Below are 72,089 nucleotides of genomic sequence, written 5' to 3'. Positions count from 1 at the left end.
TGGATCGTCAGGGCTAACTTGCCCATCCTCCCAATCATCCTGTTTGTATGTTGGCTCGACTAGGGCTTCGGGGTCTTCAGCGTTCTCCGGAGTGTTATTATATCCGGTGCCGGTATTGCTGTCTTTTTCGTGACGCGATTTTGAGCGGTGCCGCAGACGTCGATGATTTGGAGGTGCCTCAGCAGGCTTATCCTCAACCAGATCCTTCCTGCCATCATTGTCATCCTCTTTGGGTGTGTCCACCATGTACACGTCATATGTGGAGGTGGTCGTCCAACGTCCGGTGATCGGCGGGTCTTGGCCTTGTTCGTCTCTGACATCGTCATCCATGCTGTCGATGTCTTTGGAGGCGTAGTCTAGCATGTCGGTTAAATCTTCGATAGTGGCTATGAAGTGGGTGGTGTGTGGGGCGTAAAATTCCCCGCTCCCAGCCCCTAGTCCGGGTTGGGCGTAGTTCAGAAGTGATTCCTCTGTAATGACGAGGGATCGCAAAGTCCAGGGCATCGTTTAAGAGCGAGGTTTGGACGAGGAAGCCAGGGTCCGCGGGGCTGGCCGGGGCGAAGGCCTCCTGGCCATGCTTGCTTGGCACGGACTTTGAAAGTTTGGATCTGGAGTCCGGGGGCGAGTCCGGCCTTTCAATGATAGGGGGAACCCGATCTGATTCTGAGCTCGCCGTGGACATAGTCGCCTCCGGATCCTTGATAATGCAGTTTGCAGCGGAGAGTCCGATGGGCTCGAAACTCCCATCTTCGGACCTGATGGTTTGTTCCGGATCTAAGGCCAGAGCGGTGATCGGGGCCGCGAACCCTTCGAAGATCAAGTCTCCTCGGATATCGGCGACATAGTTTAGGTTTCCAAAACTGATCTGATGACCAGGGGCGTAGCTATCGATCTGTTCAAGGTGGCCAATCGAGTTGGCACGCAGTGCGAAGCCGCCGAATACGAAGATTTGGCCAGGGAGGAAAGTCTCCCACGAGTCGTCATCATTGTAGATGATCGATCGAGCCACCGAACCTTCTCTCGACAACACAGTGGAACTCTCAACGAAAGCACCAATGTCGGTGTCAAAACCGGCCGATCTCGGGTAGGGGGGTCCCGAACTGTGCGTCTGAGGTTCGAAGGTAACAGGAGGCAGGGGACATGATGTTTACCCAGGTTCGGGCCCTCTTAATGGAGGTAATACCCTACTTCCTGCTTGATTGACTTTGATGAGTATAGGGGTTACAAGAGTTGATCTACCTCGAGGTCGTAATGGCTAAACCCTAGATGTCTAACCTGTATGATTTGTGATTGCCTCTATGGACTAAACCCTCTGGTTTATATAGACACCGGAGGGGCCTAAGGTTGTACAAAGTCGGTTTACAAAGAAAGGAAACTATACATCCGAACGCCAAGGTTGCCATACATGCAAAGGAGAGTCCCATCCGGACACGGGGGAAGGCCTTCTATCTTGTATCTTCACGCCCACCAGTCCGGCCCATGTCACATAGCCTGGACGCCCGGGGACCCCTCTAATGCAGGACTCCCTCAGTGACCATGGCCCTCCATGGGTTGTACGATCCATGGGCCTTCTACGGGCGGTAGGATCTATGGGCCTTCTACGGGTCGTCTCATATATGGGCCTTCTACAGGCCGTATAATCGTTTCGCCAAACATGGGCCGTACTATTCGTGGACCAATAACGGGCCGCAAAATGGGTCATAAATGGGCTAGAGTGGAAATCATCTGTTTTATGGCCCGACCATAACGGGCCGTTAATAGGCCGTAATTGATGACGCTATGAAAATAGCCCAACGGGTTAACGGGCCACAAACAGGCCGACTGTAACCACGGGCTGAATTTGGCCCACAAGCGGAATAGGCCAGTAACAAACCATAAGTAATCGAATTCTGGAAATGAGCCCAAGAATAAATGGGCCCTTAGAAGGCAAAAGTTAACACGGGCTGGAAACGGTCGACGGACTAATGGGCCGTTAACGGGTATAAAGCGATACACTGTTCATTACGGGCCAGTTTCACCACGGGCCGTTAATGGGCCAAGAGTTACAAAGGACCTCATATGGGCCGAAAGACGTCATGGGCCATACATGGGCTGGAAGTTACAACGGGCTGGAATCATATTGGACAGCCCAGATGACGCCACTCGGCCTAATTCGAATAAGCCATAACGGGTCATGACTTAGCGGGCTGTAAATGAGCTATATGCGAACATGCCGTTAACAGGCCTTTCGTGGCCCGGCCCACTACCTTTTGACCAAGTCAAACGGGCCAGCCTTTTCACCGGAATGGGCCTCTGTTGGGCCGTGCCACGTGTCGACGTATCATAGGCGCCTTCAGTCCAATGAGTGGATGACATCTGTCCCAACGGTGAGCCGACATGTGGTTTCTCTCGCCATTCAGAATTTTACATGTGGAAAATCCCCAATAGTCCGGGCTATTAACGGGTTATCGGGTCGAAACCGGAACCCGATAGCTTAACGACGACCCGTTATGGTGGATACCACGTGTCGGTTACCCTTGACGAAAGCAACTATATGACGCGCAATTTATCGTCATGGAAGTGGACACTTCCGTGATGATAATTTTGGTAATGTCACGGAACACTTCTACGACAGAACATGTATGACTACTTTGATTCTGTCATAAAATCATCATGGACGTACATGCATGACAGAAAACATGACCTACTGTGACAAACACGTATCAACACGGAAGTGTGTTTTTTTGTAGTGCTCGGGGCGAAACGGCTACGCGCGTATGAATGTGTGAGAGGGTGGATTTGCTAACCCTTTCTACGGTTGCCTTAGGCCTCCTTTTATAGACAAAGGGGTCACCACAGTGGCAAATCAGTCATTATGCATTGATTAGATAGAAAACAGTGCTATCATACCTAACTCTGCAGGCTGATAAAGTGCATTAAATGCGCCGCTCAACGTCACATCTTAGCTTACCCGACAGGCCTTGCCGGGTTGTTTTGCCAGCTTCGCACCTGCTCGCTCGACACGTCACAGGACGGGTGTCGCTTGGGGGTATTTCCTGTAGGAAGTGGCTGCCATGTGGTGAATAACAGCCACTTAGTCACTTTGGAGCTTGACACCGCACTGTTCGACGACATGCGTCGTGATGAGGTGGTGTGGTGAGGTGGTTCTGCTTTCGTAGGCCTCGGCAGGCCTGCCGGGGTGACCTGGAGGCTTGCTTTCGGGGGTGACCTCGTCCTCGCCAGGTTCGCCTGCCCGGCATGGGAGGCTTTTCCCTTAGTAACGTCTTGCTTCTCGGGCCAGACTTGGTCTTCTTGTGATGCACGTTGGTCCTCCGAAGGACTGATTCCTTGTGTTCCACTCTGACCTTGGTGCTGTAATCATGTTCTTGTGCCCGTGGGCTTCATCGTCAGTGCACGAGTCAGGGGAAATATATACCCTTGTTTATGTTCCCCGACAACTACTCCCTCCTCATCATGGTGGTCGTCGGGATGATGAAGATGGCCACCGGTGATGATTTTCCCCCTCCGCTGAAATGGGGTCTAGATTAGTTTTTCATGACTATAGAGGCTTGCGGCGGTGGAACATCTGATTTAGGGTTATTTCTAATGGTTTCCCTATTTATAGGATTTTTTGGCGCCGGTTTCACGCGAAGATGGGCCTCAAGGTAAGCACAACCCACCTGCACACGTGTTGGGCTCTAGGAGCACCCTAGTGGGTTGTGCCCACCTCATGGCTCTTCTGGCCCTCCCACGAAGCTTCTACTGCCTCTTTTGTTCCAAAAAAATCATCAAAAGGTTTCAGCTCATTTGGAGAACCTCCATTTCTGCACAAAAAACAACACCATAGTAGTCCTGCTCAAAATATCGTCAGTCCGAGTTAGTTCCATGCAAATCATACCAAAACCATATAAAATTGTTGTAAACATGGCGTGAATACTACATAAATTATAGATACGTTGGAGACTTATCAGCCGTCTAGGGTTGTACTCATTTGGGCCACGCGACTTTAGTCAGAAATTTGGGCTATGTGGTTTTGGGCCGTGCAATTTGGGCCCATTTTTTACGCTATAGCGCGAAATAAGCTCGGTTTTATCCCTAATCGTAAGTTAGCAGCGCTATTAGCGGCTATTCACAGGTAGAGCTAAAAATGCATAATTGTAGCATTGTTCGTCTCAAAACGCTATAGCCGACTATTTAAAACTTTGGTTCGACCCCTGTCAACTAGGTTCTGAGCAAGAACATATCTTGCGTTGAACCACAGATCCCGATAACCATTCCCTCTTGGTCCCGCGGACTATACACCCGGCCGGTGCGGAGTGCTAGGCCTTCGATCATCATCAAACGGCTGCATGTCCTCATAGGGTCGGACCCTATATGCGACATCCCGCGGAGGGGGCGCCCGAATGCGATGATAATCATTGCGCCACCAGGGAGGAGTGATCTAATCACGGTCCCGGTCTCAACACTGGTCTCTGCATTGGGGTGTACCACATCCCTTGGAGGAGGTGATGGTCTATGTATTCTAGGTGCAATCGGACTATGGGCTGACTGAACTGTTTCTGCGCGGATTGACATGCTATGAAGAAACCAAACCAAAGAAACACAGAAAGCAAATCTATCAAGACTCAATGTAATTCTCCCCCTTTTTTCCAACTAGTGTCAAAAGGGTGAGGAATAACAGGAGTGCAAAAAATGCAGAACTTGATTCACTCAGCGGCATCTACCGAAGAACTGTCTGAGGTGACTTCTGCTTCGGAAGTGACTGGGTCAGCTTCGGCTTCAGGAGCGGTGGATTTTTCATCAGGAATAACAACTTGGGGCGGAGAAGACGAGGGCATATTTGGATCAGACACTTGACGAACACGATAGAGCACATTGCCTTCGGTAGGTTTCTCTGTCGGTGAAGTGGCTTTAGATTCTTCAATTAGCTTGCGAAGCTTGAGGTGCAGAAGATCAGTGGTTTTCTCACGACCAGCTAGAGGAGGGGTACTCCAATGTTGAAAATCATCGATGGTGAAGCCTTTGTCAATATGATCATAGAGTTCTTGGAGATTGACATTGATGAGTTGTTTCTCGGTAAAGAACTTGCAAAGCAATTTCCAGAGCCTCTTCTTGTTTTCATCCTCAATCAGATGCGTGATTCTGGTTTGATTGTTGATAGCATTCAGCTCGGCGGCGAGGTGTTCTTTTTTGCGTCGATCCTCAGCGATGTGCTGCAGTAGTTGTTGAGTACGCAAACTAACTTCAAGTTGCGATGCAGGTTGAAGTGAAGTCTTTAGATCACGCTAAGGGAGACGTGGCCCATCAAATTTCTTGTGATAATCATGAGGGCTAGACACGGGCAATTGATACCTCCATCATATCTACTTTTCCAAACTCTTTCGCCCTTGTTTTGGACTCTAAATTGCATGATTTGAATGGAACTAACCCGGATTGACGTTGTTTTCAGCAGAATTGCCATGGTGTTATTTTTGGGCAGAAATAGAAGTTCTCGGAATGACCTGAAAATCCACGAAGAATATTTTTGGAATATATAAAAAATATTGCCGAAAGAATCAACCAAGGGGACCCACTAATACGTCTCCAACATATCTATAATTTTTTATTGTTCCATGCTATTATATTATCTATTTTGGATGTTTTATATGCTATTTTATATTATTTTTGGGACTAACCTATTAACCTAGAGCCCAGTGCCAGTTCCTATTTTTCCCTGTTTTTGAGTTTCGCAGAAAAGGAAAACCAAACGGAGTCCAAACGGAATAAAATCTTCGCGATGATTTTTCTTGGACCAGAAGACAACAAGGAGACTTGGAGATGAAGTCGGAGGAGCCACGAGGCGGCCACAAGGACGGAGAACGCGCCCAGGGGGTAGGGCGTGCCCCCCACCCTTGTGGGCCCCCTGTGCACCTCCTCACCTAATTCTTTCGCCTATATATTCCCATATATATATCCCCAACCCACCAGAGGCATCCACGAAAACACTTCTCCACCACCGCAACCTTTTGTACCCATGATATCCCATCTAGGGACCTTTTCCGGCACCCTGCCGGAGGGGGATTCGATCACGGAGGGCTTCTACATCAACCCTATTGCCCTTCCGATGAAGCGTGAGTAGTTTACTGATACGTCTCCAACGTATCTATAATTTATGATTGTTCCATGCTATTATATATTCTGTTTTGGATGTTTAATGGGCTTATTTATACACTTTTATATTATTTTTGGGACTAACCTATTAACCGGAGGCCCAGCCCGAATTGCTATTTTTTTGCCTATTTCGGTGTTTCGAAGGAAAGGAATATCAAACGGAGTCCAAACGGAATAAAACCTTCGGGAACGTGATTTTCGGAACAAACGTGATCTAGAGGACTTGGAGTGGACGTCAAGAAATGAACGAGGAGGCCACGAGGCAGGGGCGCACCCTCCACCATCGTGGGCCACTCATAGCTCCACCGACCTACTTCTTCCTCCTATATATACCTACGTACCCCCAAACCATCAGACACGGAGCAAAAACCCTATTTCCACCACCGCAACCTTCTGTACCCGTGAGATCCCATCTTGGGGCCTTTTCCGGCGCTCCGCCGGAGGGGGCATTGATCACGGAGGGCTTCTACATCAACACCATAGCCTCTCCGATGATGTGTGAGTAGTTTACCTCAGACCTTCGGGTCCATAGTTATTAGCTAGATGGCTTCTTCTCTCTCTTTGGATCTCAATACAAAGTTCTCCTCGATTCTCTTGGAGATCTATTTGATGTAACTCTTCTTTTGCGGCGTGTTTGTCGAGATCCGATGAATTGTGGGTTTATGATCAAGATTATCTATGAACAATATTTGAATCTCCTCTGAATTCTTTTATGTATGATTGGTTATCTTTGCAAGTCTCTTCGAATTATCAGTTTGGTTGGCCTACTAGATTGATCTTTCTTGCAATGGGAGAAGTGCTTAGCTTTGGGTTCAATCTTGCGGTGCTCGATCCCAGTGACAGTAGGGGAAATGACACGTATTGTATTGTTGCCATCGACGATAAAAAGATGGGGTTTATATCATATTGCATGAGTTTATCCCTCTACATCATGTCATCTTGCTTAAAGCGTTACTCTGTTCTTATGAACTTAATACTCTAGATGCATGCTGGATAGCGGTCGATGTGTGGAGTAATAGTAGTAGATGCAGGCAGGAGTCGGTCTACTTGTCACAGACGTGATGCCTATACACATGATCATACCTAGATATTCTCATAACTATGCTCAATTCTATCAATTGCTTGATAGCAATTTGTTTACCCACCGTAATACTTATGCTATCTTGAGAGAAGCCACTAGTGAAACCTATGGCCCCCGGGTCTATTCTCCATCATATTAGTCTCCCATCAACAAGTTATTTCTGGTGCCGTTTATTTTGCTTTCTTTACTTTCAGTCTATCATAAAAAATTCCAAAAATATTATCTTATCATCTCTATCAGATTTCACTTTTGCAAGTGACCATGAAGGGATTGACAACCCCTTTATCACGTTGGTTGCGAGGTTCTTATTTGTTTGTGTAGGTGCGTGGTACTCGAACATGGTCTCCTACTGGATTGATACCTTGATTCTAAAAAACTGAGGGAAATACTTACGCTACTTTACTGCATCACCCTTTCCTCTTCAAGGGAAAACCAACGCAGTGCTCAAGAGGTAGTAAGAAGGATTTCTGGCGCCGTTAACGGGGAGTCTACGCACAAGTCAAGACATACCAAGTACCCATCACAAACTCTTATCCCTCGCATTACATTATTTGCCATTTGCCTCTCGTTTTCCTCTCCCCCACTTCACCCTTGCCGTTTTATTCGCCCTCTCTTTCCATTCGCCTTCTTTTTCGTTTGCCTTTTCCTTGCCAGATCTATTGTTTGCTTGTGTTGCCATGTGCCTTCTATGTGCTTGCATCTTTGCTTGCTAAAAATCTATTGATATGGATCCTCTTAAAGTGTTCTACTTGGATCATCTTCGATCCTTATGCGCTCGTGCTGAAACCCCAACTAGCTTAGTTGATGGGAAATCTGAAGGAAATATGCCCTAGAGGCAATAATAAAGTATTATATATTTCCTTATATCATGATAAATGTTTATTATTCATGCTAGAATTGTATTAACCGGAAACATAATACATGTGTGAATACATAGACAAACAGAGTGTCACTAGTATGCCTCTACTTGACTAGCTCGTTAATCAAAGATGGTTATGTTTCCTAGCCATAGACATGAGTAGTCATTTGATTAACGGGATCACCTCATTAGGAGAATGACGTGATTGACTTGACCCATTACGTTAGCTTAGCACCCGATCGTTTAGTATGTTGCTATTGCTTTCTTCATGACTTATACATGTTCCTATGACTATGAGATTATGCAACTCCCGTTTACCGGAGGAACACTTTGTGTGCTACCAAACGTCACAACGTAAATGGGTGATTATAAAGGTGCTCTACAGGTGTCTCCAAAGGTACTTGTTGGGTTGGCGTATTTCGAGATTAGGATTTGTCACTCCGATTGTCGGAGAGGTATCTCTGGGCCCACTCGGTAATACACATCACTATAAGCCTTGCAAGCATTGTGACTAATGAGTTAGTTGCGGGATGATGTATTACGGAACGAGTAAAGAGACTTGCCAGTAACGAGATTGAACTAGGTATCGAGATACCGACGATCGAATCTCGGGCAAGTAACATACCGATGACAAAGGGAACAACGTATGTTGTTATGCGGCCTGACCGATAAAGATCTTCATAGAATATGTGGGAGCCAATATGGGCATCCAGGTCCCGCTATTGATTATTGACCGGAGAGGTGTCTCGGTCATGTCTACATAGTTCTCGAACCCGAAGGGTCCGCACGCTTAACGTTACGATGATAGTTTTATTGAGTTTTGATGTACCGAAGGAGTTCGGAGTCCCGGATGAGATCGGGGACATGACGAGGAGTCTCGAAATGGCCGAGACATAAAGATCGATATATTGGACGACTATATTCGGACTTCGGAAAGGTTCCGAGTGATTCGGGTATTTTTCGGAGTACCGGAGAGTTACGGGAATTCGTATTGGGCCTTAATGGGCCATACGGGAAAGGAGGGAAAGACCCCAAAGGGTGGCCGCACCCCTCCCCATGGGCTAGTCCGAATTGGACTAGGGAGGGGGGGCGCCCCCTTCCTTCTTTCTCCTACCCCCTTCCCTTCTCCTACTCCCACAAGGAAAGGAGGAGTCCTACTCCCGGTGGGAGTAGGACTCCCCCTTTGGCGCGCCTCTCCCCTTGGCCGGCTGCCTCCCCCTTGCTCCTTTATATACGGGGGCAGGGGGGCACCCCAGAGACACAACAACTGATCCTTGAGATCTCTTAGCCGTGTGCGGTGCCCCCCTCCACCATATTACACCTCGATAATACCGTTGCTGAGCTTAGGCGAAGCCCTGCGTCGGTGGAACATCATCATCGTCACCACGCCGTTGTGCTGACGAAACTCTCCCTCAACACTCGGCTGGATCGGAGTTCGAGGGACATCATCGAGCTGAACGTGTGTAGAACTCGGAGGTGTCATGCGTTCGGTACTTGATCGGTCGGATCGTGAAGACGTACGACTACATCAACCGCGTTGTGATAACGCTTCCGCTGTCGGTCTACGAGGGTACGTGGACAACACTCTCCCCTCTCATTGCTATGCATCACCATGATCTTGCGTGTGCGTAGGAATTTTTTTGAAATTACTACGTTCCCCAACAGTGGCATCCAAGCCAGGTTTTATGCGTTGATGCTATGCACGAGTAGAACACAAGTGAGTTGTGGGCGATATAAGTCATACTGCTTACCACCATGTCATACTTTGGTTCAGCGGTATTGTGAGATGAAGCGGCCCGGACCGACATTACGCGTACGCTTACGCGAGACTGGTTTCACCGTTCGGAGCACTCGTTGCTTAAAGGTGACTGGCGGGTGTCTGTCTCTCTCACTTTAGTTGAACCGAGTGTGGCTACGCCCGGTCCTTGCGAAGGTTAAAACAGCACCAACTTGACAAACTATCGTTGTGGTTTTGATGCGTAGATAAGAACGGTTCTTGCTTAGCCCGTAGCAACCACGTAAAACATGCAACAACAAAGTAGAGGACGTCTAACTTGTTTTTGCAGGGCATGTTGTGATGTGATATGGTCAAGACATGATGTGATATAATGTGTTGTATGAGATGATCATGTTTTGTAACCGAGTTATCGGCAACTGGCAGGAGCCATATAGTTGTCGCTTTATTGTATGAGATGCAATCGCCATGTAATAGTTTTACTTTATCACTAAGCGGTAGCGATAGTCGTAAAAGCAATTAGTTGGCGAGACGACAACGATACTACGATGGAGATCAAGGTGTCGTGCCGGTGACAATGGTGATCATGACGGTGCTTCGGAGATGGAGATCACGAGCACGGTGCTTCGGGGATGGAGATCACAAGCACAAGATGATGATGGCCATATCATATCACTTATATTGATTGCATGTGATGTTAATCCTTTATGCATCTTATCTTGCTTTGATTGACTGTAGCATTATAAGATGATCCCTCACTGAAATTTCAAGATAAAAGTGTTCTCCCGAGTATGCACCGTTGCGAAAGTTCTTCGTGCTGAGACAACACGTGATGATCGGGTGTGATAAGCTCTACGTTCAAATACAACGGGTGCAAAACAGTTGCACACGCGGAATACTCAGGTTAAACTTGACGAGCCTAGCATATGTACAGATATGGCCTTGGAACACGGAGACCGAAAGGTCGAGCGTGAATCATATAGTAGATATGATCAACATAGTGATGTTCACCATTGAAACTACTCCATCTCACGTGATGATCGGACATGGTTTAGTTGATTTGGATCACGTAATCACTTAGATGATTAGAGGGATATCTATCTAAGTGGGAGTTCTTAAGTAATATGATTAATTGAACTTAAATTTATCATGAACTTAGTCCTGATAGTATTTTTGCAAATTATGTTGTAGATCAATAGCTCGCGTTGTTGCTTCCCTGTGTTTATTTTTGATATGTTCCTAGAGAAAAATTATGTTGAAAGATGTTAGTAGCAAAGATGCGGATTGGATCCGTGATCTGAGGATTATCCTCATTGCTGCACAGAAAAATTATGTCCTTGATGCACCGCTAGGTGACAGACCTATTGCAAGAGCAGATGCAGACGTTATGAACGTCTGGCTAGCTCAATATGATGACTACTTGATAGTTTAGTGCACCATGCTTAACGGCTTAGAATCGGGACTTCAAAGACGTTTTGAACGTCGTGGACCATATAAGATGTTCCAGGAGTTGAAGTTAATATTTCAAGAAAATACCCGAGTTGAGAGATATGAAGTCTCCAACAAGTTCTATAGCTAAAAGATGGAGGAGAATCGCTCAACTAGTGAGCATGTGCTCAGATTGTCTGGGTACTACAATCGCTTGAATCAAGTGGGAGTTAATCTTCCAGATAAAATAGTGATTGACAGAATTCCTCTAGTCACCATCACCAAGTTAGTAGAACTTCGTGATGAACTATAATATGCAAGGGATGACGAAAGTAATTCCCGAGCTCTTCGTGATGCTGAAATCGACGAAGGTAGAAATCAAGAAAAACATCAAGTGTTGATGGTTAACAAGACCACTAGTTTCAAGAAAAGGGCAAAGGGATAGAAGGGGAACTTCAAGAAGAATGGCAAGCAAGTTGCTGCTCAAGTGAAGAAGCCTAAGTCTGGTCCTAAGCCTGAGACTAAGTGCTTCTACTGCAAAGGGACTGGTCACTAGAAGCGGAACTACCCCAATTATTTGGTGGATAAGAAGGATGGCAAAGTGAACAAAGGTATATTGGATATACGTGTTATTGATGTGTACTTTACTAGTGTTTATAGCAACCCTTCAGTATTTTGATACTGGTTCAGTTGCTAAGAGTAGTAACTCGAAACGGGAGTTGCAGAATAAACAGAGACTAGTAAAAGGAGAGGTGACGATGTGTGTTGGAAGTAGTTCCAAGATTGATATGATCATCATCGCACACTACCTATACTTTCGGGATTAGTGTTGAAACTAAATAAGTGTTATTTGGTGTTTGCGTTGAGCATGAATATGATTTGATCATGTTTATTGCAATACGGTTATTCATTTAAGTTAGAGAACAATTGTTATTCTGTTTAACATGAATAAAAACCTTCTATGGTCATACACACCAACGAAAATGGTTTGTTGGATCTCGATCGTAGTGATACACATATTCATAATATTGAAGCCAAAAGATGCAAAGTTAATAATGATAGTGCAACTTATTTGTGGCACTGCCGTTTAGGTCATATTGGTGTAAAGCGCATGAAGAAACTCCATACTGATGGGATTTTGGAATCACTTGATTGTGAATCACTTGATGCTTGCGAACCGTGCCTCATGGGCAAGATGACTGAAACGCCGTTCTCCGGAACTATGGAGAGAGCAACAGATTTGTTGGAAATCATACATACAGATGTATGTGGTCCGATGAATATTGAGGATCGTAGCAGGTATCATTATTTTCTGACATTCACAGATGATTTGAGCAGATATGGGTATATCTACTTGATGAAACACAAGTCTGAAACATTTGAAAAGTTCAAAGAATTTCAGAGTGAAGCGAAAATCATCGTAACAAGAAAATAAAGTTTCTACGATTTGATCGTGGAGAAGAGTATTTTAGTTACGAGTTTGGCCTTCAGTTAAAACAATGTGAAATAGTTTCACTACTCACGCCACCTGGAACACCACAGCATAATGGTGTGTCCGAACGTCATAACCGTACTTTATTGGATATAGTGCAATCTATGATGTCTCTTACCAATTTACCACTATCGTTTTGGGGTTATGCATTAGAGACAGCTACATTCACGTTAAATAGGGAACCATCAAAATCCGTTGAGACGACGCCTTATGAACTGTGGTTTGGCAAGAAACCAAAGTTGTCGTTTCTTAAAGTTTGGGGTTGCGATGCTTATGTGAAAAAGTTTCATCCTGATAAGCTCAAACCCAAATCGGAGAAATGTGTCTTCATAGGATACCCAAAGGAGACAGTTGGGTACACCTTCTATCACAGATCCGAAGGCAAGACATTCGTTGCTTAGTATGGATCCTTTCTAGAGAAGGAGTTTCTCTCGAAAGAAGTGAGTGGGAGGAAAGTAGAACTTGATGAGGTAACTGTACCTGCTCCCTTATTGGAAAGTAGTTCATCACAGAAATCTGTTCCTGTGACTCCTACACCAATTAGTGAGGAAGTTAATGATGATGATCATGTAAACTTCAGATCAAGTTACTACCAAACCTCGTAGGTAAACCAGAGTAAGATCCACACCAGAGTGGTACGGTAATCCTGTTCTGGAGGTTATGTTACTAGACCATGACGAACCTACGAACTATGAAGAAGCGATGGTGAGCCCAGATTCCGCAAAATGGCTTGAGGCCATGAAATCTGAGATGAGATCCATGTATGAGAACAAAGTATGGACTTTGATTGACTTGCCCAATGATTGGCGAGCCATTGAGATTAAAATGGATCTTCAAGAGGAAGACGGACGCTGATAGTAGTGTTACTATCTACAAAGCTAGAATTGTCGCAAAAAGGTCTTCGACAAGTTCAAGGTGTTGACTACGATGAGAGTTTCTCACTCGTATCTATGCTTAAATCTGTCTGAATCATGTTAGCAATTGCCGCATTTTATGAAATATGGCAAATGGATAAAAAAAACTGCATTCCTTAATGGATTTATTAAAGAAGAGTTGTATATGATGCAACCAGAAGGTTTTGTCAATCCTAAAGGTGCTAACAAAATATGCAAGCTCCAGCGATCCATCTATGGACTGGTGCAAGCATCTCGGAGTAGGAATATACGCTTTGATAAGTTGATCAAAGGATATAGTTTTATACAGACTTGCGGTGAAGCCTGTATTTACAAGAAAGTGAGTGGGAGCACTACAACATTTCTGATAAGTATATGTGAATGACATATTGTTGATCGGAAATAATGTAGAATTATTCTGCAAAGCATAAAGGAGTGTTTGAAAGGAGTTTTCAAAGAAAGACCTCGGTGAAGCTGCTTACATATTGAGCATCAAGATCTATAGAGATAGATGAAGACGCTTGATAAGTTTTTCAATGAGTACATACCTTAACAAGATTTTGAAGTAGTTCAAAATAGAACAGTCAAAGAAAGAGTTCTTGTATGTGTTACAAGGTGTGAAATTGAGTAAAGACTCAAAGCCCGACCACAGCAGAAGATAGAAAGAGAATGAAAGTCATTCCCTATGCCTTGGCCATAGGTTCTATAAAGTATGCCATGCTGTGTACCAGATCTATTGTGTACCCTACACTAATTTTGGCAAGGGAGTACAATAGTGATCTAGGAGTAGATCACTGGACAGCGGTCAAAATTATCCTTAGTGGAATAACAAAATGTTTCTCGATTATGGAAGTGACAAAAGGTTCGTCGTAAAGGGTTACGTCGATGCAAATTTTGACACTAAATCTAGATGACTCTAAGTCTCGGTCTAGATACATATTGAAAGTGGGAGCAATTAGCTAGAGTAGCTCCGTGCAGAGCATTGTAGACATAGAAATTTGCAAAATACTTACGGATCTGAATGTGACAGACCCGGTGACTAAAATTATCCCACAATCAAAACATGATCACACCTTAGTACTCTTTGGGTGTTAATCACATAGCGATGTGCACTAGATTATTGAATCTAGTAAACCCTTTGAGTGTTGGTCACATAGAGATGTGAACTATGGGTGTTAATCACATGGTGATGTGAATTATTGATGTTAAATCACATGGCGATGTGAACTAGATTATTGACTCTAGTGCAAGTGGGAGACTGAAGGAAATATGCCCTAGAGGCAATAATAAAGTATTATATGTTTCCTTATATCATGATAAATGTTTATTATTCATGCTAGAATTGTATTAACCGGAAACATAATACATGTGTGAATACATAGACAAACAGAGTGTCACTAGTATGCCTCTACTTGACTAGCTCGTTAATCAAAGATGGTTATGTTTCCTAGCCATAGACATGAGTTGTCATTTGATTAACGGGATCACCTCATTAGGAGAATGACGTGATTGACTTGACCCATTACGTTAGCTTAGCACCCGATCGTTTAGTATGTTGCTATTGCTTTCTTCATGACTTATACATGTTCCTATGACTATGAGATTATGCAACTCCCGTTTACCGGAGGAACACTTTGTGTGCTACCAAACGTCACAACGTAAATGGGTGATTATAAAGGTGCTCTACAGGTGTCTCCAAAGGTACTTGTTGGGTTAGCGTATTTCGAGATTAGGATTTGTCACTCCGATTGTCGGAGAGGTATCTCTGGGCCCACTCGGTAATGCACATCACTATAAGCCTTGCAAGCATTGTGACTAATGAGTTAGTTGCGGGATGATGTATTACGGAACGAGTAAAGAGACTTTCCGGTAACGATATTGAACTAAGTATCGAGATACCGACGATCGAATCTCGGGCAAGTAACATACCGATGACAAAGGGAACAACGTATGTTGTTATGCGGTCTGACCGATAAAGATCTTCGTAGAATATGTGGGAGCCAATATGGGCATCCCGGTCCCGCTATTGGTTATTGACCGGAGAGGTGTCTCGGTCATGTCTACATAGTTCTCGAACCCGAAGGGTCCGCACGCTTAACGTTACGATGACAGTTTTATTGAGTTTTGATGTACCGAAGGAGTTTGAAGTCCCGGATGAGATCGGGGACATGACGAGGAGTCTCGAAATGGCCGAGACATAAAGATCGATATATTGGACGACTATATTCAGACTTCGGAAAGGTTCCGAGTGATTCGGGTATTTTTCGGAGTACCGGAGAGTTACGGGAATTCGTATTGGGCCTTAATGGGCCATACGGGAAAGGAGGGAAAGACCCCAAAGGGTGGCCGCACCCCTCCCCATGGGCTAGTCCGAATTGGACTAGGGAGGGGGGGCGCCCCCTTCCTTCTTTCTCCTACCCCCTTCCCTTCTCCTACTCCCACAAGGAAAGGAGGAGTCCTACTCCCGGTGGGAGTAGGACTCCCCCCTTTGGCGCGCCTCTCCCCTTGGTCGGCTGCCTCCCCCTTGCTCCTTTATATACGGGGGCAGGGGGGCACCCCAGAGACACAACAATTGATCCTTGAGATCTCTTAGCCGTGTGCGGTGCCCCCCTCCACCATATTACACCTCGATAATACCGTTGCGGAGCTTAGGCGAAGCCCTGCGTCGGTGGAACATCATCATCGTCACCACGCCGTCGTGCTGACGAAACTCTCCCTCAACACTCGGCTAGATCGGAGTTCGAGGGACGTCATCGAGCTGAACGTGTGTAGAACTCGGAGGTGCCATGCGTTCGGTACTTGATCGGTCGGATCGTGAAGACGTACGACTACATCAACCGCGTTGTGATAACGCTTCCGCTGTTGGTCTACGAGGGTACGTGGACAACACTCTCCCCTCTCGTTGCTATGCATCACCATGATCTTGCGTGTGCGTAGGAAATTTTTTGAAATTACTACGTTCCCCAACAAAATCTTTAGACGAGCATGCTCATTTTGTGTGTCACTATTTGTCTGAAAAAGGGAGACTCTTATGGGATCAAATAAACAGATTGATGTGTTATGCTTGGAATCTTTGTGAAATTTATGATTTTACTTGTTGCTCTGAAAACATTAAGAAACACCTTCCCTACCAATGTGAGTTTAGTGATATTGGAATCGTATCTTCGTATGCTAAGGGTGTTTATAATTACTATGATGTTCAACAAATTGAAGAATTTGTTGCTTTTAAGGGTGCTTATGAAATTGCTTCTTTGATTGAAACGTATGATGGTACTCTTTACAAATCTGAAAATTTTGCCATACTTAAATTTGGTATGATAATTATGCTTCCAATGCCTATGTTAAACCATATATTGAGGACTCCTCCGTTGTCCAAGAAGAGGCTGATATTTTCCAGGAGTCTATGGAGGAAGAAAATAATGATATGCATGAATCTATAGATAATTATGAGTCCGATGATTTGATTGAAATATCCCTTGATGAACATGATGCTTGCTATTTTTGTGGCCATGATGCCAATATTTATGAATTTGCTATAGTTCCTTATGTTAAACATGAGATCGTTGCTATTGCACCCATACTTGGTAGTTCCTTCGATAAAAAGCATGATTGCATTGATTTTACTATAAATTCTCTTAATGTCAATTGTGCTAATAATATGCAAAACCCTAAGCTTGGGGATGCTAGTTTTGCTATGTCTACTACTTGTTGCAATGATCATGATTGGGGTGATTCCTCTTATGATCTTGAAAGTTTATTTAAGCCCCATGATGAATATGAGATTGATAATAGTGTTTGCAATAATATTGAAAGTGGGTTTGGAAGAGTGTCAACTTTAGATCCCACATATTTGGAGAATGTTCAATCTTATGAAGTTTTTAATAAAAGTGGGTTTGGAAAGGTCATGACTTTAGTTAACGATAATCCCACTATTTTGGAAGAGTGTCAACTTTGCATACATGTGGATCGTGTTAAGAATATGTTTTGTGATAGCTATATTGTTGAATTTGCTTATGATCCTACATGTAATTATTATGAGAGAGGAAAATATGGTTGTAGAAATTTTCATGTTACTAAATTACCTCTCGTTATGTTGAGATTGCTATTGTTTCTTTCCGCTTCCTTGCATACGCTAGTTTTTGCTTGCCTTGATAATTTTTTTACTTATAATATGCCTATGCATAGGAAGTATGTTAGACTTAGATGTGTTTTTCACATGTTTTATGATGCTCTCTTTGTGCTTCAATTCTTGTCTTTCATGTGAGCATCATTAAGATTATCAATGCCTAGCTAAAAGGCTTTAAAGAAAAGCGCTTGTTGGGAGGCAACCCAATTTTATTTTAGTTTTTTTGCTTTTTGCTCCTGTTTAGGCATAAATCTTTGATCTAGCCTCTAGTTAGATTTTTTTTGTGTGTTTTAGTTAGTGTTTGTGCCAAGTGAAAGCTATAGGATCATCTTGGATAATAGTTATTTGATCTTGCTGAAAATTCCAGAAACTTTCTGTTCACGAAACCAATTGTTAAAAATCACCAGAACGTGATTTAATACTGATTCCAATTGCAGCAGATCAATAAACAAATTATTTAGGTCGTCCTATTTTTCTAGAACTTTTTGAGTTCCAGAAGTTTGCGTTAGTTACAGATTACTACAGACTGTTCTGTTTTTGACAGATTCTGTTTTTCGTGTGTTGTTTGCTTATTTTAATGAATCTATGGCTAGTAAAATAGTTTATAAACCATAGAGAAGTTGGAATAAATTAAGTTTAACACCAATATAAATAAAGAATGAGTTCAATACAGTACCTTCAAGTGGTGTTTTGTTTTCTTTCGCTAACGGAGCTCACGAGATTTTTTGTTATGTTTTGTGTTGTGAAGTTTTCAAGTTTTGGGTGAAGATTTGATGGATTATGGAACATGGAGTGGCAAGAGCCTAAGCTTGGGGAGGCCCAAGGCACCCCAAGGTAAATCCAAGGACACCAAAAAGCCAAAGCTTGGGGATGCCCCGGAAGGCATCCCCTCTTTCGTCTTCGTCCATCGGTAACTTTACTTGGAGCTATATTTTTATTCACCACATGATAAGTGTTTTGCTTGGAGCGTCTTGTATAATTTGAGTATTTGCTTTTATTTTACCACAATCATCCTCTCTGAATACACTTCTGAGAGAGACACACATGATTCGGAATTTATTAGAATACTCTATGTGCTTCACTTATATCTTTTGAGCTATATAGTTTTTGCTCTGGTGCTTCACTTATATCTTTTAGAGCACGGCGGTGGTTTGTTTTATAGAAACTATTTTTCTCTCATGCTTCACTTATATTATTTTGAGAGTTCTACAAAACAGCATGGTAATTTGCTCTAATTGTGAAATTAGTCCTAATATGATAGGCATCCAAGATTAGTAAAAACTTTCTTATAAGTGCGTTGAATACTAAGAGAAGTTTGATGCTTGATAATTGTTTTGAGATATGAAGATGGTGATATTAGAGTCATGCTAGTTGAGTGGTTATGAATTTGAGAAATACTTGTGTTAAAGTTTGTGATTCTCGTAGCATGCACGTATGGTGAACTGTTATGTGATGAAATCGGAGCATGATTTATTTATTGATTGTCTTCCTTATGAGTGGCGGTCGGGGATGAGCGATGGTCTTTTCCTACCAATCTATCCCCCTAGGAGCATGTGCGTAATACTTTGTTTTGATAACTAATAGATTTTTGCAACAAGTATATGAGTTCTTTACGACTAATGTGGAGTCCATGGATTATATGCACTCTTATCCTTCCACCATTGCTAGCCTCTCTAATACCGCGCACTTTTCACCGGTATCATACACCCACCATATGCCTTCCTCAAAACAGCCACCATACCTACCTACCATGGCATTTCCATAGCCATTCCGAGATATATTGCCATGCAACTTACCACCGTTCCGTTTACTATGACACACTCCATCATTGTCATATTGCTTTGCATGATCATGTAGTTGACATCGTATTTGTGGCAAAGCCACCGTTCATTATCTTCATACATGTCAATCTTGATTCATTGCATGTCCCGGTACACCTCCAGAGGCATTCATATAGAGTCATATTTTGTTCTAAATCTTGAGTTGTAAGTAAATAAAAGTGTGACGATCATCATTATTAGAGCATTGTCCCAAGTGAGGAAAGGGTGATTGAGACTATGATTCCCCCACAAGTCGGGATGAGACTCCGGATTAAATAAAAAAAGAGGCCATAAAAAAGAGAAAAGTCCCAACCAAAAAAATGATGAGAGAAAAGAGAGAAGGGAGAATGCTACTATCCTTTTTCCACACTCGTGCTCCAAAGTAGCACCATGATCTTTAAGATAGAGAGTCTCTTGTTTTGTCACTTTCATATACTAGTGGGAATTTTTTATTGTAGAACTTGGCTTGTATATTCCAATGATGGGCTTCCTCAAATTGCTCTAGGTCTTCATGAGCAAGCAAGTTGGATGCACACCCACTTAGTTTTCATTATTGAGCTTTCATACACTTATAGCTCTAGTGCATCCGTTGCATGGCAATCCCTACTCACTCACATTGATATATATTAATGGGCATCTCCATAGCCCATTGATACGCCTAGTTGATGTGAGACCATCTTCTCCTTTTTGTCTTCTCCACAACCACCATTCTATTCCACCTATAGTGCTATATCCATGGCTCACGCTCATGTATTGCGTGAAGATTGAAAAAGTTTGAGAACACCAAAAGTATGAAACAATTGCTTGGCTTGTCATCGGGGTTGTGCATGATTTAAATATTTTGTGTGGTGAAGATAGAGCATAGCCAGACTATATGATTTTGTAGGGATAACTCTCTTTGGCCATGTTATTTTGAGAAGACATGATTGCTTTATTAGTATGCTTGAAGTATTATTACTTTTATGTCAATATTAAACTTTTATCTTGAATCTTTCGGATCTGAATATTCATACCACAAATAAGAGAATTACATTGAAAATTATGCTAAGTAGCATTCCACATCAAAAATTCTGTTTTTATCATTTACCTACTCGAGGACGAGCAGGAATTAAGCTTGGGGATGCTTGATACGTCTCCAACGTATCTATAATTTTTTATTGTTCCATGCTATTATATATTATGTTTTGGATGTTTAATGGGCTTATTTATACACTTTTATATTATTTTTGGGACTAACCTATTAACCGGAGGCCCAGCCCGAATTGCTGTTTTTTTGCCTATTTCAGTGTTTCGAAGGAAAGGAATATCAAACAGAGTCCAAATGGAATAAAACCTTCGGGAACGTGATTTTCGGAACAAACGTGGTCCAGAGGACTTGGAGTGGACATCAAGAAACGAACGAGGAGGCCATGAGGCAGGGGCGCGCCTACCCCCCTGGGCGCGCCCTCCATCCTCGTGGGCCCCTCGTAGCTCCACAGACCTACTTTTTCCTCCTATATATACCTACGTACCCCCAAACCAACAGACACAGAGCAAAAACCCTATTTCCACAGCCGCAACCTTCTGTACCCGTGAGATCCCATCTTGGGGCCTTTTCCAGCACTCCGCCGGAGGGGGCATTGATCACGGAGGGCTTCTACATCAACACCATAGCCTCTCCGATGATGTGTGAGTAGTTTACCTCAGACCTTCGGGTCCATAGTTATTAGCTAGATGTCTTCTTCTCTCTCTTTGGATCTCAATACGAATTTCTCCTCGATTCTCTTGGAGATCTATTTGATGTAACTCTTCTTTTGTGGTGTGTTTGTGTAACACCCCAAAAAAATTATTTGGTTTTATTAATTTCCTTTTTAGGGGAAGGAGGTTATTTAATTTTTTTTAAACCTCTCCTTCTCAAAAACCTTTAAGGCAAGTATTTTATGTGTTCTTCCCAACATTTACTTTGGTCTTGAGGGCTTTTTCATTTAGTGTTAACTCAACACAAATATTTTTTTGGGAAAGCCTTTGAAATCCTTTCTTTTAAAAATAACCATATGACTTATGAATTGATTCTTCCTCATTCAAATTTTTTTTCTTGCCATGACCTAGGTTGAAAATTTTCTTCCAAAACCCCTCCCTCCACTTTGAGTCAAGTCAAATATCCAATCCCAGCAAGTTCAACCCATTTTGATTTTGACTCTATGTATTTTATCCTCAAAACTATTTCTGTCATTTATTTTGAACCTTAGTGATTTACAAAGGAACCACCAGATCCCTTTTGAGTTTTGGTTCCAAACAAACTCCTCTGACTAGTCCTTAGTACCCCCAACCTAGATCCCTCAAGATCCACTTGTCCACAATTCAAAATTTTCAAATTTTTGCTTGCTGCAAGTTTGGACCAGATTTGCCATTTTGGGTGAAATTCATTATTTTTCTTCTCCAAAAATTCTGAGATAAATCAGGCAGCCCCCAGATTCATTGAGAGACCACCTCACCAAAGATCAGCTCCAGAAAAATTTTCCACATGCCAGAATCATTTCATCGAATAGTTGGCATGCACTGTTTCTGTGCAAATTCAGAAAATTCAGAGTTTCAGTGTTGGGTTCAGTCGACAGCGTCGTTTTCTTCAGAGCCTCGGCGTCAATCTCACCAGTGCTCGCTCTGGCCTCTTGCTCACTGCTCCTTCTTCTTATCCATCGCGCCGCACGGTCGTCTGGACGGTTGCGAGCGTCGACGATGAGCTGGCAGAGGTACACCGCCCCCGTGAGCGGCGACAGCAACGTTCGCTGCGGCCGCAGAGAAGCTCAGCGAGGTACGGCGCCGTCCAGCACCGCCCACACCACTAGGAGCCTCCGCGTGACCGTCATCTTCTCTAGGCGCGCTGCAGCACCGTCGCCGTGGCCTGAGATGCGCAGAGCGCACTCTCTGCCGCCGACGAGCCCGTGAGGCCTTTCCGTCGAAGGCCTGGAGTATCGCCCAAGTTGTACCAAGATTAGCCTCTGGATGGGACCAGTAGACCAATCCGTAGCTACCCAGTCGCCTAAAACCCCCGTTCGACCGCTGCCTCGCCGTAATCATCGCCAGAGTTATCCCGTTCTCGGCAACCGCCTCGGACCGGCTATAAAAGGGAGCCTCGAGCTCGCCTTCGACCCAGCACCACTCCTACACCTCACCAGAGCCACGCCTAGCTACTAGGGAGACCTCGGGGAGGCCTTCTTCCCTGACTCCGACCACCCCGATCCGCTTTGGGCTCCGGCACGATTCCCTCTGGTGAGACCACCCCGCCTCCCAAACCTTGCCAGCAGCCTCATCATGCACCCACTCTTCTAACCCGAGCCCCAATTTGATGGTTGCAGCCCTCCTCGGCGAGATCCATCACCACCCGAACCACCGTCCGCCGGAGTAGAGGCCGCCGTCGATGTGGTGCTCGCCGACGACCAACTCCACCACCCACAAGTGCGGAAGAGCACCGTGAGTCCGTAGGTACCAACCACTTCCCCTACCTCGCCGGGGATCGACGCCGGCGGCCACCGCGGTCCTCGGGCGCCGGTGTGCTCTGTTTGAAATTCAAACCTGACGGGTGGGACCCCCTCGTCAGCTTTTTCTCTTTTTCGAAAAGTTTTCTAAAAACGCGTTCGGGCAAAATACGTTTTCTAACTGAGGCGTTTTCTGTCCTTTTTATGAACTAGCCCCTGGAAAGTTTCTGTTTCATTACAGATGGGTCCCTGGAATAAAACCTTAATAACTTTTAAACAAAAGATGATTTTGAGTTGATTCTTTTTCTGTCAGCTTTATTTTTCTGTCTAGCTTTTTATCATATTTATTTGAAAAGTATTTGGAACAACTTTTATGCACACTCGGTATTTACGTTAGTACGCGTTCTCTTTATACCATAGATACCGGAGGAGGTGACGGAGCCGCAAACTTCACCGAGCTAGACACCGACTGCTCCGAACCAGGCAATCATGTTTGAACCTTTGATATGATGAGTGTTTTGCATGTTTGCTTGAATAGTTAGTTCATGGCATGTTTATATGAGCATCAGTGAGTGTTATATTGCATGCAAGGCAACTACCAGTATGCTTCGAAACTTGATGTGATCATTTGATGGGAGATAACATGATCATGTGGTGACATGAAAGGTGGTAAGATGGTATTGTTGAAGCATGCCAGTCTTATGTCAACCGTTAAACTCCAGTGTTAACGTGGATCAAGCCACGTTACCGTCCGTCCGCTTTTCGTGCTGCCACATGTTTTCTGCAAAGAATACGGTTTAGTAAGTTGCAAACCTCATTCCTCATACACACCAAATAGAGGGGCCGTGATGAGGGTTCCATGGCCCTGGATTAAAGCCCGTCATCCGATCAGGGGGCATGGGTGTTTCCGGTTGGGACCGAGAGGGGGGCACCCCTTAGAGCGCGCGATATAAATTTGATCCCATGCTACTCGAGGTTGTGGCCTCCCCGTCTTAAAGTTTTTCTTGAACGTTTCCTAGGGTGATCCCTGGCAGCGGAATGTGGAATGGGTGTGTACTGGTTAGATGTGTTTCTCCTAAAATACCGTAAATGGAACTAGTCCTTTGTGACTACTGAAATCCAATGGCTGTGGTTAAAGAGTACAAACTCTGCAGAGTCAAAACCCATCCGAGTAACCGTGTAAATGGTCAAGGATCTTGGTCAACATATCCATATCAGTATCAGTATCAGTCTCAACGTCTATCTCAGCGTCAGTCTCTGTGTCAGTCTCAGTGAAAATCCCCGGTGAATAAACATGAATGGTAAACCCGGCTGAATGTTATTCCTGTGGATGGACTAACCAGTTTATTATTACATACATGAGTATTCCCTTGAGATGATTTTAATTCCTGAGCTACTTGAATTCGAATAATGAAATATAAGCCCTTTATGTGATGTCGCTCAGACGTCCAACTGTGGCACTCTTGTTATTTACTTTTGATATAAGCCCTTTATGTGATGTCGCTCAGACGTCCAACTGTGGCACTCTTGTTATTTACTTTTGATATAAGCCCTTTATGTGATGTCGCTCAGACGCCCGACTGTGGCACTCTTGTTATTTACTTTTGATATAAGCCCTTTATGTGATGTCGCTCAGACATCCGACTGTGGCACTCTTGTTATTTACTTTTGATATAAGCCCATTATGTGATGTCGCTCAGACGTCCGACTGTGGCACTCTTGTTATTTACTTTGATATAAGCCCTTTATGTGATTTCGCTCAGACGTCCGACTGTGGCATTCTTGCTATTTACTTTTGATATAAGCCCTTTTCGAGATGTCGCTTAGACGTCCGACTGTGGCACACACTGTCGTTTATATTTCAATATGAGCCCTTTATGTGGTGTCGCTCTGACGCCCGACTGCGGCATTGTTAATTTATTTTACCTTTCGAGGCGTCGCTTCAGACACCCGATCGGTCTTCAGCTATTTTATTGGGATTTTGGGAGAACTACCGCCTGACTTCCTTTTTATTTATCGTGCAATGCAATTTATTATCTGAGTGCGCATTACTAATCTGCTCATGTGCATCATGTTTGCATTTGTTATATCTTATGTCCAAACTGTCTTGCGAGTACATTCAAAGTACTCACCTGGCTTGTTGATTTGGCCAGATGTTGACGAAGGCGATCTTATGGATGAAGAGTTCGATAGCAAGTCCGACGCCTAGAGGAGTCCCAGTCAGTTCCGTGCGATCCTGGAATTGGTCACTTGTGTTATATACGCTTCCGCTACACCAATAAAATCATCGAGCCTCACTCCGGCGCTCGATGAGCTGTAAAATTTAGGAGTCTTGTCACCCATTTCGCTGTGACATATCCACCACCACTTTTATTACGAGTCAGTAGTTATGCCACCATACTCCTTGTGTCATATCCGCCCTTATGTATTATATCGGCGTGCTTGTAATAAATTGTTGAGCAACCTCAGCTCAACCTTGTATAATATTTAGTACTTCTGGATTTCTGTATCAAGGATTTGTCCACCAGTAAGAAGGATTCTTCTATACTGGTTTGATATAAGGGTCGGTTTCTCAATAAATGTTTTATTGGAAAACCGGTCCTGACAACCTTGGTGTCAGAGCCAGGCTCACTGTAGGAAGCCACTAGGTGCGATCGCTAATCGGTTATTAGCGTAATAAGCGCTACTTTAACATTTTGCAAACGCAGCAATTTTCTGTTGGTCATCATAAATTTATGATTTGACTATCCAGAATTTTTGTCTACTTTTGTAGATGGCTGGCAACGACTGCGAGTCACAGGTGTTCGCCAATGTGTCTGAGGGGTTTATCAAGCTTCTCGTCTCCATCACCAAGCTCGCGATCGGGCCATCGGCTCGTCCAGAGTTCACACTCTACCAGCACAAGATCAGCGACAGCGTGTCTATGCACCAAGCCGTGGTGCACTTCAAGGGAGGACATTCTGAGTCACGCCGCTTCCGTTTTGTGGGAAGGGCCATGCCTACGGAGAGGCATCCCATGCAGATGGCTGCCCGTGAGGCGATAGCTCGTCTCCGGGATGTGCTCCCTTCGATGAAGACTCGCCGCTACCGCTACCTCCCATGCCACGTGCCTTACACATGTCACTATGCATTCGCTTGCGCTAGGGGAGAGAGAGATGAGGCTATTGAGATGCTTGTTGAGTATCTCAAAGCTCTTGAGGCAGCTTTTGATAACCTCGTGGACGACTTTGTGGCTGCTCGTATGGACTTCGTGCATGGTTGTTCCGCCAACAGGAGGGAGCTCCTCCATACAGCACCACCACTGACTTACGTCTCGTCCTCAGCATCCTATGCACCTGCCATCCTAGCCACCGCTCGCCGCCTGCCTACCACTGAGGAGTTTGACCACGTCATTGCTCCTACTCCAGTCAGAGCTGCACCACCTACCGCACCCGCACCAACTCCTCAACGCAGTACTTCGCGCCTGGAGCCTATTAGTGAGGAGGAGGTTGAGTCTCCTGCACCACTAGGTCTTACCCTCGGCAGGCCGAGGGAAGTTTTCACCATCTCCGACTGAGTGCGCCTAGCAGCCATGCGATGTGCCAGCTTGTATGATATGTTTATATGTACATAGGTTTGGTGAGAAGTAGTTTGTGTGCGCATCATGTAGGAACTCGGAGAAGTGCACTAGCCTAAATAACATGTCAGGAATGTGTACGCACATCCTGAGTGATGTATTGTATAATTATGACTCGCGTGGAAGATATGTACTGAGCAGTCCTTCTCCATGCGCAATCAAGTATTTTTCTTGAAAAATCTTGGAGTCTTTAAAAATTCCGCCTTTGCAAAATTATTCATTTTGCCACTCGGTTTTTCTCATGAGTTTTGCAAAAATACCCCAGAGTGGAAAATGCCTCGTCCCTGGACTCGTTCCATGCCAAGTCCGCAGGAAGAAAATTATGGTACCCAGACAAGCCACAATTTCACACAGGGGCAGTCAAGTCAGCAAGGCAGTGAAGCAGCATTTTCTCAAGTATGCCGCCTTTATGAGCAAAGCCAGCAGCAGCATCAAGAAATGATGAACCATGTTATCAATATGGGAAATCACCGTGAACCATACCAGCAGCATTCCAAATTGTCTGAACTACAAAAGACACGTCCCCGAACATTCTCTCACACTGATAGACCTCTCGAGGCCGATGATTGGCTTCGAGACATTGAAAGGAAATTAATTATTGCACAATGTTCGGACCGTGAGAAGGTACTTTATGCACCTCACTACCTCACTGGAGCAGCTGCATCATGGTGGGAAAATTTTCTACACATGCACCCCAATGAAAATAACATCACCTGGGAAGAATTTAAAGAAGGTTTTCGTGGGGCGCATATTCCCATAAGCATTATGAAGATCAAGAAAAGGGAGTTTGATGACCTCAAGCAGAGAAGCATGGCAGTGACTGAGTACAATAGTCAGTTTACTCAATTATCTCGTTATGCCAACGAAGAGCATATGATTGAAAATAAAAAGATGGAGAAATTTTTGGACGGTCTGGCACCAGCACTTAAATGCCAGCTGATCGTACACACCTTTCCAGATTTCAAAACACTTGTGGACAAGGCTATTACATTGGAAAATGAGCGCCACAGCATGGAGGATTTTCACAAGCGCAAAAGTGACAAGACAACTCATGCTCGCAACAACCGGAACAAGACTGATTTTCAGAAAAATGGAGCGAACAAATCCACGACCAATGTTCCAAGCCCAACTGTCGTGGAATTGTCACGACAGATGTCCTCGAGCTAGGACTTAGTCGTGGAGCCATCGCAGCTAGGAAGCTTGAAGGGGTTAAGTGGGACAAGGAACACGAGGGTTTATACTGGTTCGACCCCTTGCGGTGAAGGTAAAAGCCTACGTCCAGTTTGAGGTGGTATTGATTAGGGTTTCGATGACCAGGGAGCTTAACTGCTATGCCTGGCTCTCGATGAGATCTTTTTTCCCCCTAAACCGCCGCCGGGTCGTCCCTTTATATAAGGAGGTTGACGCCCAGCTGCTCTCAGAGTCCCGGCCGGCTCATAAGAGTGTCCGGCTCGGACTCTCAACTATCCTTGCCTTACACTACAAGTTCTACCATAATAATGATTGTAACTACGGGCCTTAAGCCATATGCGGGTCTTAAGCCCATCTTTGGCCCACCGTCTTCAATCTTGGCGCCAGGCTTCTGGCGATGACCATTATGAGTAACCCGGCCCCTTCTGGCGGGTGACTCTAAGGTCTATATCCTCAACATTAGGCCCCAGATTGATTTGAGCCGGCTCATGTCAATCTTCAATTCTTTCGACAGAAAAAAGCTCCGGCTTACCATTTGTGTGAAGGCCATAACCCGGCGTGACGTCATCCTCTGGACTCCGGGTAATCCGCCGTGACATCATCTTCCATTAAGCCCGTTTTTTACTCTACCAGATCCGCAACGGATCTTATCTTTACTGCCATCCCGAAAATCGAGGCGTTTCATGGGGAGATAACCACGCCGCGGTCTCCTCGTTTCTCGCGCCCACTTATGAGCTCGCCCTTATAAATATCCCGGCCCGACGGGCCTTCAGCCACTCTTCTTCCTCCTCGCGCCACTGTTCCTCCGCTCGAGCTCGAACTCCGCCGCCGCCGCCGCGCCCCCGGTCTTCGTCAACCTTGGCCGCTGCATCACCCTGACTCGGTCCAGACAAACGGCGGCAACCTCCGCATCTCTTCAGCACCGGTGAGTCCTCGCTACTCCATAGGGCAGATCCGCACTAGGGCTCCATAGTTCTTCCTCTGTTCTTCGTAGTTCATCGCGGGCCTTCGGTAGATTTGGTTTTTACTGCCCTTCTTGATCTTAGACCTGTATAGACCTGCCGCGGTAGCTGTTTGGCACTCATTTCAAATGCAAGTAGATCTCTTTTGACTGCCTAAAGGCCCCATTCAAGCCCAAGAACTTCCCTCGCGTCTGTTTTTAGGTCTAGAAATTTTCTTTTTCTGCCGACCACTTGATCCAAATTATTTACCGCAATGTGTGAAACTTGTTTTCACCACACTTAGTAAAAAACTACACTCGTTGAACCATGGCGGCTTACATTTCCGGTTTAAAGAAACCACACGCCGTAGAATCTTCCGACTCAAAGGAGACCACGCGCCATAGAATTGTCCGGCTCATCTGTGATAAGGCCGTAGACAATCGAATTACTCTCAACACCTTGGGTGGCTTAAATAACCTGATGCACCTAGATATATGTCATTAGTCCCCTCCATAAGCCGCCATTTTAATATTGAACTGTAAATTTCCTCCAGCTTATAATTAAACCGGCCATTTCCTTTTATCATAGGCTGCCGACTTTCACCATGCCTCCCAAAGCTCCTAAAGCCTCCATCACTTGCAATTGGATGAGGTCCAATGTCACCAACGAGACGTTAGCAGATTTTGTCAAGTTAGGGTACCTGCCCAAGAAGGATGTCATGTCCTACCGTGCCCCTGACCCGTCAGAGGAGAGACCACAGCCAAAGGACGGGGAGGTGTTCATTTTTGCGGATCACATGAGCCGGGGCTTTGCACCGCTCGGCTCAAAGTTTTTTAGAGACGTGCTGAACTTCTTTGACCTGCGGCCACAAGATATAGGACCCAACTCGGTGTCCAACATCTGCAACTTCCAAGTGTTCTGCGAAGTCTACCTTGGAGAGGAGCCCAGCCTGCTGCTCTTCAGAGAGCTCTTCTACCTGAACCGTCAGAATGAGTGTGCCAATGGGCCAAGTTTGGAGCTTGGTGGCATCTCCATTCAGCGGCGGAGGGACTGCCTTTTCCCTTACGCAGAGCCGCCAAGCCACCCCAAAGACTGGAACCTGACGTGGTTTTATTGCCAAGACACGTCGCCGGCTGACGAGAGCCCGCTGCCCGGCTTTCGCCCTTCACGTCTGGAGCCGACTCACCCTCTGTCTGACAAGTTAACTCAGGCAGAGCGCCAACCTCTGCTCCCCACCATTAACAAGATCAAGGCTCTCCTGGGCAATGGTCTCAACGGAATCGATCTGGTCCGGGTTTGGATCTCGTGGCGGGTGATCCCATTGAGCCGCCGCCCCGGCTTAATGTGCGAGTACACGGGCCGAAAGGATGACCCCCAGAGACACAGCCGCAACGATCTTCCTGAAGATGTTGCAGAGGATATGACCAAGGCTCTCTTGAACGAGAGCCTGGCAGACTGCGGGAGGACCGGGTTAGCCCCCTTCTGCAAGACCAACCCAGCCCCAGCGGTAAGCCGCTGATCTGAACATCTTATCTTCTTCTGTATATAACTTTCATCTGAATCTTTTAAGAATCATCATTGTATTTTTCAAGCTGATGACAAATTTTGGAAGGTCAAATATGACCATGAGGCGGCCAAGAAGGCCAGAAAGGCAAAGAAAGCCGCCAAGAAAGCCGCTCCCCGTAAAAAGGGAACTAGGCCTACTGCTTCAGAGCTGATGCAATTAAGCGACACCTCCGAGTCAGAGGTAACCCTTGAACCTGTAAGCTCTTGCTATATCTGCTATTTATTTCTGTCCACCTTATCAATACTATTCATCAACAGGATGACACCGGCGCAAGTAACCCGGTGGTTGAAGAGGTAATGTCACTTTCCTCCGACTCGGAGCCCTTGCCAAGGCTGAAAGTCCGAAGGGTTACCCGGAAAGTAAGCTTTTCACATCCTTTAGCTTATCAAGATCCTCAATTTATTTTGAAGCGACAGGTTCATGAGAGCCGGCGTCACACCCGGACCAACAAGGACGCCGACCTCTCCTCCGGGTTACCTGACGCATCGAGGAAGCGTCGAACCGAGGTTATCTCCAACTTGTACCCTTTTCATCCTTTGGCGGGTGTTATACGTCAGCCGCTCAATTCTTCTGACTCAAATTATCAGGAGACTTCCCCCTCTTCGGGCGACTCTATGCAGTCGAACCTGCCGGCTTTCAAGACTGTGCCCGGGTAATAATGATCATCTTATGTTGTACTTTGTCTTTACTTACACTTTTGTGCTTAACCTTTCTGTCTTTTCAGTGCCCAAGAAAAACTCAGCAAAAGGGAGAAGAAGAACAAGACGGCCGATGAGCCGGACCTGCCTGAGCCGGAGGTAACCGCACAAGAACCGCTAGCTGCCTCTGCTCCTGAGGCTGCTGCTCCAACCAACAAGCCCATAGCAGAAGCTTCTGCTAACCCGGGGGCCTCCAGCTCGGCTCAACCAGCAGATGACCCGGATGTGGTAATCACCCGGACGGAATTTGTTGAGCCGGGGAGACCTACTGCACTGGCCAAGTGTTCTGCCAAGGGGGAGTTGCTTCAGCCCCGCCGGGTTAATCTGGACCTCACCGACTACACCAACCTGAGCATTGGAGAGCTCGTCTCCGGCTACGTCAGCCAAGTGCACAAGAGCCGGGATGCTGAGATTGCCATGGTGAACCAGATTCAGTAGAAGTCTGAGGTATTATTCTTCTGTCTTCTTACTTACTACATAGTTACCTTTACCATGCTAGCCCCCAAGTCGATGACTTATGACTGAATATGTTGTAGACTTAAGTTCCGGCTTACTCAATTGAACCAGAAATTTGTAGATAGAAACGTTCAATATGCATTAGCCCCCAAGTGCCAAGTGTCTTTGCTTGGAAAGTGCTTGGGACTTTAAAAGTGTGCAATAACTGTTCATCCTATAACTCGGAAATTATGCAGGCTGCTTGTAAAAAGTTTGAAGCCGACATCTCCGATCTGAAGACGCAAGAAATGGAGACCCGGAAAGCAAATGCTAAATTTGTGTCCAGTATTGCTGCACAAGAACAGCTGAAGACAAACTTTGATGCTGAACGGAGAGCCTGGGCCGAAGAGAAGGCCACTCTGGTGAACCGGGCCGAACAGGCGGAGAAAGCTCTCTCAGATAAGACCGCTGAACTCTCCGGCTTAAAGCGCCAGGTGTCCCAGATGGTTGCCGCAATCTTCGGTAAGTCATCTCACCGGCTTTCATCAAGTTTAGAATCTTTATATCTCATAACTCATCCTTGTCGGCGGCTTATCTGATTCTGTTAAACAGGTCCCAGAAGTGCCAACCTCAACCAGAGTGTGGTAACCAAGCTGAAGGCCGTGTACACCCTGGTGGAGCAACTCTACACCGGGTCACAGCGTGCCTTGGCTGTAGTGGCCCTATCCAACGAGGTGCCGACTCACCTGGCGGAAGTGCTTCGCCGGCTCGCCGTTCTGCCTCAACGTATCCAAGAGCTGCGACGGGCCTCTGCAAGAGCCGGAGCGATCGCCGCGCTGAGCCGGGCCAAGGCTTTCCTTCCAGAGTTAGACCCGGCGGACATCGCCCTCGGTTATCCAAGTTTGAAGGAAGACGGCACAGCCTTCGACCAAAGGGACTTTGCCGCCTACGTGAAGATCGTGCGCCCGGTGGCCACCCTCATTGGAAACGACACAGATCTGACCAAGTACCAGTCGGGTTACAATGCGGAAAATCAGAGGATCCCGACCCCGCGCTATGAAGCCCTCAGCTTAATCCCGCCGGCTCGTCAGCACACCTTCGCCCCGGAGATTGACCCGGCCGGGTTAATTGACGAGGAAGCTCAATTCGAAGCTCTGAGCGGCATCGACTGGAAGTCATCAACTTTCCAGGTCTTGGGAACAGCCGGAGGAGAAGAGAGGGATGAGCCGGAGACGTCAACCCAGCAAGCCTCTTAACTCCGCAGGCGGCTTATAAAACAATGCTCCACCCTTTTGGACTCGATGAGTCTTGTAATAGAGTAGGATCAATACTTTAAATTTGCTGTGCAATCGTGACGTGTTGAATGCTGAAGTCCATTGAAGTTGTCTCCTCTATATTTCTCTGGGTCATAAGCGATTATTCATTTTCCTTAAGCTAAAAATAATTGCCCTTAACTATCCTGCATAAAAGGACAAATCACAAGTCTCTAGGCGGCTTACCGCACTGAGAAGCATAGTTTTAAACATATAACCCGGAATATGAATCAAAAAAGACTGGTCCTCAGTTATGTCCTTGATATAACCGTAACAACACACTTACCAGCCTGCAAGCACACTTCCGGCTTAGATAACCCGGGCAATAAGATTGGTACCTCAATTCCGGTTTACCAGTCTTAATGACGCCGGTTGTATTCGATTAACCCTGTAAATCAAAGTTAAACCGGCAAAGTGAAACCCGGCCGTGCACACTTTGAAATAACCAGAAAAAACTCGCTATAAATCAGAAAAACTTAGGGGCTTCTAGTTCGAATACGACCAGAGACCCGTCCCAAAGGGGTTATGCTAGGATTCGAATACGATCATATAGCCCCTAGTGGGTGTGGCGATGCCAATCAAAAGGGTATCGACAGCTATGTTCTCTTTGGTTCGAATATGACCCATGTTTGAACAGGAAGCCCCCAAGTGATTTTAAGAAATGTTTAACGACGCTGATACGAATACGATCCACGTCGGTTCCCAAAGGGGTTAAACTATGATTCAAATATGATCAAAGAAACCTCCCCAATGAGCTCGGCACTTTGCCAATCAAATGGGTATCGACAGCTATGTTTCCTTTGGTTCGAATAAGACCCATGTTTGAACAGGAAGCCCCCAAGTGACCTTATTGCCTACAGCTAGATTCGAATACGATCATAAGCCGGATCCTCCTTCAAGCTATCATGTTAATCTTGCAATGAAAACAACACGTGCACATTTGGAGGAGAAAAAAGGACAGAGGTCCTGCTTTATTGTTTATCATAATATATACATGGCGTAGAGAAATATGTACATTATGAGAGCCGGTGGCTCAAGTGTAGTAAGGCCGAAGCTGAGCTATGTTCCATGGCCGACGGGTCTCTTCCTCCGACTTACGTGAATCTTTGTGCTCCCGAATGTCAATGAGGTAATATGACCCATTGTGTAAATTCTTGCTGACCACAAAGGGCCCTTCCCAAGGTGGAGATAACTTGTGCGCATCAGTTTGATCTTGGATGAGCCGGAGAACCAGATCGCCTTCCTGGAAGACCCGGGTTTTAACCCGGCGACTATGATAACGGCGCAGGTCTTGTTGGTAAATCGCTGAGCGGGCTGCTGCCACATCACGCTGTTCGTCCAACAAGTCAAGAGCATCTTGGCGCGCCTGTTCATTGTCCGCCTCAACATAAGCCGCCACTCGAGGTGAGTCATGACGGATGTCACTGGGGAGGACTGCTTCTGCCCCATAAACCATGAAGAAAGGCGTGAAACCTGTAGACCTGTTAGGAGTAGTGTTGATGCTCCATAACACGGAGGGCAACTCCTCCACCCAACAACCCGGCGTCCGTTGCAAAGGGACCAAAAGCCGGGGCTTGATACCCTTCAGAATCTCCTGATTAGCTCTCTCAGCTTGACCATTGGATTGAGGATGAGCCACTGAGGAAACATCAAGTCGGATATGCTCTTGTTGACAAAACTCTTCCATGGTGCCTTTGGATAGATTGGTGCCATTGTCAGTTATAATGCTGTGCGGAAAGCCAAAGCGAAAAATCACCTTTTTCATAAATTGAACCGCCGTGGCTGCATCACACTTGCTAATTGGTTCAGCTTCCACCCACTTTGTGAATTTGTCAACTGCCACCAAGAGGTGGGTCTTCTTATCCTTGGACCTTTTAAAAGGCCCGACCATATCAAGCCCCCAGACCGCAAAGGGCCAAGTAATTGGGATCATCCTCAGCTCCTGAGCCGGCACATGAGCCCGTCGCGAGAACCTTTGGCAACCATCGCATTTACTGACCAAGTCCTCCGCATCAGCATGAGCCGTCAGCCAATAAAAACCATGACGAAAAGCCTTGGCCACAAGAGACTTTGAGCCGGCATGATGGCCACAATCCCCTGCATGAATCTCGCGCAAGATCTCTTGACCTTCCTCAGGAGAGACACAACGCTGGAACGCTCCCGTAACACTACGGCGATGCAACTCACCATTGATGACCACTATTGACTTAGACCGCCGGGTTATTTGTCTGGCCAACGTCTCATCCTCAGGCAACTCACCCCGGGTCATGTAAGCCAAATAGGGCGCTGTCCAGTCTGGTATGACGTGGAGAGCCGCCACCAGCCGTGCCTCCGGGTCAGGGACAGCCAAGTCTTCTTCTATAGGCAACTTAACAGAAGGGTTATACAGGACATCCAGGAAAGTATTAGGCGGAACCGGCTTTCGCTGAGAGCCCAGCCGGCTTAAAGCATCAGCCGCCTCATTCTTCCTGCGATCGATGTGCTCTACTTGGTAACCCTGAAAGTGCCCAGCAATAGCATCAACTTCCCGGCGATAAGCTGCCATGAGAGGGTCCTTGGAGTCCCACTTTCCTGATACTTGTTGAGCCACCAAGTCTGAGTCGCCGAAGCACCTTACCCGGCTCAAGCTCATCTCCTTAGCCATCCGAAGACCGTGGAGCAAGGCCTCGTACTCAGTCGCATTGTTAGTGCAAGGAAACATCAACTGTAGCACATAATGGAACTTGTCACCTTTAGGGGAAGCCAACACGACTCCGGCCCCCGAGCCCTCCAACTGCCTGGACCCATCAAAGTGAATAGTCCAATATGTGTTGTCCGGCTTTTGCTCGGGCACTTGTGACTCTGTCCAATCATTGATGAAATCCACCAAGGCCTGAGATTTAACAGCAGTGCGTGGCACGTATTTCAGACCATGGGGTCCGAGCTCTATAGCCCACTTAGCCACTCTCCCTGTGGCCTCTCTGTTTTGAATGATATCACCAAGAGGGGAAGAACTGACCACAGTGATAGGATGACCCTGGAAATAATGCTTAAGCTTCCGACTTGCCATGAACACACCATAAACAAGCTTCTGCCAATGTGGATACCGCTGTTTGGACTCGATAAGCACTTCGCTGACATAATAAACCGGCCGCTGAACCGGATGCTCCTTACCCTCTTCCTTGCATTCCACCACCACAGCCACACTGACGGCTCATGTGTTTGCCGCCACGTACAGTAATAAGGGCTCCTTATCAACCGGAGCAGCAAGGACTGGGGGCTCTGCCAGCTACTTCTTCAAATCCTCAAAAGCGGTATTAGCTGCATCATTCTAGACAAAGTTATCAGTTTTCTTCATCAACTGATATAATGGCATGGCCTTCTCACCCAAACGGCTTATAAACCGGCTTAAAGCAGCGATGCGACCCGCCAAGCGCTGAACGTCATTTATACACGCCGGTTTAGCCAGGGAGGTGATGGCCTTGATCTTCTCCGAGTTAGCTTCAATGCCTCTGTCAGAAACCAAAAACCCCAAGAGTTTGCCTGCAGGAACACCAAAAACACACTTGGCCGGGTTAAGCATCATCTTGTAGACCCGGAGATTATCAAAGGTTTCCCTCAAATCATCTATTAGGGTTTCCTCCTTTATGGAGTTAACCACAATATCGTCCACATAAGCATGAACATTGCGCCCAATCTGGTTATGAAGACAGTTCTGCACACAACGCTGATAAGTCGCCTGTGCACACTTGAGTCCAAAGGGCATAGACACATAGCAGAAGGCTCCAAAGGGAGTGATGAATGCCGTCTTCTCCTGGTCCTTAACTGCCATTTTAATCTGATGGTATCCGGAATAAGCATCCAAGAAACTTAAACGCGCACAACCTGCCGTAGCATCAATAATTTGATCAATACGGGGAAGGGCAAAAGGATCAGCCGGACACGCCTTGTTTAAGTCTGTGTAGTCCACACACATCCGCCAAGTGCCGTTCTTCTTGAGTACGAGGACCGGGTTAGCTAACCATTGTGGGTGAAAGACTTCAACAATAAACCCGGCCGCCAAGAGCCGGGCCACCTCTTCACCAATAGCTTTCCGCCCCTCCTCATTGAACCGCCGAAGGAACTGCCTGACCGGCTTAAATTTTGGATCAACATTGAGAGTGTGCTCAGCGAGTTCTCTAGGTACACCTGGCATGTCAGAAGGTTTCCACGCGAAGATGTCCCTATTCTCACGGATGAACTCGATGAGCGCGCTTTCCTATTTTGGATCCAGATTGGCACTGATGCTAAATTGCTGAGATGAATCTCCTGGAACGAAATCAACAAGTTTAGTCTCATCAGCCGACTTGAATTTCATTGCCGGCTCATGCTCCGTAGTCGGCTTTTTCAGAGAGGTCGTATCTGTTGGGTCAATGTTGTCTTTGTAAAATTTTAACTCCTCTGTTGCACAAACAGATTCTGCATAAGCTGCATCGCCTTCCTCACACTCCAGGGCCACCTTCCGGCTTCCATGAACCGTAATGGTCCCATTATGACCCGGCATCTTGAGCTGTAAATACACGTAACACGGCCGTGCCCTGAACTTGGCGTAAGCCGGCCGCCTAAATATGGCATGGTACGGACTTCTTATCTTGACCACCTCAAAGGTCAATTTTTCCACCCTGTAGTTGTGCTCATCTCCAAAGGACACTTCCAATTCGATCTTGCCGACTGGATAAGCCGACTTACCAGGTACCACACCGTGGAAAATAGTGTTTGACTGGCTGAGGTTCTTATCAATCAACCCCATACGACGGAACGTCTCATAATAAAGGATGTTGATGCTGCTGCCTCCATCCATGAGTACCTTAGTGAACTTATATCCTCCCACCTGAGGAGCCACCACCAAGGCCAAGTGACCCGGATTATCCACCCTGGGAGGGTGATCCTCCCTACTCCACACTATAGGCTGCTCAGACCACCGCAGGTAGCGTGGAACCGCCGGCTCAACAGCATTCACAGCCCTCTTATGAAGCTTCTGATCGCGCTTACACAGACTGGTGGTAAACACATGATACTGTCCACCGCTAAGCTGCTTTGGATTGGTCTGATAACCCCCTGCTGCTGTTGATGACCCTGGCCAGACTGCTGATTAAAGCCCCCTTGACCGTTCTGAGGATTAGAATTTGAGCCGCCGCCCGGGCCATGAAAGCCGCCGGCGCCTGAGCCGCCGCCCGGGCCATTGTAATTTTTAAAGGCCTTCATGATTGCACAATCCTTCCATAGATGGGTAGCTGGCTTCTCTCTAGAGCCATGCCTTGGACAAGGCTCATTCAACAGCTACTCCAGCGTCGGGCCTGACCCGCTGGCTCGGGGAGGGGGGCTCCCCTTGCGTCGCTGGTTATTACCTTGTGAGCTGGCGTTGGCTACAAACTCTAGGCTGCCATCGGCCTTGCGCTTGCCGCCTCCTTGGTTCCCCGGGTTATGCTGAGGACCCTTGCCATTGCCATTCTTCTTTCCCTTCCCTGCCCTTTCATCATCTAAAGGGGGGTCCTTGGTACCATCAGAATCGGCGTACTTGACAAGAGCCGCCATTGGTGTACCCATATCATTGCAGTCGCGCTTAAGCCGCCCGAGTTTCATTTTCAGGGGTACGAAACGACAATTCTGCTCCAACATTAAGACTGCAGAGCCGGCATCCATCTTATCTGATGAATGTATGATCTCTTTGACCCGGCGAACCCAATGCGTCGTGGATTCACCCTCCTGCTGCTTACAGTTAGTCAAATCCACAATTGACATAGACTGCCCACAGGTATCCTTGAAGTTTTGGATGAACCGGGCTTTCAGCTCAGCCCAAGACCCGATGGAATTCGGTGGTAGCCCTTTCAACCAAGTGCGAGCAGTCCCATCCAACATGATGGTGAAGTACTTGGCCATTGCCGCCTCACTGACCTCCAGCAGTTCCATGGCCATCTCGTAACTCTCGATCCAGGCTGCGGGTTCTAAGTCAGCAGTGTAATTGGGCACCTTCCTAGGGCCTTTGAAGTCCTTGGGTAGACGTTCATTGCGGATAGCTGGCACTAAGCAAGGGACACCCCCAGTCCTGGTAGGGATACCCACGTCGACGGAAGTCGTCGGATAAGCTGGGGGAGTCTGGTAAGCCGTCAACCGAGGCACCTGCTCCGCCTCTTGCCGCGCTCTGTCTTGGTCTGCTGCGTGAAAGGCTCCATTATGAGCCGGGCCATGGCCAGGGGGCGGGTCATGGCGTCGGACGTTACTTGAGCCGGTCGCTGAGACCATGTGTCTGCTGTAACTCGGGCTCCGGCCTGGATGAGGGGTCGAGTGGATCCTGTCCCGGCTGTAGGAGTACGCCTCTTGCTGCGCCAGTGCTGTCTGAAGGAGTTCCCTGACCCGGCGGGTTTCAATAGCCGTCGGAGAGTCGCCGTCGACTGGGAGAGCCGCCAGCCGTGCTGCCGCGGCGACCATGTTCTCAAGCGGATTATTATAATGACCGGTGGTATTGGCACGTACTGAGGCGGGGCAGGGTGCACCTGGGGAGGCCCCATTACTTGCGGCTGAATAGGGGTCCCAGACCCGGGAACTATGGCCCCTGGCGGGTTACTCGACCCTGCACCTGGCGTGTTGAAGGGGTTTCGTGGATCGTAAACCGGAGGGAGTCGAGATTGGGCCTTTTGATGCCTCCTTCTCAGGACTTCATTGGACGCATTTTGATCCATCGTGAGCCGGAAGGACTGCGCTTGAATCAACTGGGTTTGGGCATCGAGAGCCGCCCTCTCCGCCGCCATCCTGATCCCTTCTGCTGCCAGATCCTCCTTAGCTTTCACTAGATCCAACTTTAACTGTGCCACCTCCGCATCATGTTGAGCTTGATCCACCGGGTCAACCGCGGCGGTTAACAGGGCCGTCATCTTGTCCGTGAGATCCATTAGCACCTGAGCCGGCGAGGGCACCGGGTTTCCTGCTCCAGCAGCAGGGTTCTGAACAGGCTGCGCACCGGCCATGAAGATTCCAACCCCGCTTGGCGGCTCAAACGGGTCCGGAATACTGTCACCATCGGAACAACCCATGAGCCTGCCATCTTGAAGTTGATACAACGAGTTTGACTCATCTGTGGTCGACTCGCCATCAGAGCCGGCAGCCGTCTCGTCACCGGATCCAGATCGATCAGAGAGCCCTCCATGGATACAGCCCACAAAAGCATGCCTTAAGGCAAGCCGGGCCCGGGCGGGTCGTGCGCGCTGAGCCGTCTCGATGAGATCGGCGCAGAGATCCGGCTCAGGGCCCGGTTCACCAATCTTGCCAATGAAAACATGAATTCCGCCGAAGGGGACCCGGTACCCGTACTCAATTGAGCCGGCGTCGGGGCCCCAGTTCGCATCGTCGATGTAGAGCTTGCCGCGACGACTCTTGGTCATCCGGCCCACAGCGTATCCCTTGAGCCCTTCGAAGCTGCCCTTCAAGAACTCAAATCCACCGTGCGCTGGCCCCACGGTGGGCGCCAACTGTCGTGGAATTGTCACGGCAGATGTCCTCGAGCTAGGACTTAGTCGTGGAGCCATCGCAGCTAGGAAGCTTGAAGGGGTTAAGTGGGACAAGGAACACGATGGTTTATACTGGTTCGGCCCCTTGCGGTGAAGGTAAAAGCCTACATCCAGTTTGAGGTGGTATTGATTAGGGTTTCAATGACCAGGGAGCTTAACTGCTATGCCTGGCTCTCGATGAGATCTTTTTTTCCCCTAAACCGCCGCCGGGTCGTCCCTTTATATAAGGAGGTTGACGCCCAGCAGCTCTCAGAGTCCCGGCCGGCTCATAAGAGTGTCCGGCTCGGACTCTCAACTATCCTTGCCTTACACTACAAGTTCTACCATAATAATGATTGTAACTACGGGCCTTAAGCCATATGCGGGTCTTAAGCCCATCTTTGGCCCACCGTCTTCAATCTTGGCGCCAGGCTTCTGGCGATGACCATTATGAGTAACCCGGCCCCTTCTGGTGGGTGACTCTAAGGTCTATATCCTCAACACCAACCAAAAATTTTCATGCAAGGGACAAGGATTTTACGTATCGCCAAGGTGTTACTTGCTATGCTTGTGGAGAGGAAGGACACTATGCCAAACAGTGCCCAAAACCAAGGAACTCGGCCCCCAAGCCGAACAACGGTGGAAATAATCCAGCTCCCAAGCGTAACAACTTCAACCCCAATAACAATCACAAGAAGGGTCACTTGAACCATGTGTCCAAGGAGGAAGCACAGAATGCCCCGGATATCGTACTCGGTACGTTCCTTGTCAACACAATACCTGCCACGGTTTTGTTTGATTCTGGAGCTTCTCACTCGTTCATTTCAAAGAGTTTTGTTTTGCAACATGATTTTTCGATGCTTCCTTTGGAAAAATCCATGATCATCAAGTCCCTCGGCAATAAGAAAATCACTCAGAGTTACTGCCAAGGTGTGGTTATTGAGTTTGAAGGACTAAAGTTTCAGGCAAAACTCATTGTATTGGAAAATAAAGGACTGGATGTTATCCTAGGAATGGATTGGTTAACCACCAACAAGGGATTTATCGACTGCTTCAATCGGATGGTAATTCTTACTCATCATCACGGCAAGACGATAAAAGTTGCAGCTCAAGAAAGACCAATGTCACGACAACCAAAGGTGAACAAGGTGGGCATTTCAGAGTTAAGAAAAGTTCCAGTGGTGTGTGAGTTCCCTGACGTATTTCCCGAAGAACTACCAGGCATGCCACCAGACAGGGAAATAGAGTTCATCATTGAACTAGCACCTGGAACCACCCCATTTACAAGAAACCTTACAGAATGGCACCCTCCGAGTTCGTAGAATTAAAGAAGCAAATAAAAGAATTACTGGACAAAGGATTTATACGAGCCAGCTCCTCACCTTGGGGTTCACCAGTATTATTTGCAAAGAAAAAAGATGGGACACTGAGGTTATGTATAGACTATCGAGCACTCAACATGGTCACCATCAAAAACAAATATCCGATGCCACGAATAAATGATTTATTTGACCAGCTCGCACAAGCCAAGGTTTTCTCGAAAATTGATTTAAGATCGGGGTATCATCAATTAAAGGTACGGACAGAAGATATCCCCAAGACAGCATTCACCTCCAGATATGGATTGTATGAATTTACAGTAATGCCGTTTGGACTGACAAATGCCCCCGCATATTTTGTGCACCTCATGAACAAAGTGTTTATGAAATTTATGGACAAATTTGTTGTGGTGTTCATTGATGATATTCTGGTATACTCAAAGACACCAGAAGAACATGCTGAACATCTTAGAATTGTACTGGGAGAATTGAGGAAACATCAATTATACGCCAAGTTCAGCAAATGTGAATTTTGGTTAAGACAGGTTGGTTTCCTAGGCCATGTATGGACCCAAGAAGGTGTTGCCGTAGACCCAAAAAAAGTCAAGGCCGTACTTGGCTGGAAACCACCAGCCAACGTAACAGATGTACGAAGTTTCCTAGGAATGGCTGGATATTACCAAAGGTTTATTGAGGGATTCTCCACCATAGCAAAACCAATGACACAGTTACTCAAGAAGGATAAGAAATTTGTATGGACTGAAGCGTGTGAGAAAAGTTTCCAAGAACTCAAAAGGAAATTAACAACAGCACCGGTATTGGTTGTGCCACACATACACAAAAGTTTTGAGGTGTATTGTGACGCATCCCGGAAGGGCCTCGGGTGCGTATTGATGCAAGACGGCAAAGTTGTCGCATATGCTTCCAGGCAACAACGAAAGCATGAAGAAAATTATCCTACTCATGACTTGGAGTTGGCAGCAGTCATCCATGCACTCAAAGAGTGGAGGCACTTTTTGCTTGGGAATCGTTGTGAAATATATACGGATCATAAAAGCCTCAAATATATTTTCACACAACCAGAACTCAATTTATGGCAACGACGCTGGTTGGAATTAGTCAAAGATTATGATGTTGGCATTCACTACCATCCAGGAAAAGCGAATGTAGTGGCAGACGCTCTTAGTCGAAACCCCAGCTCGGGCAATGACAGTCTACAGAACTTGAGGCCTGAATTTCAGCAGGAGTTCGCCAAACTCAACTTGGTGATGGTCACTGAGGGCAACGTGTCAAATCTGGAAATACAGCCCACCCTAATGGAACAGATTAAGAAAGCTCAGCATGGACATCCCAGCATTGAAGGCATAAAGAAAAAAGTGAGTCTGGGCAAAGCTTCAGAATTCGTCGTAGACGATGAGGGAATATTATGGTACAAGGACAGACTTTGCGTACCAAACATAGAGGGCCTCAAACAGCAAATTCTAACCGAAGGCCACACCGCTCCATATTCAATCCACCCTGGAGGGACCAAAATGTACAAGGACATCCAGGGAAAAAATTTGGTGGCACGGTATGAAGAGGGATATAGCCACATTCATTATATGTTGTGATTCATCTCGACGCATTAAAGCCGAGCACCAAAAACCAGCAGGGCTATTACAGCCAAACAGGATACCTGACTGGAAATGGGACGAAATTGGAATGGATTTTATTGTCGGACTACCTCGGTCACAACACGGAAATGATGCCATATGGGTCATCACCGATAGATTAACTAAAGTGGCACATTTCATCCCGGTAAAGACAACCCACACCACTCAGAAGCTTGCCAAGCTTTACCTCTCCCGTATAGTTTGCCTGCATGGAGTTCCAAAGACTATAATATCCGACAGAGGCACTCAATTCGTCTCTAGATTTTGGGATCATTTACAACAAGCTCTAGGGACTCGACTAGCATTCAGTACAGCATACCACCCCCAGACTGATGGACAAACTGAACGCGTGAACCAAATTCTAGAGGACATGCTGAGAGCATGTGTTCTCACCTATGGAACCAGTTGGGAAGAAAGCTTGCCATATGCCGAGTTCGCATACAACAACAATTACCAAGCCAGTCTACAAATGGCACCTTTTGAAGCCTTGTACGGGTGGAGATGTCGTACTCCATTAAATTGGTCAGAAACAGGAGACAGTCGTATCTTCGGCCCAGACATGCTCAAGGAAGCCGAGGAGAAAGTTAGACTAATCAGGGACCGACTCAAGACAGCTCAAAGCCGACAAAAGAGTTATTACGATCGAAAGCATCGTGAAGTCAGCTTTGAACCCGGTGAATATGTGTATCTACGAGTATCTCCTATGAGGGGCCTGCAACGGTTCAAAGTTAAAGGAAAGCTAGCCCCAAGATTTATTGGACCCTTCTATGTAATTGCACGAAGAGGCACAGTAGCCTACCAGCTAGACCTACCCAAAGAGCTGTCAGATGTCCACGACGTGTTCCACGTCTCACAGTTAAGGAAATGTGTAAGCAACCCCGAGAAGCAGGTGTCTCATGAGAACATTGACGTGCAACTAGACCTCACCTACATGGAACGTCCAATAAAAATACTGGAGGAGTCTGAATGGAGGACCCGTCAGAAAACAATTAAGTTTTTCAAGGTTCAGTGGAGAAATCACACCGCGGATGAAGCAACATGGGAAAGAGAGGATTTTCTTCGGACAGAGTACCCACACCTATTTAAGGATCAGCTGAAATCTCGGGGACGAGATTTTTCCTAAGGGGGTAGGTGTTGTAACACCCCAAAAAAATTTATTTGGTTTTATTAATTTCCTTTTTAGGGGAAGGAGGTTATTTAATTTTTTTTAAACCTCTCCTTCTCAAAAACCTTTAAGGCAAGTATTTTATGTGTTCTTCCCAACATTTACTTTGGTCTTGAGGGCTTTTTCATTTAGTGTTGAGTCAACACAAATATTTTCTTTGGGAAAGCCTTTGAAATCCTTTCTTTTAAAAATAACCATATGACTTATGAATTGATTCTTCCTCATTCAATTTTTTTTTCTTGCCATGACCTAGGTTGAAAATTTTCTTCCAAAACCCCTCCCTCCACTTTGAGTCAAGTCAAATATCCAATCCCAGCAAGTTCAACCCATTTTGATTTTGACTCTATTTATTTTATCCTCAAAACTATTTCTGTCATTTATTTTGAACCTTAGTGATTTACAAAGGAACCACCAGATCCCTTTTGAGTTTTGGTTCCAAACAAACTCCTCTGACTAGTCCTTAGTACCCCCAACCTAGATCCCTCAAGATCCACTTGTCCACAATTCAAATTTTTCAAATTTTTGCATGCTGCAAGTTTGGACCAGATTTGCCATTTTGGGTGAAATTCATTATTTTTCATCTCCAAAAATTCTGAGATAAATCAGGCAGCCCCCAGATGCATTGAGAGACCACCTCACCAAAGATCAGCTCCAGAAAAATTTTCCACATGCCAGAATCATTTCATCGAACAGTTGGCATGCACTGTTTCTGTTCAAATTCAGAAAATTCAGAGTTTCAGTGTTGGGTTCAGTCGACAGCGTCGTTTTCTTTAGAGCCTCGGCGTCAATCTCACCAGTGCTCGCTCTGGCCTCTTGCTCACTGCTCCTTCTTCTTATCCATCGCGCCGCACGGTCGTCTGGATGGTTGCGAGCGTCCGCAGTGAGCTGGCAGAGGTACACCGCCCCCGTGAGCGGTGACAGCAACGCTCGCTGCGGCCGCCAGAGAAGCTCAGCGAGGTACGGCGCCGTCCAGCATCGCCCACACCACCAGGAGCCTCCGCGTGGCCGTCATCTTCTCTGGATGCGCTGCAGCACCGTCGCCGTGGCCTGAGATGCGCAGAGCGCGCTCTCTGCCGCCGACGAGCCCGTGAGGCCGTTCCGTCGAAGGCCTGGAGTATTGCCCAAGTTGTACCAAGATTAGCCTCTGGATGGGACCAGTAGACCAATCCGTAGCTGCCCAGTCGCCTAAAACCCCCGTTCGACCGCTGCCTCGCTGTAATCATCGCCGGAGTTATCCCGTTCTCGGCAACCGCCTCGGACCGGCTATAAAAGGGAGCCTCGAGCTCGCCTTCGACCCAGCACCACTCCTACACCTCACCAGAGCCACGCCTAGCTACTAGGGAGACCTCGGGGAGGCCTTCTTCCCCGACTCCGGCCGCCCTGATCCACTTTGGGCTCCGGCACGATTCCCTCTAGTGAGACCACCCTCGCCTCCCAAACCTTGCCAGCAGCCTCATCATGCACCCAATCTTCTAACCCGAGCCCCAATTTGATGGTTGCAGCCCTCCTCGGTGAGATCCATCACCACCCGAACCACCGTCCGCCGGAGCAGAGGCCACCGTTGATGTGGTGCTCGCCGACGACCAACTCCACCACCCACAGGTGCGGAAGAGCACCGTGAGTCCGTAGGTACCAACCACTTCCCCTACCTCGTCGGGGATCAACGCCGGCGGCCACCGCGGTCCTCGGGCGCCGGTGTGCTCTGTTTGAAATTCAAACCTGGCGGGTGGGACCCCCTCGTCAGCTTTTTCTCTTTTTTGAAACGTTTTCTGAAAACTCCTTCGGGCAAAATACGTTTTGCTAACTGAGGCGTTTTCTGTCCTTTTTATGAACTAGCCCCTGGAATGTTTCTGTTTCATTACAGATGGGTCCCTGAACTAAAACCTTAATAACTTTTAAACAAAAGATGATTTTGAGTTGATTCTTTTTCTGTCAGCTTTATTTTTCTGTCTAGTTTTTTATCATATTTATTTGAAAAATATTTGGAACAACTTTTATGCACACTCGGTATTTACGTTAGTACGCGTTCTCTTTATACCGTAGATACCGGAGGAGGTGACGGAGCCGCAAAATTCACCGAGCTAGACACCGACTGCTCCGAACCAGGCAAGCATGTTTGAAACTTTGATATGATGAGTGTTTTGCATGTTTTCTTGAATAGTTAGTTCATGGCATGTTATGAGCATCAGTGAGTGTTATATTGCATGCAAGGCAACTACCAGTATGCTTCGAAACTTGATGTGATCATTTGATGGGAGATAACATGATCATGTGGTGACATGAAAGGTGGTAAGATGGTATTGTTGAAGCATGCCAGTCTTATGTCAACCGTTAAACTCCAGTGTTAACGTGGATCAAGCCACGTTACCGTCCGTCCGCTTTTCGTGCTGCCACATGTTTTCTGCAAAGAATACGGTTTAGTAAGCTGGAAACCCTCATTCCTCGTACACACCAAATAGAGGGGCCTTGATGAGGGTTCCATGGCCCTGGATTAAAGCCCGTCATCCGGTCAGGGGGCATGGGTGTTTCCGGTTGGGACCGAGAGGGGGGCACCCCCTAGAGCGCGCGATATAAATTTGATCCCATGCTACTCGAGGTTGTGGCCTCCCCCTCTTAAAGTTTTTCTTGAATGTTGCCTAGGGTGATCCCTGGCAGAGGAATGTGGAACGGGTGTGTACTGGTTAGATGTGTTTCTCCTAAAATACCGTAAACAGAACTAGTCCTTTGTGACTACTGAAATCCGTTGGCTGTGGTTAAAGAGTACAAACTCTGCAGAGTCAAAACCCATCCGAGTAACCGTGTCCATGGTCAAGGATCTTGGACAACATATCCATATCAGTATCAGTATCAGTCTCAACGGCCATCTCAGCGTCAGTCTCTGTGTCAGTCTCAGTGAAAATCCCTGGTGAATAAACATGAATGGTAAACCCGGCTGAATGTTATTCCTGTGGATGGACTAACCAGTTTATTATTACATCATGAGTATTCCCTTGAGATGATTTAAATTCATGAGTTACTTGAATTCAAATAATGAAATATAAGCCCTTTATGTGATGTCGCTCAGACGTCCGACTGTGGCACTCTTGTTATTTACTTTTGATATAAGCCCTTTATGTGATGTCGCTCAGACGTCCGACTGTGGCACTCTTGTTATTTACTTTTGATATAAGCCCTTTATGTGATGTCGCTCAGACGTCCGACTGTGGCACTCTTGTTATTTACTTTGATATAAGCCCTTTATGTGATGTCGCTCAGACGTCCGACTATGGCATTCTTGCTATTTACTTTTGATATAAGCCCTTTTCGAGATGTCGCTTAGACGTCCGACTGTGGCACGCACTGTCGTTTATATTTCAATATGAGCCCTTTATGTGGTGTCGCTCTGACGCCCGACTGCGGCATTGTTAATTTATTTTACCTTTCGAGGCGTCGCTTCAGACACCCGATCGGTCTTCAGCTATTTTATTGGGATTTCGGGAGGACTACCGCCTGACTTCCTTTTTATTTATCGTGCAGTGCAATTTATTATCTGAGTGCGCATTACTAATCTGCTCATGTGCATCATGTTTGCATTTGTTATATCTTATGTCCAAACTGTCTTGCGAGTACATTCAAAGTACTCACCTGGCTTGTTGATTTGGCCAGATGTTGACGAAGGCGATCTTATGGATGAAGAGTTCGATAGCAAGTCCGACGCCTAGAGGAGTCCCAGTCAGTTCCGTGCGATCCTGGAATTGGTCACTTGTGTTATATACGCTTCCGCTACACCAATAAAATCATAGAGCCTCACTACGGCGCTCGATGAGCTGTAAAACTTAGGAGTCTTGTCACCCATTTCGCTGTGACATATCCACCACCACTTTTATTACGAGTCAGTAGTTATGCCACCATACTCCTTGTGTCGTATCCGCCCTTATGTATTATATCAGCGTGCTTGTAATAAATTGTTGAGCAACCTCAGCTCAACCTTGTATAATATTTAGTACTTCTGGATTTCTGTATCAAGGATTTGTCCACCAGTAAGAAGGATTCTTCTATACTGGTTTGATATAAGGGTCGGTTTCTCAATAAATGTTTTATTGGAAAACCGGTCCTGGCAGTTTGTCGAGATCCAATGTATTGTGGGTTTATGATCAAGATTATCTATGAACAATATTTGAATCTCCTCTGAATTCTTTAATGTATGATTGGTTATCTTTGCAAGTCTCTCCGAATTATCAGTTTGGTTTGGCCTACGAGATTGATCTTTTTTTGCAATGGGAGAAGTGCTTAGCTTTGGGTTCAATCTTGCGGTGCTCGATCCCAGTGACAGTAGGGGAAACGACACGTATTGTACTGTTTCCATCGAGGATAAAAAGATGGGGTTTATATCATATTGCATGAGTTTATCCCTCTACATCATGTCATCTTGCTTAAAGCATTACTCTGTTCTTATGAACTTAATACTCTAGATGCATGCTGGATAGAGGTCGATGTGTGGAGTAATAGTAGTAGATGCAGGCAGGAGTTGGTCTACTTGTCACGGACGTGATGCCTATATACATGATCATACGTAGATATTCTCGTAACTATGCTCAATTCTATCAATTGCTCGACGGTAATTTGTTTACCCACCGTAATACTTATGCTATCTTGAGAGAAGCCGCTAGTGAAACCTATGGCCCCCGGGTCTATTCTCCATCATATTAATCTCCCATCAACAAGTTATTTCTGGCGCCGTTTATTTTGCTTTCTTTACTTTCAGTCTTTATCATAAAAATTACCAAAAATATTATCTTATCATCTCTATCAGATTTCACTTTTGCAAGTGATCGTGAAGGGATTGACAACCCCTTTATCGCGTTGGTTGCGAGGTTCTTATTTGTTTGTGTAGGTGCGTGGGACTCAAACGTGGTCTCCTACTGGATTGATACCTTGGTTCTCAAAAACTGAGGGAAATACTTACGCTACTTTACCGCATCACCCTTTCCTCTTCAAGGGAAAACCAACACAGTGCTCAATTGGTAGCATTTACCACAGACCTACGGGTCCATAGCTAGTAGCTAGATGTCTTCTTCTCTCTCTTTGATGCTCAATAGCATGTTCTCCTCGATGTTCTTGGAGATCTATTTGATGTAATATTTTTTTACGGTGTGTTTGCCGAGATCTGATGAATTGTGGATTTATGGTCAGCTTATCTATGGATATTATTTGAATCTTCTCTTTGTAATTCTCTTTGAACTATCGGTTTGGTTTGGCCAACTAGATTGGTTTTTCTTGCAATGGGAGAAGTGCTTAGCTTTGGGTTCAATCTTGCGGTGTCCTTTCCCAGTGATAGTAGGGGCAGCAAGGCACGTATTGTATTGTTGCCATCGAGGATAAAAATATGGGGTCTTCATCATATTGCTTGAGTTAATTCCTCTACATCATGTCATCTTACTTAACGCGTTACTCCGTTCTTCATGAACTTAATACTCTAGATGCATGTTGGATAGCGGTCGATGTGTGGAGTAATAGTAGTAGATGCATAATCATTTCGGTCTACTTGACACGGACGTGATGCCTATATTCATGATCATTGCCTTAGATATTGTCATAACTTTGCGCTTTTCTATCAATTGCTCGGCAGTAATTTGTTCACCCACCGTATTATTTTCCATCTTGAGAGAAGCCTCTAGTGAAACCTATGGCCCCCGGTCTATTTTCCATCATATAAGTTTCTATTTTCCATCATATAAGTTTCTGATCTACTATTTTGCAATCTTTTACTTTCCGATCTATAAACCAAAAAATACCAAAAATATTTACTTTATCGTTTATCTATCTCTATCACATCTCAGTTTTGCAAGTAACTGTGAAGGGATTGACAACCCCTTTATCACATTGTGTGCAAGTTGTTTGATTGTTTGTGCAGGTATATGGTGATTTGTGCGTTGTCTCCAACTGGATTGATACCTTGGTTTTCAAACTGAGGGAAATACTTATCTTTACTTTGCTGCATCACCCTTTCCTCTTCAAGGGAAAAACCAACGCAAGCTCAAGAAGTAGCAGGAAGAATTTCTGGCACCGTTGCCGGGGAGATCTATGCCAAGTCAATACATACCAAGTACCCATCATAAACTCTCATCTCTTGCATTACATTATTCGCCATTCACCTCTCGTTTTCCTCTCCCCCACTTCTAAAACGATTTTCAAAAAGATTTGCCTTTTTATTCGCCTTCTTTCTGTTTGATCTTTTGTTTGCTTGTGTTACCATGTACCTTCCTTTTGCTTCCATCTTCGCTTGCTAAAAGTTTATGGATCCTCATCCACTTGCTAATATTTTTAAGAGATCCAATTACTATGAACCAATTTTTAGTGTTTTGAGTGCACTAGATTATCTTTATGAGGTTTTGGTTGAAATTCGTGAATCTAAAAATTGTGATGAAGTGTTGAAAGAAGAAAATTATAAAGTGATTCACGGTAGCTCCTTGAATGAAAAGCATGATTGCAATGATGTTATTATAAATTCTATTAATGTCAATCGTGTTAATGATATGCAAAACCCTAAGCTTGGGGATGCTAGTTTTGCTGATCCACTACTTGTTACAATGATCATGATTGGGGTGATTCTTCTTATGATCTTGAAAATTTATTTAAGCCCCATGATGAATATGAGATTGATAATAATGTTTGCAATAATATTGAAGGTGGGTTTGGAAGAGTGTCAACTTTAGATCCCACATATTTGGAGTATGTTCAATCCTATGATTTTTTTTTGATAAAAGTGGGTTTGGAGAGGTCATGACTTTAGTTCATATTAATCCCACTATTTTGGAAGAGTGTCAACTTCGCATGCATGTGGATCATGTTGAGAATATGTAATGTGATAGCTATATTGTTGAATTTTCTTATGATCCTACATGTAATTATTATGAGAGAGGAAAATATGGTTGTAGAAAGTTTCATGTTACTAAATTACCTCTCTTCATGTTGAGATTGCTATCGTCTCTTTCTTCTTCCTTGCATATGCTATTTTTGCTTGCCTTGATAATTTGTTTGCTTATAAAATGCCTATGCATAGGAAGTATGTTAGACTTAGATGTGTTTGTCACATGTTTTATGATGCCCTCTTTGCGCTTCAATTCTTGTCTTTCATGTGAGCATCATCGAAATATCAATGCCTAGCTAAGGGCGTTAAACAATAGCGCTTGTTGGGAGGCAACCCAATTTTTTTTGCTTTTTAGGTTCTATTTTGCAAAAAATAATTCATCTAGCCTCTGGTTAGATGTGGCTTTATGTTTTAATTAGTGTTTGTTCCAAGTAAGACCTTTGGGATAGCTTACGGCGATAGTTGATTTGATCTTGCTGAAAAACAGAACTTTTTGCGCTCAGTCCTAGAATTTTTCAAATTCACAGAAGCGTGATAAAATTCTGAATTTTTTACACAAGATTGATATACAAATTTCCCCTGTTGTCCTAATATTTCAGAATTTTTGGAGTTACATAAGTATTCGAACTAGCCAGATTACTACAGACTGTTCTGTTTTTGACATATTCTGTTTCTATGTGTTGATTGCTTATTTTGATGATTCTATGGATAGTATCAGGGGGTGAACCATGGATAAGTTGGAATAAAGTAGATATTACACTAATATAAATAAAGAATGAGTTCACAACAGTTCCAAAAGTGGTGATTTATTTTCTTATACTAATGGAGCTTATGAGATTTTCTGTTGATTTTGTGTTGTGAAGTTTTCACGTTTTGGGTAAGGATTTGATGGACTATGGAATAAGGAATGGCAAGAGCCTAATATTGGGGATTCCCAAGACACCCCAAGGTAATATTCTAGGACAACCAAGAGCCTAAGCTTGGGGATGCCCTGGAAGGCATCCCCTCTTTCGTCTTCGTCTATCGGTAACTTTACTTGAGGCTATATTTTTATTCACCACATGATATGTGTTTTGCTTGGAGCGTCTTGTATGATTTGAGTCTTTGCTTTTTAGTTTGCCACAATCATCCTTGTTGTACACACTTTTTGAGAGGGACACACATAAATCGTGATTTATTAGAATATTCTATGTGCTTCACTTATATCTTTTGAGCTAGGCAATTTTGCTCTAGTGCTTCACTTATATCTTTTTAGAGCACGGTGGTGGTTTTATTTTATAGAAATTTATGAACTCTCATGCTTCACTTATATTATTTTGAGAGTCTTTAAATAGCATGGTAATTTTGTTTGGTTATAAATTTAGTCCTAATATGATAGGCATCCAAGAGGGATATAATAAAAACTTTCATATAAAGTGCATTGAATACTATGAGAAGTTTGATCCTTATGATTGTTTTGAGATATAAAGATGGTGATATTAGAGTCATGCTAGTAAGTGATACGTCTCCAACATATCTATAATTTTTTATTGTTCCATGCTATTATATTATCATTCTTAGATGTTTTACAATCATTTTAAAGTCATTTTATATCATTTTTTGGTACTAACCTATTGACATAGTGTCCACTGTCGGTTGCTGTTTTCTGCATGTTTTTTACATCGCAGGAAATCAATACCAAACAGAGTCCAAATGCATCAAAACTTTTTGCGGATTTTTTGGTCTAGAAGACATCCAGTGGGCCAAAGAAATACCGAAGAGGGAGCCCGAGGTGAGCACAAGACACCAGGGCGCGCCTGGAGGCCCAGGCGCACCCTGGTGGGTTGTGCCCACCTAGGTGGCCTCCCACACCGCCTCTTTGCTCTATAAATACACCAATATTCAAAAAACCCTAGGGGAGTCGACGAAAATCAATTCCAGCCGCCGCAAGTTCCAGAACCACCAGATCCAATCTAGAAACCATCACGGAGGGGTTCATCATGTCCATTGGTGCCTCTCCGATGATGCGTGAGTAGTTCATTGTAGACCTAGGAGTCTGTAGTTAGTATCTAGATGGCTTCCTCTCTCTCTCTCTTTTGATTCTCAATACAATGGTCTCTTCGAGATCCATATGATGTAACTCTTTTTGCGGTGTGTTTGTTGGGATCCGATGAACTTTGAGTTTATGATCAGACCTATCTTTTTATCCATGAAAGTTATTTGAGTCTTCTTTGATATCTTATATGCATGATTGCTTATAGCCTCATATTTCTTCTCTGATATTTGGGTTTTGTTTGGCCAACTTAATCTATTTATCTTGCAATGGGAAGAGGTGCTTTGTGATGGGTTCAATTTTACGGTGCTTTATCCCAGTGACAGAAGGGGAACCAACACGTATGTATCGTTGCTATAAAGGATAACAAGACGTGGTCTATTTCTACATAAATAGATCTTGTCTACATCATGTTATCGTTCTTATTGCATTACTCAATTTTTCCATGAACTTAATACACTAGATGCATGCTGGATAGCGGTCGATGTGTGGAGTAATAGTAGTAGATGCAGGCAGGAGTCGGTCTACTAATCTTGGACATGATGCCTATATAATGATCATTGCCTGGATATCATCATGATTATTTGAAGTTTTATCAATTGCCCAACAGTAATTCGTTTACCCACCGTTTGCTATTTTTCTCGAGAGAAGCCACTAGTGAAATCTACGGCCCCCGGGTCTCTTCTTTATTATATTTGCTTTGCGATCTATTTTTATTTGCTTTTATTTTCAGATCTATTAAACCAAAAATACAAAAATACCTTGCTGCAATTTATTCTTATTTATTTTATCTCGCGTTCGCGCGAGATCTATTTATCCAATCTATCATATTTTATCCCATCTACTTGCCAATTTCTGGCGCTGTTGTCCGAAAGGGATTGACAACCCCTTTAATATGAAGGGTTGCGTGTATTTGTTATTTGTGTGCAGGTGCCATTCACGTAGTGTTGCGTGGTTCTCCTACTGGTTCAATAACCTCGATCTCATCACTGAGGGAAATACCTACCGTTGTTGTGTTGCATCATCTCTTCCTCTTTGGGGAAATACCAACGTAGTTGAAGCAAACATCAAAAGGAATTTCCGGGGCCGTTGCCGGGGAGACATCATCAACATCTACCAGGTTCCTAATCACAAATCTCAACTCCTTGCAATTTACATTATTTGCCATTTGCCTCTCGTTTTCCTCTACACCATTTCACAAAAATTTGTCGTTTTATTCGCCCTCTTTTTCTTTCGCCGTTTTCTTGCCGGATCTGTTTTTGAGTGCAATATTGTTGCATAGTCACAATGACTCAAGAGAACACCAAGTTGTGTGATTTCTCCAGTACCAACAACAATGATTTTATTAGCACTCCGATTGCTCCTCCCGCCACTAGTGCCGAGTCTTGTGATATTAATACCGCTTTGCTGAATCTTGTTATGAAAGATCAATTTTCCGGCACTCCTAATGAAGATGCCGTGTCCCATCTTAACACATTCGTGGAATTATGCGATATGCAAAAGAAACAAGATGTGGACAATGATGTTGTGAAGTTGAAATTATTTCCGTTTTCTTTGCGAGACCGTGCAAATTTGGTTTTCTTCTTCGCCTCGCAATAGTATCGATTCTTGGGATAAGTGCAAGGATGCTTTTATTACTAAGTATTTTTCGCCCACGAAAATTATTTCCCTTAGAACCCAGATCATGAATTTCAAGCAACTTGAACATGAGCATATTGCACAATCTTGGGAAAGGATGAAATTGATGCTAAGGAATTGCCCAACTCATGGGTTAAATCTTTGGATGATCGTACAAAAAATTTATGCGGGGTTGAATTTTGTTTCTCGTAATCTTTTAGATTCCGCCGCGAGTGGTACTTTTATGGAAATTACTTTGGGTGAACCACCAAATAGCTTGATAATATTATGACAAATTGTTCACAATGGCATACCAAAAGAGCTCCTACTAGTAAAAAAGTTAATTCGGTTGAAGAAATTTCTTCTTTGAGTGAAAAAGTTGATGCTCTTATGAAATTGGTTGCTAATAAAAGTGCTCCTATTGATTTTAATGATGTGTCTTTGTCTACTTTGATTGAGCAAAATAGTGATGCCATAGATGTGAATTTTATCTCGTGAAACAATTTCAATAACAATGCTTATAGAGGTAATTTTAATCCTAGGCCTTTTCCTAGTAATTCCTCTAATAATTATGGTAATTCCTATGGTAATCATTCTTATAATAATAATAGGAACACCTCTGATCTTGAGAATAATATTAAATAATTCATCAACACTCAAAAAGTGTTCAATGCTACAATGGAAGAAAAGTTGAATAAGATTGATGATTTGTCTAGAAGTGTTGATAGAATTTCTCATGATGTAGAAAATCTCAAGATGAAAATTTTTGTGCCTAAGGTTGAGGAATCAATTAAAGCTCTTTATGTTTCTATGGATGAAAGTAAGAAAAGAACCGCTATGCTTAGAGCTAGAAGAGAATTTTTAGAAAAAATGTTTTCTAGTGATTGCTTTCATAAAATTGATGAAGATCTTAAAATGATTGGTGTTTCTTCTATTGATTCTTTGTTAAGTAAAATTAATATTGATAAAAAAGGGACTGAAGAAGAGTCAACTTTAGCTAGAAGGTGTCCCGATAATTCGGAGGGTGAAAATCTTGTTGAGAAAATTGATAAAAGTGGGTTTGAAGAGGTCAAAACTTTAACTATGATGTGCCCACTCTTTTGGATTACAAAGACTTTAATTATGATAGTTGCTCTTTGATTGATTGTATTTCTTTGTTGCAATCCATGATAAATTCACCCCATGCTTATGAACAAAACAAAGCTTTTACTAAACATATTGTTGATGCTTTGATGAAAGCTTTGGAAGAAAAGTTGGAATTGGAAGTTTCAATTCCTAGAAAATTACATGATGAATGGGAACCTACTATCAAAGTAAAGATCAAAAATTATGAGTGTTTTGCTTTATGTGACTTGGGTGCTAGTGTTTCTACAATTCTGAAATCTTTATGTGATGTGCTTGGTGTTACCGATATCGAAGAATGTTCTTTAAATTTGCACTTGGCAGATTCTACTATTAAAAAGCCTATGGGAAGAATCAATGATGTTCTTATTCTTTCAAATAGGAATTATGTGCCCATAGATTTTATTGTTCTTGATATTGATTGCAATCCATCTTGTCCAATTATTCTTGATAGACCGTTTTTACGCACTATTGGTGCCGTGATTGATATGAAAGAAGGCAATATTAAGTTTCAATTTCCACTAAGGAAGGGTATGGAACACTTCCCTAGAACAAGAATTAGGCCACAATATGAATCAATCATGAGGGCATCATATGGATCTAGAAACAAAGATGACAATACTTAGATCCTTGCTTTATGCCTAGCTAGGGGCGTAAAACGATAGTGCTTGTTGGGAGGCAACCCAGTGAATAAAATTTATTTTTGTTTTTTACTTTCTGTTCTTGAGTGTTTGCACAATTATGCTACTTTTATTATTGTGTTTTTTGTGTTTTAGTTAGTGTTTGTGCCAAGCAAAGCCTTTAGGTCTTATTGGGTGATAGTTGATTTGATCTTGCTGAAAAACAGAAACTTTTGCGTCCAGAAAAACAATTTTAAAAATCACAGAAGCGACGAAAATTCTGAATTTTTTGCAGGAGATTGATATACAAATTGCTCACGTGGTACAAATTTTTCAGAATTTTTGGAGTTTCAGAACTATTCGAAATATCCATATTGCTATAGATTGTTCTATTTTTGACAGATTCTGTTTTCTTTGCGTTGTGTGCTTGTTTGGATGATTCTATGGTTTTCTTTGAAGAGTTTTTGCCATAGAGATGTTGGAATACAGTAGATATAATGCAAAAATAAAATATGAATGGGTTTGCAACAGTACTTATAGTAGTGATTTGCTTTCTTATACTAACGGATCTCATGAAGGTTTTGTTGAGTTTTGTCTGATTGAAGTTTTCAAGTTTTGGGTGATATTACGATGGATGAAGGAATAAGGAATAAGAAGAGCCTAAGCATGGGGATTCCCATGGCATCCCAAGATATTATCCAAACAGAAGCAAGCAACTAAGCTTGGGGATGCCCGAGTGGAATCCCCTCTTTCTTCTAACGACCATCGATATTTTACTCGAAGCTATATTTTTATTCGTCACATACTATGAGTTTTTCTTGGAGCGTCTTGTATGATATGAGTCTTTGCTTGATTTGCTTTTTATTTTAAGTCATGAATCCTTGCTCGACACACCTATTTGAGAGAGCCAAAATTATGCCATGACTTGTTAGAATTGCTCTCTATGCTTCACTTAAATCTTTATGAGCTATGGAATTGCTCTAGTGCTTCACTTATATATTTTTGAGCACGGTGTGCTTTAGTATTTTTGAAGAAATGATCCTGCTTCACTTAGATTTATTTGAGAGTTAGTAATTTTTTTAAGAAATTCTCTCTTGCTTCACTTAAATTAATTTGAGAGAAAGAAATATTATGCTCATGATCTTCACTTATATTTGTTTGAGCTTATCGAAAGCAACACATGAAAATTAGTTCCAAAGTGATAGATATCCAAGGAGGATATAATAAAAACTTCCATGAAGATCATTGGACAATATAAACTTGATTCCTTGTAATGGTTTGAGATATGATGATGTGATATGTGAGTCATGTTGATGAGTAATTATGCTTTAGTAAGAATATTGGTGTTAAGGATTGTGATTCCCTATGCAAGCACGAAAGTCAATAGTTATGCAATGAAATTACATCCTACTTGTGGTGCATTATTCGGTGTTAGTTATGCTTAATGCTCGCTTATGAAATTTTTCGTTTCTTGGTTGGTCGCTTCTCAATCTTTTGCTAGCCTTCATTTTGCACTAAGTATGATCAGTACTTGTGCATCCAAAATCCTTTAAACCAGTTTTGCCATATGAGTCCACTATACCTACCTATATGCGGTATTCTTTTGCCATTCTAAGAAAATTTGTATGTGCCATCTCTAATTTTCAAAATAAATTTCTCTTTTGTGTGCTCGTACCGCTCATGAAACGGTAGGTGGTGGCTAATATATTTCCATGCTAGATATGTTATTCTCAAGAAGAGTGTTTATTCACTTGTCATTGCACGAGAGTAAGGCAAAGGTATTAGGGATGCCCAGTCCCGAAATGAAAAATAAATTTACTTTATGTTGTCAAATAATAAATTCCTTAGGAAGTGTTGGTACGGAAGGCACCCGTGGATACGGCTAGTCATGGAAAGTGAAAGTATGGTTGAAAAGGGAATAAAATTTAATTTCTGTTTTGGAACCGCCTATGATATATCTAGCATGGAAAGTATTGGGAACTACTCGATCGTTTTCGTTGATAGGAAAAGCATGCCACCCAAAATGTTTTTATCTCTATCTTTTTCGCTTTGAGCCCTGGCACCTCTACAAATCCCTACTTCCCTCCGCGAAGGGCCTTTCTTTTACTTTATGCAATTTTTATTTTTATTTGAGTCTCCATCTTCTCTTATAAAGCACCAACTAAGGGGCACTATGATCATACTTGAGCATTGGGTGTAGCTAATATGCGAGTGTGTTTCATGAATGGATCAATGATTAAGTATAATGGGCTAGGGATAACTTATTTTAGCATTGATATTTTGAAAGACATGGTTGCTTGTTGATATGCTTGAGTATTGAAATTCTCATATCAAAACTAGACTATTGGTTTGAAGCATATAAAAGTCCAAATTTCCATGCTACAAAGAAAAGAATATATGATTAGCATGTTAGGCAGCATGCCACATCAAAAATTCTATTTTTATCATTTACCTAATCGAGGACGAGTAGGAATTAAGCTTGGCGATGCTGATACGTCTCCAATGTATCTATTATTTTGTATTGTTCCATGTTGTTATATTATCATTCTTGGATATTTTACAATCATTTTAGATATTTTTTGGTACAAACCTATTGACATAGTGCCCAGTGCTAGTTGTTGTTTCCTGCATGTTTTTTACATCGCAGGAATTCAATACCAAAGGGAGTCCAAACAAAGCAGAACTTTTTGTGGATTTTTTGGACCAGAAGACATCCAGTGGGCCAAAGAAGTACCGAAGAGGGAGCCCAAGGTGAGCACAAGACACCAGGGCGCACCTTGGTGGGTTGTGCCCACCTCGGTGGCCTCCTGCACCGCCTCTTTGCTCTATAAATACCCCAATATTCCAGAAACCCTAGGGGAGTCAACGGAAATCAATTCCAGCCGCCGCAAGTTCCAGAACCACCAGATCCAATCTAGACACCATCATGGAGCGGTTCATCATGTTCATTGGTGCCTCTCCGATGATGCGTGAGTAGTTCATTGTAGACCTACGAGTCCGTAGTTAGTAGATAGATGGCTTCCTCTCTCTCTTTGATTCTCAATACAATGGTCTCTTGGAGATCCATATGATGTAACTCTTTTTGCGGTGTGTTTGTTGGGATCCGATGAACTTTGAGTTTATGATCAGATCTATCTTTTTATCCATGAAAGTTATTTGAGTCTTCTTTGATCTCTTATATGCATGATTGCTTATAGCCTCGTATTTCTTCTCTGATATTTGGGTTTTGTTTGTCCAACTTGATCTATTTATCTTGCAACGAGAAGAGGTGCTTTGTGATGGGTTCGATCTTACGATGCTTGATCCCAGTGACAGAAGGGGAACCGACACGTATATATCGTTGCTATTAAGGATAACAAGATGGGGTCTATTTCTACATAAATAGATCTTGTCTACATCATGTCATCGTTCTTATTGCATTACTTCGTTTTTCCATGAACTTAATACACTAGATGCATGCTGGATAGTGGTTGATGTGTGGAGTAATAGTAGTAGATGCAGGCAGGAGTCGGTCTACTAATCTTGGACGTGGTGCCTATATAATGATCATTGCCTATATATCGTCATGATTATTTGAAGTTTTATCAATTGCCCAACAGTAATTCGTTTACCCACCGTTTGCTATTTTTCTCAAGAGAAGCTACTAGTGAAATCTACGGCCCCCGGGTCTCTTCTTTATTATATTTGCCTTTGTGATCTATTTTTATTTGCTTTCATTTTCAGATCTATTAATAAAAATACAAAAATACCTTGTTGCAATTTATTTTTATTTATTTTATCTCGCATTCCCCCGAGATCTATTTATCCAATCTATCATATTTTTATCCCGTCTACTTGCCAATTTCTGGCGTTGTTGCCCGAAAGGGATCGACAACCCCTTTAATACGTCGGGTTGCGAGTATTTGTTATTTGTGTGGAGGTGCCGTTCATGTAGTGTTGATTGGTTCTCCTACTGGTTCGATAACCTTGGTCTCATCACTGAGGGAAATACCTACCGTTGTTGTGATGCATCATCCCTTCCTCTTTGGGGAAATACCGACGTAGTTCAAGAAAACATCAGTAAGTAATTGTGAATTAGAGAAATACTTGTGTTAAAGTTCGTGATTCCCGTAGCATGCACGTATGGTGAACCGTTATGTGATGAAGTCGGAGCATGATTTATTTATTGATTGTCTTCCTTATGAGTGGCGGTCGTGGATGAACGATGGTCTTTTCCTACCAATCTATCCCCCTAGGAGCATGCGCGTAGTACTTCATTTCGATAACTAACAGATTTTTGCAATAAGTATGTGAGTTCTTTATGACTAATGTTGAGTCAATGGATTATACACACTCTCACCCTTCCACCGTTGCTAGCCTCTCTAGTGCCGCACAACTTTCGCCGGTACCATAAACCCACCATATACCTTCCTCAAAATAGCCACCATACCTACCTATTATGGCATTTCCATAGCCATTCCGAGATATATTGCCATGCAACTTTCCACTGTTCCATTTATTACGGCACGCTTCATCATTGTCATATTTCTTTGCATGATCATGTAGTTGACATCGTATTTGTGGCAAAGCCACCGTTCATAATTCTTTCATACATGTCACTCTTGATTCATTGCACATCCTGGTACACCGCCGGAGGCATTCATATATAGTCATATTTTGTTCTAAGTATCGAGTTGTAATTCTTTAGTTGTAAGGAAATAAAAGTGTGATGATCTTCATTATTAGAGCATTGTCCCATGTGAGGGATGATGGAGACTATGATTTCCCCACAAGTCAGGATGAGACTCCGGATGAAAAAAGGAGGCCAAAAAATGAGAGAAGGCCCAAATAAAAAAATGAGAGAAAAGAGAGAAGGGGCAATGCTACTATCATTTTACCCCACTTGTGCTTCAAAGTAGCACCATGATCTTCATGATAGAGAGTCTCATATGACTGTCACTTTCATATACTAGTGGGAATTTTTCATTACATAATTTGGCTTATATATTCCAATGATGGGCTTCCTCAAATTGCCCTAGGTCTTCGTGAGCAAGCGAGTTGGATGCACACCCACTTAGTTTCTTTTTGAGCTTTCATAAACTTATAGCTCTAGTGCATCTGTTGCATGGCAATCCCTACTCACTCACATTGATATTTGTTGATGGGCATCTCCATAGCCCGTTGATACGTGTAGCGACCCGACCCGAATGGATCGAAGTCTCTGTGCTTAAGTGTCATCCCTAGATCGGTATGCTGACACACACAGTACTCGAGGATTTATAACAGAGGTAAATCACATGTATAAAGTAACGTAAATACTATTACCTCAATCCAAATAGCGGAAGTAACAACAAGGTTGTGGAGTTCCCAACAACACCAACGGCAAAGTTGAGTGTAGACATCGTAACCCTAACATATCACTTACTCGTCGTAAGAATCCTGCAACATGAGACGTTGCAGCCATATAGGTCAGTACATTGAATGTACTGGCAATTTCACACCATAGAATAATAATGAGAATTGGCTATCTCTATATGCATATTTGGCTGGTGGAGGCTCTAGGTTTTATTTTTGCATAAAGCTAATTTTTTTCCTATAACAAAGGAATACATTTTATTTACTACTAAGTTAAATTACCCATATTGAGAAGGTATCCACAACTCAATCCCAAATCATTAATACCCCACAATTTCATTAAATAGACTGATGAGATCAACCAATAATTCAAATACCAGATACTCAAAATGTCCATGTCACGACCGGTTTTTCAATAAAAATGATTATTGAGAGACCAATCCCTTTTCCGGACCAGCGAGGAAGAATTGATTCTCACTGGTAGACAATATCTTGGTCACAGAAAAAAATACCAGGAGTACTAAATATAATACAAGGTTGAGCAAAGGCTGCCCAACAATTTATTACATGCACGCCGCTAAAACGAGACAGCGGGTAGGGTGGCAAACTACTAACTCACGATAATAACGGTGGTGGAAATACCATCGCGAAGCGAGTGATATGATTCCAGAAGACTACAACTCTTCGAGCGTCGGAGTGAGGCTCGAGAAGACTTATTGCGGGTGGCGGAAGCGTATACAAAGCAAGTGACCAATATCCGGGATCGCGCAGGACTGACTGGGACTCCTCTAGGCATCGAACGCGCTATCAAACTCTTCATCCAAGAGATCGCCTTCGTCAACATCTGGCCAAATCAACAAGCCAGGTGAGTACTATGAAAGTACTCGCAAGACAGTTCGGACATAAGGTATAACAAATGTAAACATGAAGCACATGAACAAGTTAACCAGTGCGATCAGACATAGAGATAATAAATACTGGGTGCCAAGCGAGGGTCTGAATGACGCCTCGAGCGGAAACTGCAGAATAGTAATACTGGTGCCAAACGAGTGTCTGAAAGACTCCTCGAGCGGAAAATGCGGAATAATAATACTGGTGCCAAACGAGTGTCTGAAAGACTCCTCAAGCGGAAAATGCGGAATGATAATGCCACAGTCGGGCGTCGGGGCGACACCACATAAAGGGCTTATAACAGAAAATAAAGACAGTGCATGCCACAGTCGGACGTCTGCGCGACGTCACATAAAGGGCTTATATTTAAAGTGAGAAACGAGTACACGCCACAGTCGGACGTCTGCGCGACGTCACATAAAGGGCTTATATTTAAAGTGAGAAACGAGTACACGCCACAGTCGGACGTCTGCGCGACGTCACATAAAGGGCTTATATCACAGCTCAATAATACAATCGTTCGGGAACATAAATTATCACAAGCATGCGACAAATATAAGGTTAGTCCATCCACAGAAATAACAATAAAACTGGATTTACCACTTGAGCTTGTTCACCGGGGACAAGTTTTTTTTTCACACGGATAGATATGGATATAATGTTTTCACTACTTGATCATGGATACGATGATTTGGAGAGACTTGACTCTGCAGAGTTTGTACTTAACCACAGCCAACGGATTTCAGTAGTCACGGGGACTAGTTCCGTCTACGGTGTTTTGGAAGAAACACATCTAACCAGTACACACCCAATTCAACCATCCGAAGCCAGGGATCACCCTCGGCAACATTCAAGAAAAAACCTTGAGACGGGGAGGCTACAACCTCGCGTAGCATGGGATCAAATTTCTATACGCGCGCTTTAAGGGGGGGCCCCCTCTCGGTCCCAACCGGAAACACCCATGCCCCCTGACCGGATGACTGGCTTTAATCCTGGGCCAAGGTACCATCATCCCGGCCTCTCTATTTGGTGTGTACACGGAAAGAGGTTACCAACTTACTAAACCGCATCCTGGCAATGAGACATGTGGTAGCACGGAAAAGGGAAAGAATGGTAACGTGGCTCCAACCACGTTAACGTCAGAGAAAGTCGGATGACGGAAGGCTGGTATGCTACAACAGTGCCACCTTGCTGCCCTTCATGTCACCACATGATTAGGCCATCTCTCATCAGAGATCATCGCAACTTTGGAACATGCGGGAAAGGAACGATAACGTGGCTCCAACCACGTTAACGTCGGAGAAAGTCGGATGACGCAAGGCTGGTATGCTACAACAGTACCACCTTGCTACCCTTCATGTCACCACATGATTAGGCCATCTCTCATCAGAGATCATCGCGACTTTGGAACAATCGGGTTGTTGCCTTACAAGCAACGAGGTATTTACCAATACCCATATGCCACGCACAAACTTTCACGCGAACATGCAAAACACCTATCATATCAAATGTTCAAATCATGCTTGCCTGGTTCGGAGAAGTCGGAGTCTAGCTCGGCGAAGTTCACGGCTCCTTCACCTCTTCCGGAACCTACGGCAATCACGAAACGGGTACTAACGTGAAAACCAACACTTGCACAGAAACTTTTCCAAATATTTTTCAAATAAATCCCATAAAAAACTAGACAAAATTTGAAGATTGTCAGAAAAAGAATCACTCAAAAGCACCTTTTTATTAAAAAGTTATAAAGGTTTCTGTCCAGGGACTTATCTGTAATGAAACAGAAAAGTTCCAGGGTTTTAACTGAGAAAACAGAAAACGCTTCGGTTGGGAATGCGCAAGCGCAAAGGAGAAAACATATTTGCCCGAAGGTGCCAACAGAAAACGGTTCGAAGGAGAATAGGATAGAGGCTGACAGGCGGGGTCCACCTGTCAGGTTTAAAAAGCTCGCCGGCGCCCGAAGACTGCGGTGGACGCCGGTGTCGAACCACGGCAAGTTAGCAGAAACGGAGGGTACCAAGAGCTTCAGCGTCTTCTTCCGCGTCGGTGGGTGGTGGACTCATCCAATGGGGAGCACCACGTCGACGGCGACACTATCTCCGGCGGACGGCGGCTCGGGTGAGGATGGGGAACTCCGGTGGAGGGTTGCAAGCTACAAATTGAGGCGTGGCTCAGAACGAGGGATGCAAGGTGAAGCTACTGGCAAGAGAATGGAGGTTTAGGAGCGCACACGGGGGTGAATCGGGCTGGATCCCATGGCGGGTCGCGGCGGCCGGAGTCGAGGAAGGAGACCTCCTCGGGGCTCTTCCAGTGGCTAGGCGTGCTCTAGGGGGAGTGTAGGGATGGTGGGTGCTCGAGTTGAAGCTCGGGGCCTCTATTTATAGGCAGATCGACGGGGTGGCCGTGAACGGAGAATCTCCGGCGAGCGATTATGGCGGAGCAGTGGATTGGCAGGAGGTTTGAGTGGCCAGGCAGCATCAGTGGAGGTTACTGGAGTCGTTTCACAGCTAAACGGGGTCGGTCTTGGCGTAATGGCGTCGGTCCACGGTGAGGTGACCGCACGGGCTCAACGGCGGCAGAGAGCGCGCTCCATGCCCTGCGGTTCACGACGAGTGCGGCAGCGCATTCGGGGGAGTGGAAGGCCACGCGGCGGGCTCCGGTGGTTTGGGCGGCGCTGGGTGGCGTCGTCGGCGCCGTGTCTACCGCTGGCGTCCGCAAAGCCGCCGCCAGCGTCGGTCACGGGGCGGCGCACCTTCTGCGGCTCGTCGCCGACGCCCGCAAGGCGCCATGCGTTCGTGCGGTGCAGGAACAAGAGGGCGGGGACGAGTATCAAGGCGACGCGGTGGCACTGGCGAGATCGACGTCCTTCTCTGAAGAAAACGGCAGCAGGCCACTGCAGTGTTCTCTGAACTTTCTGAACTTGACATAGACAGTGCACTGCAGGTGTTCGACAGAAGGTTTTGGCTATGAGATGAATTTTTCTGGAGTTGTAACTTGGTGAGGTGACCACTCAATGCACCCAGAGGCTGCCTGATTTTATTTGGAATTTTTGGAGGAGGTTTTGAATGAATTTCACCAAATTTGACAAATCTGGTCCAAACTTGCAGCAGGTGTAGTTTGAAAATTTTGAACTGAAGACCAGTGGATCTTCATGGTTCTAGGTTGAGGGTTCAAAGGACTAGGAGGGGAAAAAGGTTTGGGGGCAAAAATCAAGACAGAAAGTGGAGTTCCTTTGCAAATCTCCAAGTGCTAGAAAAGGAGGCAGAAAATTATTTGAATAGAATTTAAATGGAACTAAACACATGGGGAGGTTCAACTTGCTGGATTAGGTGTAAAACATGATCCAAAGGTGAGGGAAGGGTTAGGGGAGAGGATTTGCACTAGGGCCATGGCAAGAAGGAATTATTGAAAGTGGCAAAGGATTTTCCAAAAGCCATAGTGCAAATTTTCAAGGAGATTTTCAAAAGTCATTTCCCAAGTGAAAATATTTTGTCTTGAGTCCAAGTGAAAAGCAAGAACCTCCAAGACCAAAGACAGATCTTGGTTGAATCCAAATAAAACTTTTGCCATAAAGAAAATATTTGAGAGTGAGAGTTTTCTTGAAGAAATTTTTTTGATCACTCCCCTCAAGTCAAATAAAAGCCTTTTGAAAAATCCAAACAAAAACTTGGGTGTCACAACACCTAACCCTTAGGAAAAATCTCGTCCTCGAGATTTCTGCTGATCCTCAAATAGATATGGATACTCTGCCCGGAGGAAATCTTCCCTTTCCCATGTGGCTTCATCCTCAGTGTGGTTGCTCCACTGAACCCTGAAAAATCTTGTCGTTTTCTGACGGGTCCTCCGTTCAGACTCTTCTAGAATCTTCACCGGCCTTTCTCTGTAGGTGAGATCTGGTTGCATATCAGTGTCCTCATGAGGTACATGTTTTTCTGGGTTGCTCACACATTTTCTTAACTGTGAGACGTGGAACACGTCATGGACGTCTGACAGCTCCTTGGGTAGGTCTAGTTGGTAAGCTATCGTGCCTCTTCGTGCCTTTACACAAAATGGTCCAATAAATCTTGGGGCTAGCTTTCCCTTAATTTTGAACCGTTGTAGACCCCTCATAGGAGATACTCGGAGGTATACGGAATCACCGGGTTCAAAGCTGACCTCACGGTGCTTCTGATCATAGTAGCTCTTTTGGCGGCTTTGTGCTGTCTTGAGTCTGTCCCTGATCTGCTTAACTTTCTCCTCGGCCTCTTTAATCATGTCTGGGCCGAAGATACGGCTGTCACCTGTTTCTGACCAATTCAGTGGGGTACGAAACCTCCGTCCGTACAATGCTTCAAAGGGTGCCATTTGCAAGCTGGCTTGGTAACTGTTGTTGTAAGCAAATTCGGCATACGGCAAACTCTCTTCCCAACTGGATCAATAGGTGAGCACACAGGCCCTTAGCATATCCTCTAGGATCTGGTTCACACGTTCCGTCTGTCCATCAGTCTGAGGGTGGTATGCTGTACTGAAAGCTAGCTGCGTGCCCAGAGCTTGTTGTAGGTGATCCCAAAATTTGGAGACGAATTGGGTGCCTCGGTCTGATATTATAGTCTTTGGGACTCCATGCAAGCAAACTATACGAGAGAGATAAAGCTTTGCCAGTCTTTGTGTGGAGTAGGTAGTCTTCACGGGAATGAAATGAGCAACCTTGGTTAGTCGGTCTGTGATAACCCATATGGCGTCATTCCCACGTTGTGATCGGGGTAATCCGACGATGAAATCCATTCCTATTTCATCCCACTTCCACTCCGGTATCCTGTTTGGCTAGAGTAGCCCTGCTGGCTTTTGATGCTCGGCCTTGATGCGCTGACATGAATCACAACAAGCAATGAATGTGGCTATATCTCTTTTCATACCGTGCCACCAAAATCTTTCCTGAATGTCCTTGTACATTTTGGTTCCTCCAGGATGGATCGAGTATGGAGTAGTGTGGCTTTCCGTCAAGATCTGTTGCTTGAGTTCCTCAATGTTAGGCACGCAAAGTCTATCTCGGTACCATAATGTTCCTTCACTGTCGGTGACGAACTCGGAAGGCTTACGAAGATTCATTTTCTTCTTTATGCCTTCGATGTTGGGATGTCCCTGTTGAGCCTTCTTGATTTGTTCCACCAGGGTGGGTTGTATCTCCAGATTCGATACGGTGCCCTCGGAGACTAACATCATGTTGAGCCTAGCGAACTCTCGCTGAAACTCAGGCCTCAAATTGTGCTGACCGTCACTGTCCGGGCTGGGGTTTCGACTAAGGGCATCGGCCACTACATTTTCTTTCCCTGGGGTGGTAGTGAATGCCGACGTCATAGTCTTTGACCAGTTCCAACCAGCGTCGTTGGCGTAAATTCAGCTCTGGCTGTGTGAAAATATATTTGAGGCTCTTATGGTCTGTATATATTTCACAGCGATTCCCCAACAGAAAGTGCCTCCACTCCTTGAGTGCATGTATGACTGCTGCTAGCTCCAAGTCATGTGTTGGGTAATTTTCCTCATGTTTTCGCAGCTGCCTGGAGGCATATGCGACAACCTTGCCATCCTGCATTAGTACGCATCCGAGTCCTTTCCGGGATGCGTCACAATACACCTCAAAGCTCTTGTGTATGTCTGGCACAGTTAAGACTGGTGCGGTTGTCAGCTTCTTCTTGAGTTCTTGGAAGCTCTGCTCGCATGCTTCCGTCCATACAAATTTCTTGTCCTTCTTGAGTAACTGTGCTATAGGCTTCGCCACAGTGGAGAATCCTTCAATAAATCTCCTGTAATATCCGGCCATTCCTAGGAAACTCCGCACATCTGTGACGTTGGCGGGCGGCTTCCAGTCCAGTATGGCCTTGACTTTTTCTGGGTCTACGGCCACGCCTTCTTGGTTCAGTATATGGCCCAAGAAGCCAACTTGTCTTAGCCAAAATTCGCACTTGCTAAATTTGGCGTACAACTGATGTTTCCTCAATTCTCCCAAAACAATTCTGAGGTGCTCGGCATGTTCTCCTGGTGTCCTTGAGTAAACTAGAATATCGTCAATGAATACCACCACAAATTTGTCCATGAATTTCATGAACACTTTGTTCATGAGGTGGACGAAATATGCGGGGGCGTTCGTTAGTCCAAAAGGCATCACTGTGAACTCGTATAACCCATATCTGGAAGTGAATGCTGTCTTGGGATATCCTCTGTCCGTACCTTCAGTTGATGGTATCCTGATCTCAAATCAATCTTTGAAAATACCTTAGCTTGTGCGAGCTGGTCAAACAAATCATTTATCCGTGGCATCGGATATTTGTTTTTGATGGTGACCATATTGAGGGCTCGATAGTCTATACACAGTCTCAGTGTCCCATCCTTCTTCTTGGCGAACAACACAGGCGAACCCCACGGTGAGGAGCTGGCTCGAATAAATCCTTTGTCCAACAACTCCTTTATCTGCTTCTTCAACTCCACCAATTCTGAGGGTGCCATTCTATACGGCTTCTTATAGATGGGAGTGGTGCCAGGTGCTAGTTCAATGCTGAATTCTATCTCTCGGTCTGGTGGCATGCCTGGCAGTTCTTCCGGAAACACATCAGGAAACTCGCATACCACTGGAACTTTTCTCAGTTCTGCAATGTCCATTTTGTTCAGTTTTGGTTGCTGTGATCGTGGCCTTTCTTGAGCGGAAACTCTTATAGTCTTGCCGTGATGGTGAGTGAGAATCACTGTCCGATTGAAACAGTCGATGAATCCTTTGTTGGTGGTCAACCAGTCCATCCCTAAAATGACATCCAGCCTTCACTTTCCAACACGATGAGATTCGCGTGGAATTGTAGTCCTTCGAACTCAATGACCACTCCTTGGCAGTAACCTTGAGCGATTTGCTTATTTTCGGGTGACTTGATGATCATAGATTTTTCCAAGGGAAGTATCGGAAAACCATGTTGCGAAACAAAACTCTTCGAAACAAACGAATGGGAAGCTCCAGAATCAAACAAAACCGTGGCAGGTACTGTGTTGACAGGGAACGTACCGAGCACGATGTCTGGGGCATTCTGCGCTTCTTCCCTGGTCACATGGTTCAGGTGACCCTTCTTGTGGTTGTTGCTGGGGTTGAAGTTGTTGCGCTTGGGGGCTGGATTGTTTCCACCATTGTTCGGCTTGGGTGCTGAGTCTCTTGGCTTCGGGCACTGTTTAGCATAATGCCCTTGCTGACCACAAGCATAGCAGGTGACCCCTGGACGGTATGTGAACTCCTTGTCCCTGGCATGAAACTGTCCGACGGGTCTTGGCTCAGTAGTCGTGGATCTCCTTGCGTCTGTCCTTGGGACCTCAGTCTTGCCTCGGTTGCTGCGGGCAAGAGTCGTCTTGTCCCTCTTCAGCTTACGGATATCTTCCAGACTACGGCGCTCATTCTCCAAGGTGATGGCCTTGTCCACCAGCGTCTTAAAATCCGGGAAGGTGTGCACAATCAGTTCGCATCTCAGTGCTGGTGCCAGGCCGTCCAGGAATTTTTCCATCTTCTTGCTTTCTGTCATGTGCTCGTCGTAGGCATAACGAGACAGCTGGGTGAACTGACCGTTGTATTCTGTGACTGACATGCCTCTCTGCTTCAGGTCATCGAACTCTCTCTTCTTGATCTTTAGGATGCTTCTGGGGATGTGTGCCCCACGGAAGCCTTCCTTGAACTCTTCCTAGGTGATGTTGTGTTCCCTGGGATGCATGTGTAGGAAGTTTTCCCACCATGCTGCGGCTGCTCCAGTAAGATAGTGTGGTGCATAAAGCACCTTCTCATGATCTGAGCACTGAGCAATAATCAGTTTCCTTTCAATCTCACGAAGCCAATCATCGGCTTCCAGCGGCCTATCGGTGTGAGCAAAAGTTGAGGGGCGAGTCTTCTGTAACTCGGATAACTTGGAGTGTGGTTGATAGGGTTCACGGTGGTTTCCCATGTTGATGACATGGTTCATCATCTCTTGGTGTTGTTGCTGGCTTTGCTCGAAGAGACGGCATACTTGAGACAGTGCTGCTTCGCTGTCCTGTTGGCTGGACTGACCCTGAGTGAAATTGTTGCTGGTCTGTGTCCCGTAAACCTCTTCTGGCTGATTGGGCATGGAGCGAGTCCACGGGCGAGACATTTTTCCAGTCTGGGGTATTATTTGCAAAACCCATGAGAAAAACTGTGTAGCACAAAAAAATCTCGCAAAGGCAATAATAAAAGAGGCTTCAAGATTTTCAAAGAAACACAAATGATTTTTCATGGAGAAGAAGTGCTTAACATAAAACTTACATGCGAAAAGCAAACACATGATACAGCACTCAGGATGCGCGTACACAATCCTGACATGTTATTAAAAACTAGCGTACTACTCCGGAAGGCAGCGAACACACCAATACAAACTAGCGTACAGATAAAACAGCACATCATACAGGCAGACATAACACGCGGCTACTCGGTGCTCTCAGTCGGAGATGGTGAAGATCTCCTTCCCCTTGCCGATGGCAAGGCTCAGCGATCCAGGAGAGTCAACCTCCACCTCCTCTCTAGCTGGCTCCTGGCGCGTGACGCTGCGCTGCGGTGATGGTGCGGGGGCGACTGGTGGTAGAGCATGTGCGGCAGGCGGTGCGGCTCTGACTGGAGTAGGAGCGATGACTCGGTCGAACTCCTCAGTGGTAGGCAGACGGCGAGCAGTGGCCAAAACGGCCGGTGCATAAGAGGCTGAAGACGAGACGAATGTCAGAGGCGGCGCCGTGTGGAGAAGCTCCTTCCTGCTGGCAGGACCGCCCCGGACTAAGTCCATGCGGGCAGCCACAAGATCATCTACGAGGTTGTCGAAAGACTCCCCCAGAGCCTTGAGATACTCCACAACCATCTCGATGGCTTCATCTCGCTCTCCCCGATGGCAGGCGAACGCATAGTGGCTGGTGTAAGGCACATGGCATGGGAGGTAGCGGTAGCGACGAGTCTTCATCGTAGGAAGGATGTCCCGAAGGCGAGCTATCGCCTCACGGGCAGCCATCTGCATGGCATGCCTCTCCGTAGGCATGGCCCTTCCCACAAAACAGAAGTGGCGAGCAGCAGAACGTCCTCCCTTGAACTGCACCACAGCTTGGTGCATAGACACGTCGTCACTGAGCTTGTGCTGGTAAAGTGTGAACTCCGGGCGAGCTGCTCGCCCGATCGCGAGCTTGGTGATGGAGACGAGGATCTT

Source organism: Triticum aestivum, chromosome 3D (assembly GCF_018294505.1).
Source record: "Triticum aestivum cultivar Chinese Spring chromosome 3D, IWGSC CS RefSeq v2.1, whole genome shotgun sequence".
Taxonomy (NCBI): Eukaryota; Viridiplantae; Streptophyta; class Magnoliopsida; order Poales; family Poaceae; genus Triticum; species Triticum aestivum.
This window is presented reverse-complemented; position numbering follows the sequence as displayed.